This window comes from Taudactylus pleione, unplaced genomic scaffold (genome assembly GCF_031769625.1).
Source record: "Taudactylus pleione unplaced genomic scaffold, aTauple2 ptg000967l, whole genome shotgun sequence".
NCBI lineage: Eukaryota > Metazoa > Chordata > Amphibia > Anura > Myobatrachidae > Taudactylus > Taudactylus pleione.
The window spans coordinates 4,438,892-4,510,980 of record NW_028285368.1 but is presented as its reverse complement, the minus strand read 5'-3'; the positions used below and the strand labels follow the sequence as shown (position 1 = coordinate 4,510,980).

The 72,089-nt window shown below is 43.8% G+C and overlaps 1 protein-coding gene and 1 long non-coding RNA gene across 4 annotated transcripts; one reads left to right on the top strand and one right to left on the bottom strand.

The window, feature by feature from the left end:
* Nucleotides 1-19,171: 19,171 nt before the first annotated feature.
* TRMO (tRNA methyltransferase O) lies at nt 19,172-36,772 on the top strand. 2 transcript variants are annotated; one of them, XM_088460073.1, is made up of 5 exons: nt 19,172-19,397; nt 22,799-22,973; nt 25,461-25,618; nt 28,519-29,088; nt 36,240-36,772. In XM_088460073.1, the coding sequence occupies exons 1-5, from the start codon at nt 19,328-19,330 to the stop codon at nt 36,461-36,463; spliced, it is 1,197 nt and encodes a 398-aa protein (XP_088316199.1). In that variant the 5' UTR covers nt 19,172-19,327; the 3' UTR covers nt 36,464-36,772. The 2 variants fall into 2 exon arrangements, with proteins under 2 accessions (XP_088316199.1, XP_088316200.1); XM_088460074.1 differs by lacking the exon at nt 19,172-19,397 and adding an exon at nt 19,762-19,842.
* A 14,807-nt stretch (nt 36,773-51,579) lies between these two features.
* On the bottom strand, nt 51,580-66,032 carry LOC148454927 (uncharacterized). 2 transcript variants are annotated; one of them, XR_015873006.1, is made up of 3 exons: nt 65,700-66,032; nt 59,301-59,824; nt 51,580-53,187 (listed from the first exon to the last, which is right to left on the bottom strand). It is a non-coding gene; the product is annotated as an uncharacterized LOC148454927 (long non-coding RNA). The 2 variants fall into 2 exon arrangements; XR_015873005.1 differs by having other exon boundaries at nt 59,701-59,824.
* Between the last annotated feature and the right edge of the window lie 6,057 nt (nt 66,033-72,089).

Sequence of the window (72,089 nt, the reverse complement as noted above, 5' to 3'; positions counted from 1 at the left end):
TCACACTGTAGTGTCATAACATAAATCCCATCATCCAGGGTCTACACATGTGTCCTCATACACTGTTGTACAAATTGCGCAATATAGCCACTATCAGTGAACCAGGTGCTGAGCAACTCAACCATACCCAGCATCTTTCTTGCTGAAAATGTGCATTTTGTTTGCATAAATAAAACTGGGAGCAACAAAACTAGATTGCTAGCTCATACTGATCAATTTGATGTGCAACATTTGTATATCTGTGTGCGACTGAGTGTGAATCTGTGTTAGAAGAACTCCAATCCAGCGGCGGCTTTTTTTTCATGCCATGTTCCACTGTGCTTCATCAGCGACTTTCTACATGTGTAAAACTAATTCCTTTGCAGTGAAAGTCATAACCCAGCATCTCTACTACCCTGTGAGTGGTGTTTCGCTGCAACTGCAATGCAAATAAAATGCAAAATTTAAAGAAAAAGTTCCTATGCTACTCTGCTTGGTACGGCTCACTCTTGCCAGTCGTCTTGTGCTGCATGGCGTATTGAGGCTTGGTGTATGAGGACACCAAGCACCCATATATTGTTGAATTCATTAGAGTGAGGAAGTCCATTGGCACATGCGTCCGAGGGCGATCAGGAACTGGTAAGGGCAACAGTGGACCAGGGAAGTGACTTTCGGTTACAGCAGAGATGAAATCATTCACATCAAATTGTTGCCCATCAATAAGTTCTAAAGACTAACTCTTGAGTATATTTCACTCCTGTGTGACCTGAGAAGCGAGATTGTTGTGTCAAAGTTAAAACTTAATGCAAAGCTTAGGAGGTACAAAAGCCTTCCCAACTGTTACTTTAGACTTAGGGCCTGATTTAGCAGTGCACTGCTGAACGCAGATTCCTGATTATCGAGAATCTGCGCGTACGCAAGACCCATTCCGTGTGCAGAATGGGTCCTGCTCAATCACACGCAAGCCCTTGAATGCCTCTGCCTGACTGACAGGCAGAGGCATTTAAGGGGCAGTGCAGGGGCGGACAGTGTTCCCAGAAACGGAGTTTGTCTGTCCCGTTTTACGGGAAAGGCCAGCCTAGAGACTGCGTCAACGTACACAGTCTGCTGGGCTCACAAGACGGCCAGTCTGAGTAAGCTGAGGCTTACTCAGCTATCCGGCACCGTCCATCTTTGCAACCATCAACCACTGATGATGATCCCAGCCTGCGACCTCTGTCGTAGTGCTGAGATCGCAAATGCAATTGCGATCCTTGCTGAATCAGGCACTTAGTCACCTCTAAGGGGTAGTTAAAGGGACATGACCTGTGGTACCCTGACAGCAAAGTCCATTCCGATTTGCAGAGGTTCTTGGTGAAAACAGTTGGAACTGGCTGCCGGGTTACATTCCTGGTACCCTGATAGCCAGAGGCAAGGGCCATGGGACAGCAATGGTGCCACCAACAAAGCCCTGCGCTCTGTGTGGTAGCACTGGTTGCACACCCCTAATTATGGCCCTAGAGAAGATCTGTGTGAGCCAAAGAACACTTTAACCTACAATATAAGTAGTGCAGTTTGGCACCAGACACTGTCACATCCTGTAGCACTATTGTGCTACCATTCTTTTTAAATAATAATAATAATAACAACAATTGCACATTCCCTCAGCCTGGTCAGCCAGCCTGGTAAGTGCCAAGCAAAATGATTACTGTCCTATATGTGGAGGAATATAGCGATATGGCACAGTGCAAATTATAGTTTCATGTCATAACAGAGTGGTAATTTAAAAGCCATAGAATAACTGGTTTTCTAAATGTGAGGGCAGGCGAACTGACTGTCTTTATTAGGTCATATATCCTTTGAATCCAGTTACAAGTTAATGAAAGGCAGGAAAGATGGAAAGCTAACCATTTGACATGCAAATGGAACCTAGCTCTGGATGTTCCTGAAAGGGCCTAATTTTACATTTCGGAGCCACAGCCTAATTTTAAGAATTGTTAAATGTACCTGTCACATGATAATTATTCTTTGAAGTTTACAAGTCAGGAAACCTTTTAGTTAGAGTCTTGCCCAGGTAATGAAATTAACAGGGACAGGCAAAGTTCCCACTAGCCTGTTAATGAAATTAGGAAATACTACACAGATTTGTCTAGCTCAGAGCCCATCTGTGAGTCCACTCAATTATGGTAACATTGTCACCAGGGCAAATGTATTGCTCAACCTTTGTTTCTGCATCTATAGACAGTCAGCACCATAGGGGGTAAAACAAATAGTAACCAGGCTGACATTCAGGTGTGATGAGATATAGCAGATCAAGGATCAGTCATATTTGAATGGTTTATGCGACAAAATTGATGTATCAGTGATAGCTGGAAGCTTGGAAAATTATATACATATAACGGGACCTCATATCCAGGTTGGGTGCGATTCCCAGATCACTGAGACATACAGTTTTGAAGATATGAGATATCTCAAGAATGCACAACCACATCATATTTAGGGCGGAATTCAATTCTTTATAGCCGCTATCGCGCCCGACGGAGCTATTCAATTCTTGCTCCTGTCGTGCACGATGAGCTGCCAGCGCTACATTTCAGCTCGCAGCCCCTGGAGATGAGAGCTGAAATGTGCGAAAAGTGACATGTTTGGGCGCCCAAACATCACTTTTCGCGATCGCACCCAGCACTTTGGTCGGGTTTAGCTGCTTTACGCGGCTAAACCTGACCTCTATGGGCGCGATCAGCACGAACATCTTGGACAATTGTATAGCGGCCCGCGAACTCCCGTCACTTTAGACGGGAGATGCGGGCGGCGAATACAATTGAATTCCGCCCTTAGACTTTTATAACAGATGAAATAAGGACCAGTACGATGAACACCCCATATTGTAGGTAATACTTCAACAGGAGAAGTTATTAGGCTTATTCTGTTATAAATTTAAAGGGACTTAAACTTAGCTGGGAGGTTCCTGTCCTCCGATTAATCCACCAATCAGAGCGGACGAGTACAACAACACCCTAGGTGTGATGCAATTCTGATAAAAGGGATTGAAGTCCTGTGTTCGGTGTACAAACTGGGGGATCATGCCACATTGAAGTTTAGCCTGCATTCCTTGCATTTCTTACCATTCCTCCTGGGCAGAAATATTCTGTAAGTCTACCTCTACCATTTTTATTTAATTATACATGTACTGTATGTAACTTTGCAACCATTCCTTTCTTTGTACCATTCTGTTTAAGCATTGTATGCCTTTTGTAAATAAAGTATTCTTTATTAGTTTATTTCATATAAGCTCCGAAACCTAGTCTTTGAAGAGATTAGTCCGCTAGGGTGAAGCTACATCTATTGTTAAGTACGGGAAGCAGAGGGTTGGTCTCAGCGAACTGGGTGGTAGTCTGGGACATCGAGTCTGCACAATTGTGGAGAGGTTAAGCAAAAGATTAACTGCGTGGGAATCTTGTTGCCGAGCCTGTGCAATTATTGGGGCAATAGAGAACTGGTGGCCTCTTTAAATCGTTTCCATCGGTGGTGGCAGTTTGGTAAGTAAGGTATTTGTATTACGGCACTCTGTCTATAGCAGAGGTGCACCCCCCACGTCAGGGATACTGGGTACGGGTCCCTGACAAAGCTGCTCACTTCCGACTTCATTGGGACCTCTTAGTATGGTCAAAGCTTGCCAATAGCAGTCATCTTCTAACTTCATTTAACATTATAACCAATTATAATTCAATAGATTATGATTAGATTATTATCAGGCATAAAGATCATTTGGGGGGCCACACACATGGTATCAGGCCAAATGCTCCATTTTCCTGCACATATTGTAGCGTGTGCAGTCACCTATAAGAAGTTTATGTTTCAATCTGCAACACTGCCTCATCAATTAAAAATTTCATAAAACATTATCTTTTTAAACATTTCTAAGTATCTCCAAAGTCATTGCTTTTTCTGACTGATACAGTAGTATTTCACGAGCAAGTGCTCCTGTAACATGCTAATTAGTATTGAACTGTTCAGCAATCATTAACAGAGGTCAAACGATTGTACTGTACTGATTGTCAAACATAACAAACTGTTTATCACAAATCATCGATTTACTGTCAACAAAACCCCTCCCAGCAGTATCAATTACATACTGGTGATACAACAGCAGATCAGTAACAGTTCAACAATGTAACACTCTTTACTGAACAGCCGTATGAACAACCAAGAACATTTTATTTAGCAACATAATTTGTCTGTATCAACTTACCAAAGATGCTGCCAGTATTGGATGTAAACATGGCATTGATAAAAGGAGACTTCATTCAGCTAAGAAATCTTGTGCAGTCTGGCTCTGACATTAATGTTAGGGATGAGGAGGAACGAACTGCTTTAATAAATTGCTGTCTTCACGAAGGAGAGAACTGGGCTTTGGGATCAGCTAGACTTCTGCTGCAACATGGTGCAAAGTTAAGCTTGTGTGACAAGAAGGGGCGTAATGCCTTGATGTACGCAATCATGTACAGAAGAGAAAATCTTCTCAAGCTTTTCCTTGATGCACTGGACTGTGATTTAACTCACACGGATAAATGGAATCGCACAGCACTCTGGTATGCAGACTCGTTAGGTAATATTACCATCACAACAATGTTAAAAGACATTTTAAAGAAGTACCAATTGGAGACAGAAAATTCAAACAAACATGTAATAACCAAAGTAAATGCTGCTAAGCATATAAAGCTGAATAACCATTACAAAGGACTTTTTAAAGGAAAAGGCACTAAGACACAATATGTGCTGCCTTATAAAACAATACCAGCTTCTATTTGGGAAAAAAGAGTGAAATGCTATAATGGCACTGGAAATGTTGCTAAAAGTGGCACCACGTATCTCCCAGCACTGCAAACTACTACCAGACTAGGCAAATTTCCGAGCATCCACGAAAAGTCATCATCACACCCCACGGAAAATGATAAAGCTCCAAGTAAAGGAAACAAGGAGAGCTCTAAGGAAGCTAACTGGCGAGAAGACCTAAAAAGAGTGAATGCAATCCTTGAGATACAACTTAGTTCCTCTTATTGCTCAACAGCCAAACTTTTGCCTCCAAATATACGAAGATATCCTAAAATTTTAAAGAGTGAGACAAGGGAAAATATGGAAGATGAGCTGCAAAGAAAAAGAAGAGTTAAAAACAGGAGGTTATCATTTGATGCTTTTGATGTCTTGCAAACTAAAATGCCTACAAAAGGCAATTTCAGGAGATGTAGTGTGGCTGTAATTCCTTTAATTCGATTTCAAAATTACAAGTCACCATATTCAAGTAGACACGAACAGCAAAAGACCAAGAGTTTACTATCTTAGCTCTTACCATTATTATAGCTAATTGTTCTATCATACTGTAGCTGCCTGCGGAGCCCCTGATCTCTGAATAACTGAAGACACTACTGCTCACAGTAGCTGCTCATGGCTAATCAGGATTTACATTAAGGGGAGAAAATTGTGAGTTATGAAACTCGCTAAAGCTGTCAAAATAATCCAATCTGCAGGATTACAATATAATAGAACTTAGAATCTGATGAAAAGTGTGTACTTATGTGTATCCCAAAATAATATAGATTTGATTTAATTTTCATGTAAAACTTAATCACAGGCATAAATGAACTAAAATAGGAGAAAACCAAAATATAAATGGACACATTTGAAATGTTATGGTTATTTCTGAAACAAGAAATCTGTTATATTTTCTAGAAATTAGTAAAATGGTGGAGTCTGATGTGCAGGATTCTTGGCATTTGTAAGAGTTAATCAAGTAATGTACATTAGATATGTCTTACAATGTTTTATTATAGATTATTGTATCTTGCTCAGTTGCTTAACACTGGAAAAAAACAAGACAATTGTTATGTGCCTAATGCAAAACAAATATGTATTTATTGGTAAGCCTATCGACTAAATAACTAAAAGAGTTGAACTCCATGGTCATTGTAACAGATTGGTTAGCAAATAACTTACTCAACTTACAGTTTGTTAATTAGATATTTGTTTGAATAAAACTTGTTCTTACATGTAGCAATAAATCATCTCCTATCTTATTGGCATGTATGATACTTCTTTCAAGTACAATATTATATTGAAATGACAGCCTGCAGCATAAAAAAAGGAAAAAAACGTTAGACATCTGATTTTAAAATCACTTATTTAGAAGTAATATCAATTGTATTTATATTTTATGTATGTGTTAGCATTGCGAGACGGATATTTTAATCATAGGATTGATGGCTGAATGTTCAGCACAAGAACTGAACCATATCTGGTATTTTTTGCTAATTAGGGACAAGAACATATTGCAATCACAATCAATCTAGATATACAGTACATAAAGCTATAGCCAGGCCACACACTGAGCACAAACCAAGGGTGTTTTATGAATTTAGTGGTCTTGTGTGCAAATGTAGTTTGTGATTAGCCCATATGAAAAGGAAAGAATGAGAAGGTAACATATAATACTTCACGTTATTAATTACAATGACATGTGATGCATTAAATGTCAATTTACAGCTTGCTAAATCTCTATGTGACATGCAGTATGCTCTCCCCACTAAATTCAGAAAAGTCTGCAGGCTGTGCTGCTTTCTCCTATCTGCCCATTGTTACACCAGTTTTGGCACAGAAAATTCTCTTTGGTTAATATAGTAAATGATATTAATTCTCAGCAAAATGGGCTATATTTGGGATGATACCGACTACACAAAGGACTTCTAATGGATGCATATAACACATATTAGCCATTAATGCAGCAGCATGAAAAGTGATTTTGCAAAACTGGTTTTCAGTTTCTCCACCCTCCCTACAAATGTTTCAAAACAAACTATTCCATGTTTTTCACATGTACTGGATAGAAACTTCTTTAGATAAGGAGCGCTTATCCCCACGATTCTTCAATACATGGGAAAGCTATGATTTTCCTCTCCCTGGGATTTTCCAGCATAGAATTGAAGAATTTCTGAAAAATACTATGTGGTATGAACAGAGGAGAGCCTCAGGAGATCCTCCTATTAATATTTAATAATCATTTGTGATTCCAGTCTCTTTTTAGTTCCTGTGGAGACCCCTGGGACTGTAGCCTGCTATGCTGCGCGGCTCCCCCGCACCCCCCCCCTTTTATATTTTTCATATGAATGTATGTGAGATTGATCAATATTTTTGATTGTCTAACCTTAATTACTGTTACATTTCTCTTATGATGTAATTAGTTACTCATGTGACTCCCTACTGTCATGGATAAGTAACATCTTTATTGACTAATGGATTGTATGTCATCAATAACTGTTTGTGGTGCTTTACACAATAAAAACTTGTTTGAAAATAAACAGCCCACACATTACATAAGTAGTCCAACAGCCCCCCATTAGACTTTACATTAATTACCTTACATAACTCCCCTATCAATTTAATACCCCTCAATATTACCCTGATAAGTCTCACCAACGCTCACATTATAATATTTCCCACTACTTTAATACCCGCTTCCCACACTACAATAGTACCCCATCACCACCCACCACAAATACCAATTACTATGATTGCTCCTGGGGCAGATTACTGTCTCCTACTGTGCTGTCTATGCACATTTGGGGAGTTAGAGCCAGTCCCATGTGTTTTAAAGGATGAAGGGAGCTCTGGCCCACAAGGATAGGAGCAGTTTGGAAAGCAAGAAAAATGAGGGGTGAACTAAAGCAGAGTGGAAGGGTAGGAATCTGAGTGGAAAGTACCAGAAGGAGAGCTAGCTGGAACATCAAGGTCTAGGAGCAGATCAGTCCCATCCCATACTCTCTGTGTGACCTGTCAAACTTGGCCAATGAGGATAGGGCGTTGGTCAGCGCTTCGAAGAAGTCACTCCTCTGTCTTACCATCTGTCCTATCTGGCTTCTAGGGGCTGCAGCTAATGCAGTCTCTAGAAGCTGGTGCTTGTGCGCATGCACCAGTTTTTGTGCGAATGCACAGGTCCCAGTGCCTGGCAGATCCACTGCTCACGTGCAGTGGACCTAGCAGACACTGCTGCTCGTACAGCCCCGGTTCAGACTGCAACGCAAGCAGCACTGCTGACCATCTGGACTGCAGCACTGGCAGCCCTCCTCATTAAAAAGGTTAGGAACCGCCACTGCATACCATCATTTTCCTGTCTGCAGCCATAACTTTCATCATTAGTATCTACACTTACACCTATCCCATGCTGAATGCCAGAGCTGTCTGAAACTGGAGTCTCTTCACCATACGCACACCTCAGAATACCACATAACTCTGGCTACACCATGACACTCCAACAAAATGGATCTCTTATGTGCGTGAATGAGGTGGCCGGCCAGCTGCTACCAAGAAATATCCATTTCACTGAATATCCATCAAGGTATATGACGTATATGACGTAGATATGACGGCTGTGGCACGTGCATCATGCAAATAATCACTAGATATGTCCACTTTTTAAATTGTGGCCCACTCATTATAACCATGCCCCATATGTGCTCTAGGCAGTGCAACTCTGGAGCCAGTCCAAATCCCTACCAATCCTTCATGTGAATCCAAATTCCCAACATCTTTCCTGTAGATTAAAATTCTTTATTTCCAGAATTGGTCCCAGCAAATAAGGAACTTCCAGCTAGCCATGAGACAAGAATTGGAGGGAAGTGACAGGAAGCAGAAAGATATTTTATAACACTATATTGAATGTATTACACTAATATTTCCCCTTAAAGAAATTATACTAGTTAGACGAGTGCTACAAAAAGAAAGCAATGAAATAACAATTGCATTAAGACAAATGTGGAAATGTCGGCACTCAGATCTGTACTTTGCAAAATGGGTTGGCCTTGGATTTCATCATAAAACTGGTGGGTACGCTCTAATTATGCTGTATTGATATTCCGGATAATTCACAATAATATGAGATATGGTAAGAACTTACCCTTGTTATCTCTATTTCTACGAAGTCCATAGGGTTCCACAGGATACCTTGGGGTATAGGTGATGACGTCAGGCATCGGGCACCATAGAGTTAAGTTTCAGCCTCCCAGGATGCACTAGGGTCCCCCTCCTATACCCCGCCCCCGAGCCAAGGCATCTCAGTTAGGTATCAAGTCATAGGCCGGAGGAGGAGAAGGAAGAGAGAGAAGAAAGATCTGGACACATACAAGAATCACATTCTCACCAGAGGGAGATGGAAAAACCGGTGACCAGAGTAAAGCCCATCTGCAGCACAGGTGCGACAGGGCGGGAATCCTGTGGAACCCTATGGACTTCGTAGAAATAGAGATAACAAGGGTAAGTTCTTACCATATCTCATATTTCCTACTTCAGGGTCCATAGGGTATCCACAGGATACCTTGGGGATGTCCCAAAGCAGTATCCTTTAAGGGTGGGGATGCTCCTGTGCTGAAAGTAGAATCCGCCGCCCGAAGGAAGCATCCTGAGAGGCAAAGGTGTCAAATGCATAATACCTCACAAAGGTATGGACAGAGCACCACGTAGCAGCCTTGCAGATCTGTACTGCAGAGGCACCACGTCGAGCTGCCCACGAAGGACTTACAGACCTAGTGGAATGAGCCTGCACAGAAGGAGGAACCGGCAGGCCTTCATGAAGAAAAGCTTCAGAAATAGCCATACGGATCCAGGCTGCCAAAGTTTGCTTTGAAGCAGGCCAACCCTTTTTACGGAAGCCATAGAGGACAAACAAGGTGTCCGACTTCCTAAACGAAGAAGTGCGGTCAACATAAGTCCTTAAGGCCCGCACAACATCCAAAGTGGCCTCACCCACTGAAAGGCCAGGTGAGTTAAAAGCTGGAACAACTATTTCCTCGTTAACATGAAACTGGGAAACAACTTTGGGAAGAAATTCAGGACGAGTGCGTAGCACTGCCCTGTTCCCATGAAAAATCAAGAAAGGGGGTCTACAAAAGAGAGCCCCTAAATCAGAAACACGTCTGGCCGAAGCTATGGCCAGAAGGAAAACAGTCTTAGCTGTTAGCCATTTAAACTCCAGCGGTGCATAACCTCTCGGTCGACACCACTGGAAGAACGTATGCCACACGCGATGGTATATTCTCGTGGAAGACGGTTTCCGAGCTCTTAGCATGGTTTGCAGCACAGAGCTGGAAAACCCCCTGGACCTTAACATGGCCGTCTCAACAGCCATGCCGTCAAAGACAGCCGAGTCAGGTCCGGGTGAAGACAAGGACTCTGTGACAGAAGGTCCGGTCGGAGCGGTAATCGCAGAGGACTGTCCACGGTTAGACCCTGAAGGTCTGAGAACCAGTGCCGTCTGGGCCATGCGGGAGCTATCAACAGGAGCGTCCCTCCTTCCTGTTTGAATTTTCGGAAGGGAAACCGGAGGAAAGAGGTAAGCAGAACCGGAACATCCACCGGACGGACAGAGCATCCACCAGAGACGCCTCTACGTCTCTTGTGCGAGACCCGTACACCGGCAACTTGTTGTTGTGCCGGAATGCCATGAGGTCGATCTCTGGAAGACCCCACCTGTCCACCAGCAGTTGAAAAACGTCCGGGTGCAGGGACCATTCCCCTGGATGAACGTCCTGGCGACTGAGAAAGTCCGCCTCCCAGTTTAGCACTCCCGGGATGAAGACAGCTGATATGGCCGGAAGATTGCGCTCCGCCCATACCAGGATCCGAGACACCTCTACGAGAACCGCCCGACTTCGGGTTCCTCCTTGCCGGTTTATGTAGGCCACGGTGGTAGCGTTGTCCGACTGGACCTGCACTGGGTGACCTTGGAGAACCCGATGTGCCTGATGGAGAGCATTGAAAACCGCTCGGAGTTCCAAGATGTTTATTGGAATCTCTGCTTCTGCCGGAGTCCACCAGAGATCGCTCCCCAGCCCCGAAGACTGGCGTCCGTTGTTAACAGGACCCAATTTGCCACCCAGAACGGACGACCCCTGTTGAGATGGGTCGTCTGCAACCACCAGGCTAGAGACAGGCGAACCTCCGGAGTGAGCACCAACATCTGGTACTTCAGACTCTGAGGCAGTTCATTCCATTTGGACAGGATCAGGTGCTGCAGAGGTCTGGAGTGAAAACTGGGCATATTCCACCATGTCGAATACCGACACCATGGAGCCCAGTAACCTCATTGCCGAGTGCAGAGACACCCGGCGGCTCTGCAGACAACTGCGCACCCTCGACTGTAAGGCAGAGATCTTTTCCCCCGTCACAAAGATCCTTTGCTGTCCCGAGTCCAATAGGCTCCGAGATGCAGAATCCGCTGAGACGGGATCAGGGTGGACTTCTGCCAGTTTATCAACCAGCCGTGCCATTGCAGTAGCGCAATGGTCAGGTCCAAGTGGCACAGAAGGAGCTCCGGAGATCCTGCCACTAAGAGAAGGTCGTCCAAGTATGGCAACATGCGGACTCCCTGCAGCCGCAGGGAAGCCGCCATGACCGCCATCACCTTGGTGAAAACACGTGGTGCTGTCGCCAGGCCAAAAGGTAACGCCCGGAACTGAAAGTGGTCGCTGCGGATTGCAAACCTGAGGAACTGCTGATGGCGCAACAGAATAGGGACATGCAGGTAAGCGTCCTGTATGTCCAATGACACCATGTAGTCCCCAGGTTCCAGCGCCAGAATGATGGACAGAAGGGTCTCCATCCAAAACTTCGGCACCCGCAAAGACTTGTTGAGAGCTTTGAGGTTGAGAATCGGACGAAACGACCCATTGGGTTTCTGCACCAAAAAGAGATTGGAATAGAAACCCTGGCCCCTCTGGGAGAATGGAACAGGCACTATAACTCCAACCTGGAGCATAGTGTGCAAGACCTTCTGCAGCTCCGTGGCTTTGTTCCGGTCTGATGGTAGACCCGTGGTGAAGAATCGAGCCGGGGGTCTGTGCCGGAAGGAGAGGGCATACCCGTGTGAGACCACCTCGAGAACCCAAGTGTCCGTCGTGGTGACCGACCAACACCGGGCGAACTGCAGCAGGCGGCCTCCCACTTTGGGATCCCCCAAAGGGAGGCCCGGACCGTCAAGCTGCAGGCTTGTCATCCGGCTTAGGGGCCGGACGTCTGGTACTCCAGGCCTGCTTCCGGGGCTTAGCCTGTCGGGGAAAGGACTGCGCTTTAGGCCTACCCTGGGTCCTATAAGGCCGAAAGGATGACTTACACGAACCGGAAGGAACTGCAGCAGACGGGAGACATGCCGATTTGGCTGCCGCCAGCGTGGCTGCAATTTTGTCCAGGTCCGGACCAAAGAGAACTTCTCCGTTAAAAGGCAACGCTTCCAAACCCTTTTTGGAATCTGCGTCCGCCTTCCAAGATCGCAACCACAATGTGCGACGAGCAGCTACAGCTGCCAAAGAAATTCGAGACGCCAGGGTACTAATATCCAAGGCCGCTTCGTTGATATAAGTGGCCGAATCCCGGAGATTGCCAATCAATTCCGTCTGCTCAGCCGGACAGTCGGAATCGAAGGACGCCTCCAACGTATCAGCCCAGCGCTCCATAGCTCTGGCAACCCAGCAAATGGCCATAGCTGGCCGCGCTGCCCCCCCCCGCAAGGGAATAGACGGACTTCAGGCAGATCTCCACCTTGCGGTCCGTAGCATCCTTAAGGGAGGACATGGATGGCATGGGTAATGTGACACTACGGACAAGGCATGTCACATGAGAATCCACCTGTGGAGGGGACTCCCACTTGGCAAAATAATTGTCCGCAAATGGATACGCCACTGCTAAACACCTTTGAGGCTGATATCGTTTGCCTGGCTGTTTCCACGCTTCCTCTAGATGGTCAACTAATTGCCCCGAAAGAGGAAACACTGTGGTATCTCCTTTAACATCCTTGAAAAAGGCGTATTTGGACTTTGATACTGGAGGCTCCTCATCCTCAATAACTAAAGCAGTACGGACTGCACGAATAAGGCCAGGTATATACACCTTAGACTTAGCGTCCGACTCTTTAGAACGGGAAGGTTCCTGGTCAGAAAGATCCAGAATCTCCCCGTCGTCGGACGTCCTCCTCATAAGGAGCAGACAGAGACGCCACCGGCCACTTGTGAGGCCGCATCACAGACTCCCCTTGCAACACGTCTGACAACTGCTATACAGAGCTTGTTAACGAATTAAACCACGCAGGTTCATGAGAGACCTGAGGAGGGGAAATAGGGAGACTGTGGGGTACCATCAATTGTCTTGAGAAACCCTGCATGGGTGACGACACCACTGACTCCTGGGACAAACCCATCTGAGTGAAGGCAGGCTGCGGAGCTAACTGGCCCACGAGGGTTGTAAGCACTTTGGCAAAACAAGCCCAGGGCAGCTCCTGTACCGGAGCCGTGACCATAATCGGTCGCGTCAACGAATAACACCGTCGACATAGTCCCTCCGCACTACTGTCCCCCTCTGCTATAGGTACCTTGCATGCAGTACATAAAAGCTGGAGAGGAAAATCACTTTCAGACATAATGGTAAGTATGTGACCCCTCTCACTCGTTAGTGTGAGACCACCCTGCAAGCACCGCACCGCAAGGGCTTTAGCAGAAACAGGGACAGTTAAATGCTGACAGATAGAAAATGAAAGTACAGGCAGCAGACGCTAGCATAGGTCACATACAATGCAAAGAAATCAATTCCTGCACTATCAGCGCTGATCCTCAACTACACATACTCAGAGCCTGGTAGGACACAGCGCTGCATACACAGACCTTAATCCAACGGAGGAGAGGTATGCAGGGGGACCCAGACCGCGATGCCACCGTTCATCAGCGTCCAGCAGCACTCACCATGCTTCTTCCAAAGATGGCCACCCAGGAGCAGAGAGGAGGCCGGCCTGGGGGAGGAGCGCTGACACAGAACCAGTCAGCTAGAGCAGAGAGGGCTGTGTGCAGCGGGGGAGGCGCCGGCTGTGAGACAGGGAAGGCGCGCTCCCCTGGCATGCATTTAACCCCTGGGACGCCGCAGTGCTACCGCTCTGCCGCGGTCCTGCTGTCCCAGGGTGGTAGTGGAAGCGCAGGTTAGAACCTGGCTCCACGCTGCAGCCAGTCCCCAGGGAGCCCCCTGCCTGGGGACTCGGGACCATGTATCAGCGGGGACCCACCGCGGGACCCCGCTGCTTACCTGTTGTCCCCCTTGATTCCCGGCCATGGTCCTAAACATCTGGGGTCACCACTAGCGGTGACCCCAGATGCCTACCAGCATCCCCGGATCAGTACCGGTGTTCTGGTACCGGCGGGGGTGTAGGGAAGACAGCATGGACGTCAGGACTGACTGTCCATGCTGTACTTCCAGATGTGCAGCCACAGCTGCATTGAAGAAACTTCAGGGGCTCTTGATGGCCCCCCTCTAACAGGTGCATCTGACTTCGGCCGGGCACCAAACTAAACTGAGATGCCTTGGCTCGGGGGCGGGGTATAGGAGGGGGACCCTAGTGCATCCTGGGAGGCTGAAAACTTAACTCTATGGTGCCCGATGCCTGACGTCATCACCTATACCCCAAGGTATCCTGTGGATACCCTATGGACCCTGAAGTAGAAAAATATTTACTCATGATAAAAACATTATAAAATATTCTGAAAATGTACATCAAAGTGATTCTTAGGGGTATATTTACTAAAGTTAGAGTTTTTAGAAGTGGAGATGTTGCCCATAGCAACTAGATTCTACTTAACATCTAACTAGCACCTTCTAGAAGATAATAGCTAGAATCTGATTGGTTGCTATGGGCACATCTCCACTTGTATAAACTCTCACTTTAGTAAATTTACCCCTTAGTTGGTTGGGTGCATAACTATCCAAATACTTTCTAGTATCCTTATAATTGCTTGTGTTCTTGTTCTCTTTATTTACTTATTGCCTTTCTTATGTATTGCTTGCATGCATAAATCAGGGTCACATTCCTATTAATAAAATTCAACAGAAATAGATGATGAACGTGTATTTTTGTTTTACTTTTTATTTTGCAAATATGGAAATATTTATTGATCAATACATGCAGGAAACCAATAATTGTACATTTTATACTTGAGCAACTAAGCATGATAAACATGTCAGTTAGATTAATTACAATATGAGAATACTAATATTGATAATATATGTGTGACACTATGAAAGGTGAGAGCAACTGGGAGGTGGATAATGGGTTGTTTTCTACTTCCGATGAAATCTTATGGCCGGTACACACTACGATAGTGACAATGACTGTACACACTGGCCGACCTGACGATGCATGCTCCCGCATGCAGAATGGCCCCGCCGTCGCGATGTATGTACTTGCCGATGACGGGACTCCTGCCAGGTCCCGTTACGACAGGTCGGCTGGATACACATCGTTAAATGTGTACCCAGCATTAGAAACATTTTTAGACACTAGAAATTTCTGAATATGGAACCTTTTCAACGTCTGGGGAGAACATTCATCTTGATTGCAATAATCCTGCTTAGTCATGAGATCACATGTATAGGTCTGATTTCATTTGGGAAATAAGCCTAGTGAGGTTCATTTTGGAAATAAGCCTAGTGAGGTTTTTCCCCATGTCATGAGGCATAAAAGATAAAAATGTATAGTGTACAACCAAGTATTTTTTTTTACTATGTGTTTTAATCAAATTCAGTCTGATTGTGTTGCTTATCTTAGAGGTTAATTATATAATACCATGAGTTGGGTTGATTTTATACGAAAAGGTACTATATTAGTCCATAATTTTAACTAGTCTAGGTAATGATATTCTTGGTTGCAAAATACTAAGGGGTATATTTACTAAAGTGTGGGTTTACAAAAGTGGAGATGTTGCCCATAGCAACCAATCAGATTTTACTTATCATTAATCTAATGCCTTCTAGAATATTATAGCTACAATCTGATTGGTTGCCATGGGCAAAATCTCCACTTTTGCAATCCTGCACTTTAGTAAATGTACCCCTAAAAGCATGTCATCTGCAAAGAGGGACTTACATTTGGATTGACTATGCATTATACTGTTATGGGAACAAATCATAAAACTGAAAATCATGTAAATGTATAGATTAAGATGGTTTTGAGAAAAGAAGTTTAAATGAAATGATGAAGAATAGGAACCTAATGTGTTTTTGGCAGATAATAGTTTAGGAGTAAATATATTAATAAAAATAAATAGAATGTGACATATCACTTAGTTTTGATATTCTGGGGAAATTTGTTCCATCTCCATAATCTGCTCGTCATTTAGGTATGCAGTCAGAATGTCGAGATTTACAATGTTGACAAAAGAAGGTCGATATTGATGATGCCGACATGGGTAAAATGTCGACATCATTATTGTTTACACCTGCAAAATGTGGACCTTTTCGATAGTGTTAGCTTGTGGCATAGAAATAGACTAAAAGCACATTGTTGACATTACAACCAAGTCGACAATCTCATGTTGAAATAATGAAAGACATTGTGAACGACATTGTGACAAAATACAGGTTGAATCTCACATATCCAAATATTCTGAAATTATTTTGGCATGACTGACATAATTAAACATTTGATTTTTGATGGTTCAATTTACACAAACTTTGTCCAAAGCACAAATTACTAAAAATATTGTATAAAATTACCTTTAGGCTGTGTGTATAAGGTGTATACGAAACGCGATCGGTATGATTCAAATCCTGACAGCGGAAGCCCGGCAGAGGTGAAGATCCCGACTGTGCTATAGTATAATGTATAAGTATAAAATAACCTAACCACCCCCTTAGGGGTGCCTAACCCTAACCTCCGTAAGTGTCTATCCCTAACTGTAAGTGCCTAAACCTAACCCCCCAGTCCCTGCAGCCTAAATCTAACCCTCCCAGGGGGGGGGCTAACCCTAACCTCCTCACAGGTGTGCTTAACTCTAACCCCCCGTTTTCCCCTAGCCCTAACCCTCCCGGGGGGCTGCCTAACCCTAAGTCTCCCCCGGGAGCCCCTAACCTAACCCTCCCCCCCCTGCAGCTCTCCGTGCCCGGCTTACCTTCGTTCGGCATCCCGGGCGTCGGGAATTCGATGCCTGTCATTAGTACCTTGCCGGGATTAGACGATCTAAATCCCGGCCGTCGGCATCCCGACTGCATACCTATAAAACATAAATGAATTTCATGTATGTACACAAACTTTGTTTGAGCCACAAAATTATTGAAAATATTGTATAAAATGACCTGCAGGCTGCGTGTATAAGGTGTATATAACACATAAATGCATTATGTGTGTATATTTGGGTCCTATTCCCAAGATATGTCATTAAAATATGCAAATATTCCAAAATACGGAATATTCCGTTATCCAAAATACCCATGGTCCCAAGCATTTTGGATATGGGAGACTCAACCTGTATACTACACTAATAGATAATTTTATTTTTTTTTAAATCTCAAAATGCACAAAAATGTTTAAAGAACTATGGGCCTGATTCAGCATGGATTGCTATTGCAACACCGTACGCAGATCGATCAATGGTGCATACTGCACATGCATACGCAGGGCAGCGCACGTGGCGTGAGTTAGCATTGCAATCGCTTTGCAATCACGCGAACAGAATGAAAGCCATCACAGAGTGAGTAAGAGGCAGTGAGTATTTGGGGGTGGTAACAGGGGAATGGTCAGAGAAACACAGGCGTACCTGTCTGAACGCCGTTGCATGGGTGTGCATAAAGTAGCCACTGCGACGGCATACGCAGCTTGAGTACTCACTGCGTTCAACAAGATTTGCCGTTTCTGCGGCAGGTCTGACCTGCTGTAATTGAGCATGAGGGACGGATGTTACTCGATGTTCCCAATGTATACGCAGGACTGCAAGGTTTTACGGATGTAAGATAGCGGTAGTGGGCATCCCTATGCTGGCTGTGCGACGGCTTTGCGATAGCATTCATTAGCATATTTTCGCAGCAGACCCCATGTGTAATCGCAATAGCGATCCATGCTGAATCAGGCCCTATGGGTTACTGCATTAGCTCTATTCTGAATTGCAGTGGTAACTCACGCTGTGGTACAAAATTTTAGTTACCACAGCATTTTTTTTTCATATGTTGCCGAAGTCGCGTCTGTGATAATATGCAAATATCTAGTTTCCGTCCTCTCCTGGTGTAGTAGCTGCATCTGAATGAACAAGTAATGAGAAACTTTCAGCTTCCGTGCACGCCGTAACAGCTCACCTCACCATCTACACTTGCAGCAGCCCTATGGCAGGTCCAGTTTTTCCATCTAAACATGGCCTCCGTGGCTGCAGCTGTGCCCGTATTCAATTTGAGCCGACCATGTTAACGCGGCCCGGACTTAACCACGACTTCGCCTGTTTTGTAGGCGTTAAAGTATCGTGCACACTTTACCCCATATTCAATTTCAAAGTACATGTACTAGCAGAAAGTACAGTCATTTTTGGGGAAATCAGCCTGACACCCCCCAAAAGATTCTTTGACATGCGGGTTCCCTATAGTACCCCCCGATTTGGCTTGCTGAAGATATTTAGTGTTTTTAAATTGGCTCAATAGCTGCTAAATAGCGTTTTTCTATACCTGATGCAGAATAGTATTTAGGAGTATTTTTTCCAGAAAATAAGTTATCCCAGCAAATTTGGGGGACTTTACCGCCTATTAAATTGCATTGACTTTCAAATTGAATACGGGGTAAAACCAAAACAGGCGATAATGACGTCATCGGCGGTAACTTAACGCAGATCCGGACTTAACGCTTCAAATTGAATATGGCTCTAAGTACACAGCCGCCGTCACTGGCACCCGCATGAGATGTCATTTTTTGGTGTTCACTTTACACACCTCCGAGGAAAGACCATCATTTTGACGCCCTATTTCCAATACTGGCTGTCCCAAATGCAATGGTTAATTGTAGTTTCATGTGTGCATCGTAGGGATTTTCAGGACTTTTCGCAGATGCACAGTTGTGAATCTTTCACCTACGTGAACATCAGGATTGCGCTTGAATTGCACCACCTCTGAATCAGGCCCTTTTACATAATATGTATAATAGCACACCCACATATTTATTTCACTTGATGCAAAATAAGCCATGGTTACATGGAATGTATGGGGACGAAATTAGAGTAAAAAATCTTAAATGATTCCAACAGAATGTGCTGCAACATAGCTACTACACTACACACGCAGAGTATATACTGTACGGCAGCAGAGCTCTCAGCTCAGCTCAGAGGCCATATAATACAATAATAGTACATGAAGGATGACACCAGGGCGGGGCAAACGGCGCATGACGTCAGTCTGGACACGTGATACTACTACACGGGTTATACGTCTTTGCGGGACTAATCAAGTGTCGTCTGCTACAGGCCTAGTACCAAGCAAGTTGAGGCTAAATCTGCGGCTCTGCCAACTAATATAAGTACAAAGGCCGCTGCTCTATAGCATGGAGAGTTCAGCGTATGACGGAAGCGACAAGAAACGCACGGAACTCATGACGTGTCCTCTGGAGACAGGTAACCAATCAGAGAACGGCCTGCGCTTAACATGAGACGGGCTACGTCCGCCATCATTAGTGTGGGCTAACTCTGCAGTACGTTGCATGTAACGATAGGCTGCTTTATACAATTGATCAACTAGTAAAATTGCTTCTTCCCTTATATACACTGTGTAATTTGGCTTTTCTGTGCTATGGAATTGTAGTATTTGGAGGCACTAGGCGCTTCTCAACCCAGCCCAAATAAATCCAGTCTTTCCATGTAATATACTCCCCTACCCTCCAACATGACCCGTTCCATTAGATACCAAACACGCTGCTCCTGGACTTCCCACCTAATTAATGATTGCAGTCACCTGTGGTGAACTAGGTAATTGATGAGACAGGTGTTTCAGCACAGGTGACTGCAATCATCAATTAGGTGGGAAGTCCAGGAGCAGAGCATTTTGTACATAATGGAACAGGTAATCTTGGAGGGTCTGTACTCCTTATTGCCACCGGTCCATATTGAAACGTGTTTGTGGTACAAGCTGCATTTATAAGCCATTATCAACCTTTTTTTTTTCGAAACTCTGTGTTCTGATACAAATAAAAGAAGATGTTGAAAGGCAGACTAGTTAGTATGTTATGTATATATTATAGTAACCTATAGGCAGGTGGGTTGAAACCTATTTCCAATGACAGCTTAACATCTGCCAGTGTGACTGTCAAGATAATTGCAGAATCCTTCCTGCAAACATCCATCTTCTTTTGTCTGTGCTTTCACTCATGGCATGACCATGCTCCGTCCACCCAAAGCTTAGGCATAGCTGTTCCGTATTGTAAGGCATGCTCCCTTTTCAATGTCACCAATGTATTTGATTGGAAGCTGTATGTAGTGTATAGCCAAAGTCTAGATATACAAATTAAATCCCCCATACATCAGCAGTTGATTGCAGCAATCGTTTAATTTTCAATCGATTGTGTATAAAAATCTTTCCCTTTTTCAATCGATTGTGGCAATTCTGCAATCGATTGAAAAAGGGAAAGATTTTTATACACAGATAGCAAATTGCACGATTGCTGCAATCAATCTCTGATGTATGGGGGCCTTAAGATTAGATGCACAACTAAAAAACCCCATACATCTGCAATTGATTGCAGCAATCTGCAATCGATTGTGTATAAAAAATCTTTCCCTTTTTCAATTGATTGCAGAATTGCCACAATCGATTGAAAAAGGGAAAGATTTTTATATACAATCGATTGCAAATTGCATGATTGCTGCAATCAACTGCTGATGTATGGGGGCCTTAACTTGATGATATGTGGCCATGGCAATATATTACAAATGTCACACTAAAGGCAGCAATAAAAATAATTAAATACACCTGTAATTATTCAATATTTGTCACAATAAGTTGTTACCTTGTAGCCCCATCTCATTTTAGTAAGTATAAATCTCGGGGTGATAACACATTCTTCCCTATAGATGTTAGAACTGTGCTTCTGAAAACATTAAGAAAATGCAATCTACTAAACTTGTCTAAATAAGATCATTGCATTATCATACGCCCGTCCTGCACACGCCACTGGGGAAGCGGGAGAGATCAGGGAAAGTGGGCTACAATCCTAGGTGTTCGGGGAAATTACTGAAATACGCAAGCCTCCATACATGGTGGGATATAGGCCCTGATTCAGAGCCGGACGCTCTGACCAGAGCGCTCGCTCTGAATAAGGGCCCACCTCCATAATTATGGAGCGTCCTCCTGGACGCTCGTATAGCTGTGGGTCACCACCCACAGCCTATACGAGCGTGCAGGTTGATGGTCGCGATGGTCTTGACCATCGCCACTGCAAGCCGGAGCCTGCGGTTGAGTTTCTCAACCGCAAGGCCCGGAGTGATTTTGGCTCTATCAGAGCCAAAATCACTCCCACTGACATCACTAGTGATGTCAGTGGGGCCGGCTTCAGACGGTAGGCGTTCCCTTGGGAACGCCCCCGTCTGGGAGGCACGCCCCCGGCACGCCCACCAAAGGGGGCGTGCTGTCAATCAACATCGACAGTATGCCCCCTTTGATCAGACACAACGAGCGAAGGAAAGTCCTTCGCTCGTCGCGTCTCGCGCATGCGCACGACGGAGCTCCCTCCGTCGTGTGCATGCACAGTGCACACCATCGACCCACTTGCGAGTGGACAGCCGCTTGCGAGTGGGTCTGAATCAGACCCTTATTTGCATTGTACTTTGCATGTAATATGTCAGTCTTGCCCGAAAAAGTTCAGCCCTCCTAATAATAATTTTTATGTTTCCTGTTCTTCTACATCCCTGGAAGGTCCATCATTTTTTTCTGGACACATCTTTTTGAGACATGAAGAGGCTTATCATTGGTGAAAATGTGGCCCTGAGAAATCTATTTTTTCTTTTTACCACATATTGTAATAATAAACAATTTTTCAGGGCTATTTATAAAAAAAACTGCTACTGGGCCAGTGGCTTCAATAAGAACTCCTGGTGAATAGCAGTACAGTCATCATGATTGCTTTACTTCTGGGTTTTGACCCCATGCAGGGGCAGAGACAATTTGCAATAGAGGGGATGGAAGCCCGCCAGGGAGTGATCAGAAGATGCTCTCCACACAGGGTTCGAACAGCTGAACATGGTGTTATCTGTTAGGGCCAAGCTCCCAAAAGCTAAACTATTCGTAGCTTGTTGAATTGGCCCAGACCACGGTCCCATTGAAAATGCTGTAGTCTGCAGCGTCACTTTGCCTAATGCAGTAGATAGCTAATTTATCAAATTCAAATAATGAATTGATTTACTTTTTAGAAATAATGTGTAGTTTGTTTTATATTTAATTTTGTGTCCTGATTCATATCTATCCTCAGCAGGATGTAGTTGCCATCCCAGCATTAGGGATGCTGACGCTTAGAATGCTGGCACCAGAATCCCGACATTATTCGGAATCCCGGCGTCAGAATCCAGACCGCTGGCACCCCGACGGAAGTATTAGGGTTAGGGGGAGAGTTAGTGTACGGCTGCGGGAGAAGAGGGTTAGGGTTAGGCTGCGGGAGGGTTAGGGGTTAGAGTTAGGCTGTGCGAGGGTTAAGGTTAGTATACTTGTGTCAGGATTCTGACTATCGGGATGCCGCTACCGGTATTCTGACCACCAGCATCCCATACCCAACCCATCTTCAGCATGTCCTAGCCATATATTTATGCATTTTATATATCTTGAACTTTTATAATGGGATCGCTAGGAAGAACAGTCCAAGAAGATAGTAAATTGCTTTTATTTAGTAGGCGATAGACTGTGTACAACTAATGTTTCGTCTGTATGCGGACAAGTTCTTGGCATATTAGCAGGCCACCATAAAAAGGCCAAAATGTAGGAAAACGTTTGCATTGCTCAATTTATAATAATTTTGGTTTATTTTAAACAGGTTGTATTTTAACCCAACCAATTGGATACATTGAATCCTGTTTCACAGCAAAAAATGGCACACCCAGGCAACCCTCTGTTTGCAGTTTGTCTCGTGGCTGCTTAAGAATAAGCAAAACTGTTTTTAATAATCCTGAGCATTCAGTAATGGATCTGCAACAGTTCTCCCATGTATGGTGAGTTATCAAAACTGGAATCTTTTGCTTAGTATAGAGAGGCAATAGTTTTATCTCCTCTTTTTTGTCAACTGTATTTAAATGTTATTTTCAGTAATATAAGGCCTAATGTTGCATTGGCTATTCGCTAACTGCTCAAAATGGTGGCGCACTAGTCCCTCATTTCTACAGCTGTTTTAAAGCAACAGGCAGAAAAGGTGCTTTTTTAAATATTCTGACACCACTAAGATCTGACTGGGGGATCCAGAGAGTGTGTCAGGAACAGTCTTATATGGTCCCTCACACTCTGGTCACAGAATTATAGCATACAAACTGAATTCTATGTACTGCTTCCTCTATTAAGTAGGAAGTCATGTGACATTGGGTTTATTCCGTTTGTTAGCAGTATTAGATTTGTTTGCAATGAAATGCCTGCAAAATTCTGTCAAAATGCCGACAGCGGCATCCCGATGCTCGGTATCACGACATGGGTCGGGTAAGTATGCTAACCCTCCTTCTTGCACTCTAACCCTCCCCACCCAGCACCCTATCCTTCTCAGTTAGTGCCTAAACCTAACCCTACCCCCTTTGTGCCTAAACCTAACCGCCCCCCAGTGGTGCCTAACCCTAACCCCCCCAGTGGTGCCTAACCCCTAACCTCCCCTCCACAAAGGCTAACCTTGACCTCCCCATGGTGCCTGAACCAAACCCCCCCCCCCCCCACGGCTAACAAGAAAAGTGCCACACCATACTTACGATCGGGATGACGGCTATCGGGATCCTAGCATCGGTATCTAAACTGGCGTTAGGATTTCAACGCCTATGTTTAGTCCCTGGTCGGGCTTTTGACGCCGGCATTTCAACAGCCGACATCCCGTCTGCCGGCAAACTGACTACATCCCATATTCTATATCCTTGTAAAATCTTGATCTACCAGAATGAGCCCTATTATACCCAGTTTTCACTGAATCCTATAGTGCTGGTAAAAAGGGAGACTCCTCAATCAAACCACGGCTTTCCTATGTAGATCAAGAATTTTAAAAGCAAACAACAATAAAAAAAAAATGTATAAAAAATGTCAAAATACATTCTTGCAATCACTGTAGTAAAAAAAAAAATATATATATATATTATTTATATTTTTTTTTGTTTTTTTTTCTTCCCCTCTCTCATAAGAAGAACAATATAACCTCCACATTAGTAAAGAAAAATCCAAAAATATACTGAATATACTTATAATGGTATGCAACCAAAACTTGTAAAATGTCTTGGTCATTACGTTGCTAAGGAGTTGATGTATTAAGCAGTGAAAAGAGTGGAGAAGTTGTCCATAGCAACCAATCGGCTTTGAGGTAGTATTTATTAAGTACTTTGCATATAATAATAGGTAGAAGCTGATTGTGGTTGGCCAGTGGAGAAGTTGCCCATAGCAGCCAAAGTCTCATCTTACTGTTCTCTAATAGGAGTGAATTAATTAATCTGTTACAAATTATATTGTGAAGGGGAAGTGTCAATCATTTTATATACATATACTAGTGACCTGCCCCGGCTTCTCACAGGAGCTATTTTTAATTTATGGCAATAGTCTTTTTAAACCGAGGTCGTATGATTGCCTTGTTGACGACATTAGTCGTTTTTCCTCTCCACTAAGGTCAACTCCAGCCACATTAAGTGTCTGTCCCTGTGCTTTATTTTTTTGCCATGCCAGACTCTTACTGGGAAATGAACTTACACAGATTTTATATTATATTTTCATTGCAATTATTATTCTTTTTACAATATAATGCAGCTATAATACTCAAGCATGCCATGCTGGGTAAAACAATATATCAACATACAGGGAAAGAAGGGGAGATGTAGTTAATAGACCTACAATCGGGATGCCAGCTGCCAAAATCCCGAACCGCGGCTAAAAGACCAGCACCGGAATCCCGACATGAGTGGAGATGCCGGAGTCCCGACAGCCGGCATCCCGATCGTAAGTATAGCGGGCACCATTAACTGTTAGCCGCGGGGGGGGGTTAGGTTTAGGCACCACGGAGGGGATGAGGCTGCGGGAGGTTAGGCTGAGGACAGGCGGGTCAGGGTTAGTCACCATTGGGGGGTTAGGGACTAATGGGGGAGGGTTAGGTTTAGGCACTAAGGGGGGATGGTTAGGTTTAGGCACTAACCAGGAGGGTTAGGGTGCAGGGTAGGGAGGGTTAGGATACAGGAAAGGAGGGTGAGGGGGTAATGGGGGGAGGGTTAGAGTACTTACTGTGCCCCTGTTGGGATTCTCAGCATCGGGTGACCGCCGTCGGTCTTTTGACAGCCGGTATCCAGAGTGCTGGGCTCCGATACCCAACCCAGAAGGGGAGAGGACTAGAAAGAAGATGTAGAAACATTAATGCAAAATAGCTCATTTAGTAAAGTGTAATAAAATATATTGTCTGTGTAGATTTTGTGAACATGTAGTTGTCTTTGAAATGTTACATTTGTTTTAACACTACAACATGCTTAATGTCCTAGGATTTTGTTCATTTTTCATAAAAATGGACATTTAAGTTGCAAAGCAAAAGTCCAGCCGCCGAGACTGAATGGAGCAAAAACGGGAGTGTTCTCTACAAGGAGTCCTCATCGTCCTAATGCAATCGGCCTAACTCTGGCCAAACTGGAGAAAGTAGAAGGTAATGTTCAATCAATGTGAGAACCTTTGGTACTTTTAAGGGTAAATTAACTAAAGGTAGATTTTAATCGATTAAAAATCGATCAACATAGATGTTGTGTTTCAGGGGCTAAATCACACATTAACTAACACTTAAAAATTTCTATGAAAAAAATGTGTTAGTAAATGTGTAATTTAGTCCCTGAAACACAACATCGTAGTTGATCGATTTACAGTAGATTGATTTTTAATCAAGTATGAGTGGACATGCATTCTATGCTGGTATTTAATGCTATGGGACCGCTCTATTTAAAATAGGAATAAAAAGATTTATATGGTGACACAAGTGTTCCGCCGCGCCTTACAAAGTACATAAATAAGTGCAAGAAACCAGTGACTTACAGTACAATACAATGCAGGACAAGGTTTATATACATTGCTGCATTAGCGATCATAACACTCAAATAAGCAACAGGGCATAAGCAACCAAGTGTTAGTTGCCCTAGTCGGGACTTTGGAGTAGATGAAAGTGTAAGTAAGGAGAAGCACAAGAGGGTAGAGGGCCCTGCATGTGGGAGCTTACATTCTAAAGGGGAGGGGCATACAGACAGGCGTGACACAGGTGGGGTAGACAGGGAGGAAGGAACATGTAGCAGTGGGTTAGGATGAGAACCAGAAGGCTTTGATGAGGTAGTGGGTCTTGAGTCTGATTGGGAGAGGGAGAGAGTTCCAGAGGTAGGGAGCAGCACGGGCAAAATCTTGGAGGTGGGAGTGGGAGGAAGTAATCAGTTGGCAGGATAGGCGGCATGTATTTGTTGAGCGAAGAGGGCGGACGGGAGTGTGAAGGGACATGAGGTCAGATGGGTGAGGGCTTTGTAAGTGAGTGTAAGTACTTTGAATTGTGTTCTAAAGAGGAAGGGTAGCCAGTGGATGGCTTGTAGGAGAGGAGATGGAGAGGAAGATGAGCCGAGCAGATTAGAGGTGGGAGTCAGGGAGGCCAGATAGGAGGAGGTTACAGTAGTCCAATCTGGAGATGACCAGTGAGTGGTTGAGGGTTTTAGTAGCATCCAGGGTAAGAAAGGGTCTGATCTTGGAAATATTTTTGGATAGAAATGGCAGGACTGCAAGAAATTCTGAATGTGTAGTTTGAAGGAGAGTGAGGAGTCCAGGATAACTCCAAGACAGTGGGGCTAGAGGAGTTGTGCCGTCAATTGATAAAGAAATTGTGGGAAGTGAGGTTATCTCCCCTTTAGAATGTATCTGTTACGAGCAGGGCCGACTACCCTTTTGTGCTTCTCCTTACTTTACTTTCATCTACTTCTTACTCCCCACTAGGGCACCTAACACTTGGTTGCTTATGCTCTGTTGCTTATCTGGGTTTAATGGTCGCTAATGTAGCAATGTATATTATCCTTGTCCTCGTTCTGTATTGTATTGTACTGTAAGTCACTGGTCAACCTATTTGTTTATGTACTTTGTAAGGCGTTGCGGAACACTTGTGGAGCCATATAAATAAATGATAATAATAATATTGTGGGAGGGTGGGAAAATGATCAGTTCAGTCTTAGACATATTACGTTTAAAAAAGCGCTAAAATATCCAGGAAGAGATAGTAGAGAGAAAGTTGAAGATACAAGTGAGTTGAGAGGGGGAGAGGTCAGGGGAGGAAAGGTAGATCTGAGTATCATCAGCATAGAGATGATAATGGAGGTCAAAAGAGCTGATAAGTTAACCTAGAGAGGACATATAGAGGGAGAATAGGAGGGATCCAAGAACAGAACCTTGGGGAACACCTACTCTAAGTGGAAGTGGGGGGGGAAGAGGAGTCATGGGTGGAGACAGACAAGGAGCATCAGAAAGGTAGGAGGATAGCCAGAGAGGGCAGTGTCATGTAGACCAAGGGAATTAAGGATTTGCAGGAGGAAAGGGTGGTCCACAGTTTTAAAAGCAGCAGAGAGGTCAAGAAAAATGAGCAGAGAGTAATGGGTCTTGAATTTGGCAGCAAGGAGGTCATGACTGACTTTCGTGAGGGCAGTTTCACTGGAGTGGAGAGAACGGAAGTCAAACTGAAAAGGGTCAAGGAGGGAGTGGGAGGAAAGAAAGGCGGTTGTATAAATGCGATCAAAGAGTTTGGAGACAAAAGGGAGGAAAGAGATGGGTCGGTAGTTGCAGAGAGTGTCAGGATCATGGATCGGTTTTTAAGAAGAGGGAGACAAGGACATGTTTGACAGAAGAAGTGACAGTGCCAGATGAAACGGATAGATGGAGTAGGTGGGCAAGTTGGGAACAGGCAGAAGGAGAGAGGAAGCGGAAGAGACGGGAAGGGATAGGGTAAGGATTATATGTCTGTCTACCTGTCTATTCTGGATGTAGTCGGCATCCCGGCGTGCGGGATGCCGACGGTCTAAATTCCGGCTCCGAAATCCCAGCACCGGTATCCCAACCGTCGGCATCCTGGAAGTAAGTATCGGGGTGTTAGGGGGAGGTTAGGGTGTGGGGTTAGTGTTAGGCACTAGGGGGAGGGGTTAGGGTTAGGCACCGCGAGGGGGAAGGTTAGGGTAGAGGGTTAGGAAAACACTTACCGTTAGTTCCTATGGGTGTCGGGAGTCTGACTGTCGGGATGCCGCTGTCAGTATTCTGACAAGCGGCATCCTGACAGCCGAGATTTCATACCCAACCCGTCTATTCACCTAATTTCCAATGTGCTGCCGAGACCCAACACTTTCTTTACAATGTGAATGAAGGTTGACACCTTATAGATAAAGTGTGTAGGTCATTCTTCTTTCCACATATACTTATAGACTAACATAAAATCCTATAATAGGTCTTATAAAAATATGTGTTACAAATATTGTAATATACACCAAATGATCTAAATAGATATAGCAGTTAATTAAGTAAATGCACATTATTGTTTTACAGGTGGTACTCTCTATTTATCCGGTATTGATATGATACAAGGAACTCCAGTTATTGATATAAAACCTTATATTGCGGAGTATGATTCACCACAACCTGTGCTTTCCTTTGGGGAGCAGCAGCATGAAAGGAAGAGGCCGCAGCAAGAAATCTTCGATATATCAGGGACAGTTAAGTCTGAACAGCACCAAGAAAGCTCTCCCCAGAATCATATCAAGCACTTCGCTAGCACGGAAGACAATTCTGCAAATAAATCTGAGATCTTTGGTATTCAAGAGGAAATATTAAATGATAAAAACCAGACTGTGACTTTGGAGACTGTTGCTGGTTCATCTGATCTTGTTGAAGGTCCATGCTCTTCAAGTCAGCCTAGAGATGGTTTAAAGACCCTGAGACAGAAGTCAGAATTAATGTGTGAAGAGGTGACAGACATACATGAAAGCAAAAACAGACTGAGCACCCAGAGTTGTGTTCCAAACTGGGTGAAAGATTCGCCTGTGCCGAGCTTAAAAGTCAGGTTTACTCCCCACTCAGAAATGGAGTTGAGAAAATTTAAATCTCCATGTGACTCAGGTATGATGTGTGTGTTAATGTACTCCCTAGTAGCCTTTATTTCCCTAGTTTTGTCTATTGACAATGATTATGATAAGTGTAGGAAAAAGAACGGGTTCACTCCTATGATGAAGTTAGCATCAGTAGTTGTGTGCAGAAAGTTATATATAGAGAACTTACATTTAATGTCGCAAATATTCTGCAGTTGCCAGTTATCTATTTTGGGGAATATGCTGGGTTTAGAGCAGATTCTTGTCTTCCCTATATCAGAAATGCTTCTACCTCTAGCGTTCTGCTGTCATTTTAAGGTTACCTGGCAGTGGCAGGGTTGCATAAAATTGGATTTTTAAAAAAAAATCAAAAATGGATTTATTTGATTTAAATCAGATTTTTGGGGAATTAAATAGGATTTTTTTATTAATAATGTTTATTTAAAAAAAAAAAAAAACATTTTCATTCCAACCAATCAACTAGTTGGATGGTTGGACAGAAAATCTTTACGTGTATATGCACCTTAAAGCTGGCCACACACTTGACCAACTTACATCCAACCATCCAACTAGTTGATTGGTTGGAATGAAAATGTGGTAATGTATGAAAGCAAATGACAATCAGCAATTTGCTCCCAAACTCTGGAAAATGGACAAAAACTGTTGTTTGAATAAACTGTTTAGATCAAACATTTAACAAACTTGTCTGACGACCATTTTCATCTGTTTTCTGGCATTTAGGAGCAAATTGCTGATCATCAGTTACTCTCATACGTTACTAGATTTTCATTCCAACCAATCAACTAGTTGGATGGTTGGATGAAAGTTGGTGTAGTGTGTGGCCAGCTTAGAGGCCAGAGGTTCCCAAACGCGGTCCTCAAGGCTCAGCACAGGTGGTTAAATCAAATTGACTGAGGTACTGATTAGGTCACCTGTCTTCAACCATTGATATCTCTAAAACCTGAACACTTTGGTTAACCTTGAGAACCGAGTTTGTGCACCTCTAGTCTAAAGTTGGCCACACATCTAATGATTATCTGTCCAACCAGCCAACTAGTTGATTGGTTGGAATGAAAATCTGGTAAGGTATACAATCAGCAATTTGCTCCCAAACGCTGGAAAATAGACCAAAACTGTTGTTTGAACAAATTGCTTAGATCAAACATTTAACAAACTCGTCTGACGACCATTTTCATCTGTTTTCTGGCATTTAGGAGCAAATTGCTGATCATCAGTTACTCTCATACGTTACCAGATTTTCATTCCAACCAATCAACAAGTTGGATGAAAGTTGGTGTAGTGTGTGGCCAGCTTAAGGTGTTACTGTTTGTGTTAATGCCAATGGTGTACTTTGGCTGACCAAGCTTTCTATGTTATTTCACTTTCCCCTTTTTTCTTTAAACACGTTTTCATCAATTACATTTTTATAAATGAATGTGAAGAGATACACATTTGTTAGATTTATTAATATACTATTAAAACATAGCAGGTCCAAGTACTCTCAACCAGTATTTCCTTTTTTTTTTTTTTTTTTTTTTTTCCCCCCAAGGGATAAAAAATACTTTTTTGGTGAGACTTAATTGAGGAGGAGATGGAGATGTTAATATGCATTGAAAGGGCTTTGATACATTATTATGTTTTATCAATACTTTATTAGGAAAAACTGCTCTGTTTACAGATCAGAAGGGCTTGTGTGAATTATACCCGTTACTTCACCTGCTGTTGATTATGCCATTAAACAACACTGGAATCATTTCCAAGTGTCCAGATTCAATACAATTCAAACTGGCTTGGCAGCACTGTTTCCTAATCCTTACTCACAGACTTGATCATAGTAGGTTTTTTCTTGCTGAGTTGCTAAATTAAATATGGGTGCAAGTGATGCTTTGCTGTGTGAAACGATTAAGTTGATCAAAACTAAAAAGTATCTATTATATACAGTGTCATTGTCAGTGTTCCTTCTACATGTAGGCAATAATTTATCTTCCTAAATTACAAAATGTTTGAGCTTGATAATCAGATGTTTACAGTCTAAATGGTAGATGTACTAAGCCTTGGGGCGGGATGCAGCATGACTCATCACATTCGGGATGCGATGCATCCCCCCACCCTTCACTTGCATGCCGGCATTAGTAACGCTGGTATACATGAAGAAAATCACAAAGGACAGCTCTCCTCTGGGATCCTTCTGCACATGCGCAGAAAGAGGCACACGCCGCTTGGGGTGCTGGGAGGGATCCGATTAGATCCTTCTCTCAGCACTCCCTGAATAGAAGCCCTGTAGATGGCGTTACCCACCGCATCCAAGCCCCGGAGTGCATATGAGAAATGCGGTCAAACCCGCATTTTGGTGGTTTGACCACATTTCTCCCCTTGCTGTATCCTACCCTTGGAGAGATATAAAGTGGAGAATGATAAAGTACCAACTAATCAGCTCCTAACTGTAAAATTTTTAAACACCGACTATAAACTGATAGAAGCTGATTGGTTGGTAATAAGGGGTCTATGTAATAAGCCTTGGAGAGAGATAAAGTGGGCGGAGATAAAGTACCAACCAATCAGCTCCTAACTATCAGTTTACAGGCTGTGTTTAAAAATTAGGAGCTGATTGGTTGGTACTTTATCTCCCTTCAAGGCTTAGATGTCTATTTATTAACCCTTGGATGAAGATAAAGTGGGCGGATTAACTAGTACTCTATCTCTGTTCACTTTATCTCCATCCAAGACTTGGGGCTGATGTACTAAGGGGTAATTTTTAAGTCTTGGATGGAGATAAAGTGAACAGAGATAAAGTACCAGCTAATCAGCTCCTAACTGCCATGCCACAGGCTGTGTTTGAAAAATTATAGTTAGGAGTTGGTTGGTTGGTACTTTATCTCCACCCACTTTATCTCCATCCAAGACTTCGTAAATAGAGCCCTTAGTACATAAGCCCCTAAGGCTCTTTTCACACAAACAGTTTTGTCTGGACGGAAAAAAATCATAAGGTATTTTTCCGTACAGTGGGCCTGATTCAGCAAGGTTCGCTATTGCTAATATGTACGCAGTTGGCCGATTGTTACGTACTGCGCATGCATAGCATTGCGCATGTGCGAAGGCACCACTGCGATCACGGAGACTACATAGAGCCATCACAGAATGATTGATAGGCAGTGAGCATACGGGGTGGTGACGGGGGCGTGGTCAGAGAAACACAGGCGTGCCTGACCGTTTGAACGCCGTTGCATGGGCATGCATCAATTAGACATTGCATACGCAGCTTGAGTACTCACTGCGTGCAACAAGGTTAGCAATTTCTAAGTAAAGTCAGGGCTGCTGTAATTCTGCATGAGTGTCCAATGGCACTCGATGTTACCGATGTTTGTGAAGGTTGACAAAGTATTGCGGATGTGACATATCGGTAGTGGGAGGCAGTGGGCATCTCTATGCTGGCAGTGCAACGGCATTGCAATCATTAGCATATTTTTGTCTCAGAGCTGCGTGCGACCGCGGAGCTGCGATCACAATAGCAATCCTTACTGAATCAGGCAAGGCGTTTTGTAGCCAAATACATGCATACTTTCAGAAGACACAAATACGGCACGTCATGAATAAACCACAGACAAAGACTGCTGCCATCACGGTCTTCAGTTTTTAAAGTTTGAAAAGAGATTGAAAACACACAGCAATAACATTACACACGCCACAAAACCATTGCTTGTGAAAGTGACTGATCCACGGGAAAAAAACCTGACTGTTTTGTTTTACGTCCGGACAAACCTTGGAGAGAGATAAATTGCCAACCAATCTGTTTTGAACGGTCATTTTATAGGCTGTGTTTGAAAAATGACAATTAGATGATGATTGGTTAATACTTTATCTCTCTCCAAGGTTTGATACATTTTCCCCCTAATCTACTACATTGACTATTAGTGAACTATGCATTATTATTTATTTATTAACAGTTTCTTATATAATGCAGCGTATTCCGTTGCGCTTTACAATTGGAACATTAATAGAACAAAACCTTGTAATAACAGACAGATATATAGGTAGGAAGGTCCTGCTCGCAAGCTTACAATCTATAGGGAAATAGGCATTGACACAAGGATAGGTGCTATATATTGCAATTTGGTCCAGCCAGACTGCAGAGTTTCTTGGTGGGCTGCATGATCCAGTCACACAGGAATGTCGGCCAAATGTCAGGATGATGTGAAAGAAAGACAATGTGTGAGGTTATGTGTGGACTGTGAAAGGGGATGTAATTAGACATGGAAGCTATAATGGTTATGTGGGCGGTTCTGGAATCTGATAAGCTTGCCTGAAGAGATGAGTTTTCAGGGAACGCTTGAAGGATTGGAGACTTAGATGTAAGTCTTATTGTGCATGGTAAGTGTCAGAGTTCAGCCGGGGATCGGCCGTCCCTTACCATCCCGCCGGCTTCCTCTGACTTCCCGGGCAGCTCGTGCGGTGACGTGGGAGGTGCTGAGCATTCTCCCTGATGCTGTGTCCCGGGCGGCCTGGTGCGCGGGGATCGGAGTCCCTGTCATGGGCGCCGCCATGACACTTCCTTCTCTGACTGCCCTTCCTCCCCTGACATCTGACCGGTCAGCTGACGCTGTGGACCAATCAGTGGGCTTCCAGGGGTATATTTCCGACTCCTGTGTATCAGGTAGTTGCCTGAACAACCATTGCCACTGCTAGTGTTACTAGTGGTCTCTCGTTCCAGGTTCCTTTGCTTCCAGTGATCTATTCCTGTGTACAGCTATATCGTCCATCTCACCAGTGCTTTACCACCTCAGCCTGTGTGCAGCTATATCATCCATCTCACCAGTGCTTTACCACCTCAGCCTGTGTGCAGCTATATCGTCAGTGCGTTACCACCTCGCCTGTGTGCAGTATACCTCCATTCCACCAGTGCGTTACCACCGCCACCTGTGTGCAGTATACTATCCATTTCACCAGTGCTTTACCATCACAGCCTGAGTGTAGTTATACGTACCCACCTCTCCAGCGTTGTAATCTATGGCTGGCTCCAGTGCCACTACCCACCTCGTTACTGGACTCTGAGGTCCCTACCTACGTGTTACAGTATTGCATCGTGGTGCACTCTTTCTGACCGGCAACCCGGTAGAGTGTGTCCGCAGTGCACACTTCCTTGTACCTCAAGTACAGTGTCCCTACGTGCCCCTTACTGGCACCGACCCTTTGGGCCACGATTGTTCATCTCTCCTTTTTTCCCGCAGGCTTTGGTCACCTAGTCAAAGGACCGCGACCTGCTTACGAGGTGCAGCTCAAGCCCATATCCCGATTGGTGGGGTCACTGGTGAACACCATCTCGTGGGTTAGATTCCGCACCTTTGACTAGGTCTCGCCAACGACCAAGGCCCGTGGATGCGGAGGTCGTACATTCAGGCCCCTCTTCTCCGTTTCCTCCCGCAGCCTCAGGCCTCAGCTTCCAGAAAACCGCCTCCCAGCGTGACAGTAAGGCATTCCATAGAGTGGGTGCTGCCCGAAGAAAGCCCTGTAACCGTGAATGGGAGCAAGTAATGCGTGGGGATGAGAGATGCAGATTTTGTGCTGAGTGGAGAGGTTGGGTTGGGAGATATTTTGAGATGAGTGAAGAGATGTATGTTAGTGTAGTTTGGTTAATGACCTTATGTGTAAGTAAAAGTATTTTGTATTGAATACGGTAGAAGACCGGCAACCAATGGAGGGACTGACAGAGTGGGGCAGCAGGCGATGAATATTTGGAAAGGAAGATAAGCCTTGCAGCTGCATTCATAATGGATTGTAATGGCGATAGCCTGTTTCTGGGAAGACCAGTAAGGAGACTATTGCAATAGACAATGCGTGAAATAATGAGTGCATGGATTAGAGATTTTGCAGTGTCTTGTGTGAGATATGGTCAAATTTTGGATATGTTTTTTAGTTGTTTGTAACATGATTTTGAGACAGATTGAATGTGGGGAACAAAGGACAGTTCAGAGTCAAGGATGACACCAAGGCAGCGAGCTTGTGGAGCAGGATGGATTGTCGAGTTATCAACCGTGATCGAGAGATCAGGTTGGTAACTGTTCTTGGCCGGTGGAAATATAATTAATTCTGTTTTTAGAAATGTTAAGTTTCAGGTGGCGAGATGACATCCAAGATGAAATGGCAGAAAGACATTCAGTGACACGGACCAATACAGATGGTGATAACTCTGGGTAGGATAGGTAGATTTGAGTATCATCTGCATACAAATGGTACTGAAATCCAAAAGAGCGGATTAGTTTGCCAAGAGAGCTGGTATATATTGAGAATAACAAAGGACCTAAGAGCCTTGCGGTACTGCAACTGATAGAGGTAGCGAAGAGGAGGCAGAGTCAGACTATGCATGACAATAAATATTCTGGTCACACCTCTTTAAGGGCTGTCAAGTCATCCACTACTGATCCAGAACAAACTAGATGGATGAAAGAATCCAGCCAGAACTCTGCTTTCCTTGATAAGTCTACAGAGTAGCAGAAATATTTGATACATGTAAATAACTAAATACAAATATAAGGGCTGATGCTGTGCTGAACACGTCAGTTTTGCAGGTTTATCTTGTCTGTTTTCTCTTGCACCGCGAAAGCTCCGCAGCTGAGCATACACAAGTATGGCAATGCTGAGTTGTACTCAACTTGGTTGCATTAACTGGGGTGGTGATTGTGTTCTCACATTGGCAAAGTTTAAATAAGCATTTCAACTGAACTCCTATGTGTATGCAATGATATGCCTGTTTTCAGGCTCATCTTTTGCACCGAGGATAGGTCTGATGTAAGTGGCTATGTAACGAAGCGTTACGGATCGGGGTGGTCCGTCCACAGAGATGTGCCCACATTTAGGTCCATGTGCACGTTACAAGTGCAATTGCAGACAACTTGCGCTCAACTCTACATCGGCCCCTTAGGGTATTATATAACAAGCATATGGGGGGGGGATTCAGTTTCTGGCAAAATGTGTCCAACTTTAATTAAGGCTTATTATGTCCTGTAAGCATTTAATATGTGGTGTGTGCTTTGCGGTTTTGTTGCAATTACAAAACCAGTGGGTAACCACCCAAAGAGTATAATGTATACAGACAACATAATATATGTACTATATTTAACTATGTCTGTCCTGAAAGTTAGATGCTATTAATTCATATATACATTACATTTCGTTTTGTTTCCTTAGGAGGACCAACATTCCACTACTTCCAGTCTTTCGAAGAAGCAAAATGTGCAATAAGTAATGTGCTATCTGCTGACCCTCGATCAGTTTACCGAAGAAACCAGTGTTTGGACCGTCTTTTTTATTTTAGCCTCGATACCATTCACATCACTTGCTGGTTTGGTGATGGATTTGCAGAAGTACTTAGAGTACAACCTGTTACAGGGCAGGCTGGGTCTAAGAACTGATATTCACTCTATTTAAATTGACGATAATGAATCAATTTTAGCAACAAATATATATTAATCTGTAGTCAAAGGCCTTTATTTTTTATTTATGAATATTTTCACCCTTCTCTTTCAAGTAGTGCAGACAGGTAGGGGTGACACCACTCATGGCTTCAGGTTGGCCTGACAATTTAGCTATATTGCTGTGAGCTTTATCAGAAATAAAACCTGGAACAGAAACGCTTAAAACCATGTCAGACAGCATTTTATACAGGAAAAATTAAGTTGTATGTATAATGTTCTTAGTAATAAAATCTCTCATCTAGTTTATATATTTGTTTTCTATCGATTTGTACAAATTTCAATATTATATTTGACTGTTTGTTTTATTTCGACAACATTTCAAAATAATCCTTAAAGCCACTGAGGCGATGTTATGCCGTGTGTGTATGTGTGTATGTATGTGTATATATATATATATATATATATATATATATATATATATATGTATGTGTGTGTGTGTATGTATGTATATATATATATATATATATATATATATATATATATATATATATATGTGTGTGTATATATATATATATATATATATATATATATATATATGCACACACATATATACACACACACACAATACTGTGCAAACGTTTAAGGCTGGTGTGGAAACAATGCTGCAAAGTAAGAATGCTTTCAAAAATAGATGTGTTGGCTGTTTATTTTTATCATTTAACAAAATGCAATACTTCTGTTTTTTTAAAGCATTCTTTGCAGCAGTTTTTCCACACCCGCCTAAAACTTTGCACAGTACTGTGTGTATGTGTGTGTGTGTGTAATAAATATATATATATATATATAATATATATACACACACACACATTACTTGAATAAAAGTGATAGTTTTTAGCTATCATAATAATTGGCAGGGCCCCGTTCTACAGCCAAGGCCAAAACTTTTGAGAATGACACAAGTATGGGTTTTCACAAAGTTTGCTGATTCAGTGTTTTTAGACCTTTTTGTCAGATGTTACTATGGTATACTGAAGTAATTACAAGCATTTCATAGGTGTCAAAGGCTTTTATTGGCAATTACATTAAGTTTATACAAAGAGTCAGTATTTGCAGTGTTGACCCTTCTTTTTCAAGACCTCTGCAATTCGCCCTGGCATGCTGTCAATCAACTTCTGGGCCACATACTGACTGATAGCCACCCATTCTTGCCTAATCAATGCTTGGAGTTTGTCAGAGTTTGTGGGTTTTTGTTTGTCCACCCGCCTCTTGAGGATTGACTACAAGTTCTCAATGGGATTAAGGTCTGGGGAGTTTCCTGGCCATGGACCCAAAATGTTGATGTTTTGTTCCCTGAGCCATTTAGTTATCACTTTTGCCTTATGGCAAGGTGCTCCATCATGCTGGAAAAGGCATTGTTCATCACCAATTCTTATTTGATGGTTGGGAGAAGTTGCTCTTGGAGGATGTTTTGGTACCATTCTTTATTCATGGCTGTGTTCTTAGGCAAAATTGTGTTTGAGCCTACTCCTTTGCTGAGAAGCAATCCCATACATGAATGGTCTCAGGATGCTTTACTGTTTTGCCTGCGGAACACCTCGCACAGCCAACGCCTGTCGCCGGAAGGACCACGCCGCAGTGCCCTCACAGGTAATACCCGTCGTCCCCTATGCCAGGAAACCCTGGTCATGACACTTCTTACATGTGAAGCTCCCAGCAACTGCTCCTCCATTTCAATAATAGGCTGGTACTGTTGTTACAGCCTAGCGCACTCTCCGAGGGGGACCGACTTGCTAGTCCAGAGGTCTGTAAAGCCTACACACTGTGTGTGTCCGGAGAGAGCAGACATGCATCTATCTGACTGGCTTTTAATACTTACATAGATTGAGACCGCACTTCAGCCCCTCACTGCTGACGCTCACAAGTGAGAGCGGTATTTAAAGTCTGATCAACATCCTTGGATCTGGACTATGTAAGTCGCTAAACATTACATCAGAGATAAATAATTGTTACAGGCTGACACATAAAGACATTGATAAAATAATTAAATAATACTCCATTGCAACAAAGTAATGCATTACATTGAAAGAGGTATTCAAGTCCATTGGAATAATACATGTTGGGACTGGAATCTGTTGAGATTTTAAAGAGAAATTCAAACTTTTTCATGTAGAGAGGTTTTAACAGAGTTGAGTAGGAAACACATATTTTTTGCACTGTCCGTTTTCATTTTCTTTGTTTTTTTTCTTTTTTAAAAATATATATACTCCTTGAATGTCTATAAGGGAACCATTGTATAATTTAATGATTTTTTTATATTTCATTTTTATTAGACATGAATGCATTCTGATTATTAATTATTATTTGGAATGAATCTTTTAATATTTGCACATACATGCGTGTCTATAAATTATTAAAGCCAAGGAAAAGATTGGGAACATTTTATTAAGCGCAGCACCTTCTATATTATATTTTGTTGGGTAAATTTCCCCTAATAAATAGAGGTGTCAAGTTTACACCTTTTGTCAGTGTGTATCCACAAACACTCTAAGGACCTCATTCAGAGTAGGTCGCTGCGGCCGCACGGTCGTAAGGGACAAGGGGCCGGATATGCAAATGATGCACTCGCAAGTTGCGTCCTTAAGATCGGATCGTTAGCTGGCCGACCAAGGGGAGGATGCGGCCGTAAGACAAAAAATACGCCCCCTTCTCGTACGCATTACACGTCATCTCCGGGCATATAAGGATTAATCGAGACCATCGGAACTGGTCGTAGAGCTTAAGGTTGACCATACCCTCTCTTAAGCTGTACGATCAAGTCAGTGTAAAAACCTCCCATGTCACGTGTGCTATGACACTACTCTGTTAATTATGCACTCCCATAAAACGCCGTTTGCATAGTCAGGCACGCCTGCGTTCGGATCTCCACTCCCCCGTTCACAAGCACCTTCCCCTGTTACCACCCACAACGCCTCATCCTGTCACTCAAACGACCTGGCCAAGTTCAAGGAGAGAGATATTTCCGATCGTAACAGCTAGTTTGCGCACGCGCATTGCGAATTTTACGCATGCGCAGTTTAGCGAACATCGGTGGTGTACGACCGTGCGGCCGCAACGACCGACTCTGAATGAGGTCCTAAGTGCTTTCAGCATAATACATAACAATATATATTTTAAATAAGCGCCTGATTATTGTTAGTATTTACTGCTGTAGTATTGCTTGCTATGGACGGTTAGTAGCTCTATTACCACATGTATATTTTCTAGTATTGTTTTTAGATGCACTGAATTATATTAACTATTTCTGAGCAACTTAAGAAAATTAAAGATAATATATACGAGGGCTGATTGAAAAGTAATGAGACTGCGTCTATTTTCCTGTCCCATAGTTGGATATGGCAACGCCATGCTGGTTACTGTGAAGCTCATACATCACTGTGTCTGAACCTATGGTTGGACTGCCTTAGTATTCTTTGTTTGGTCACAGCGAGTGGAAGATCTTCATACATTTCGTCATGGCGGATAAGGAAGACGTGTCTAAGATTACGTCATGTATGATTGAATTTCGTGTTAAACTTAGAAAAAGCGGAAATGATACTCATGATATATGTTACGGCAAGCATACGGTGGAGAAACAATTAGCCGTGCTGCAGTATTTCGGTGGTGGAAGTATTTCAAAGAGGGTAATACACGAGTGACTGACGAAGCTCGTTCTGGGAGACCATCCACCATAGTTAAAGAGGTCAACACTTCCAAAGCTGCAGAGATGTTGCAAAATGACAGAAGGTTAATTTTATGCAAACGATCGGTTTCACTAGACATCTCATTCGAATGGGTTCGGCATATTGTAACAAAGGATCTGAAAAAGCATCGCGTGGGTGCCAGGTGGGTACCCCGAAATCTCACAGAAGAGCAGATGCACCGACGAGTTGAATCATGCAAGAACACCTTTGAATGTAGGAGAGGATACCTGATTTCCTGACCGATTGTGACGTGATGAATCGTGTATTCGTCTTTATGATCCGGAATCCAAACAACAGTCCAGTGTATAGTAACATGCGAATTCGGCTCCGCAAAAAAATTCTGTGTGATTCCTTCGGCGTGTAAAGTCGTGCTTCTGCTGTTCTTTGATGTGCACGGTATGATCCTACAGCACTCGGTTCCCCGTGGACAGACAATTAATGGTGACTACTATGCAAACATCCTAAAATGCCATTTGTTTCATAAAAAGAGTAATGGATTGTCAAACTGTATTTGTTTATCAATATTTTTCTTCTATCCTAAGATTTTACTTGAAGCTTTTGTGTTATATTCCAAAATGTCCACTAGGTGGTGATGTTAGCAAAGGATTTTAGAACTGTAAATGCTTGCAGCATCATGCTACTGAGGCAATAAACTTATTGCTGTTAAGGAATCCTATTTCTTTCTGACACCTTTCACCAGGCATTGCAGTGCAAATAATTTTTTTCATAATTTTTAACATTTTACCATCTGTAATAGAATTTATAGGATGACTCTTTTATTTGCGTTGATATTGAACTGGTGACTATTCCTTCCCTGACAACCTCCCAACACGATTCTTCACTTACTTATGGAGTCATCAGCTACGTTTTTGAACAGGGTTAAGATCCTTTAAGTTATACGTAGTGGGGAGAGAGGTTACTAATTTCTAGCCTGAAATAACTCGAAGTGGTTGTCCAATTTTGTATGTTGAGATCATAGGCAATTTTTATTCCAGCCTGAAACACAGTCCTGGGGGAAATCTGGATTATAACATAGATTGTTATTATTATTATACCTAATGTTAGCCTGGTTAGAAGTACTACATCAAAATGACACCCCAAACTACAATAAGTATGGTACAGAAATACAATCCTGTAGAGCAAATGTGCCTTTTAGATGCATGGTTTCTGGTTTTATCGGTAAGAAGCAGTAGTGTATCTATAATGGGTGCAGGGTGTGTGGTGCGCGCCAGCCACACTGCATACTCCACAACCATCAGCAGCGCTGCACAGATCACCGTGAAAATGCACTGACACCAGCAGACATGGTCAGTTGGACATTCTCCGTCTGCCATAGACAGGTGCAATGTCTGAGGGTCAGGCCAATGGTGCGCCGATAGTGCTTCTTTGTTTGCACATTGGCAGAATCGCAGAATCGCCCTGCAGCTGGTGGGCATCTCAATAGGATGCCCATTGGCCATGGTGTTACCATTAAGATGCTGTAGCAGCTGCGTGAAACGATGAAGTCGCTACTGCAACTGCGTCCAGCTATGAATTGCCCACTCTGGCACAGAGCCAGAATGTATGCGCTTGCACTGGTCACTACAGAGGAGGGAGCCCACATGACTTCACACATGCCCCCCCCTCTCTTAATATGCCCCTGGTAAAAACGTAGTGCCTTGGAGGTAAAAGTTGTTTTGCAGGATGAGATTATTGAGAAAGATAATGGGATGTAGTGGAAGGTTCCTAGTTTGTGGGAGAGTTACCATTTCATGAAAAAAAGCATTTAAAAAAAACATGCATTTTTGGCTTGCTTTTCATTTGCTTTAAATCATTATTGATAGAACAAGACTGCATGGAAAACTTGTGCAGTTTTCATATATTGAACACTAGCTGGGATACTCGGTGTTGCCCGAGTTGAGTAGCCTTTATTTCTTTACATTGTCCTTGTATATAACCCCATGCCATTGAGCCTGAAAAGGACCACACTGGTTGCTAACATGCATGCAAATATTGGCGTAACTGTGAGTGCGAAGGGTATAGCTGCTATGGTGTCCGAGCTGCCTGTGTGGCCTGCTGCTTCCCCTTCACCCAGTCACACACACAAGGTGGGCCCGATCAAGTCAGGGCTGCCGAGGGGGGCCTTTTACGGACTGGAATTTTTGTGGAACCAGGGGTGAAAGTGTCAGGATGCAGGCTGGGATCGGCTTTTACTCACCGCTGAACTGGCTCCGAGGCATTCAGACACCAGTTGTAGTGATGAGTTATGGCTGAGTTTTCTCCCCGGGGCCTGCTAGGGCTTCCATGCATGCGTCCTGTTTACTGTGGTAGCAGGCATGGGCGCAGCTATGTTAGTTAATCTCACCTGATCAGTCTCCTCCTTTGGCAGTCCTGATTTGGTGCCTGCACCAGCAGGCAGACATGTAGAGACAGCGCGACCAGTCGCGAGTCAGTCAGAGGTCACGGACCGGCAGCCAGTCAGCAGTGAAGGCTCCTGATTGGTTGCCAGTCGGTGAGCTCTGCTTGGCTCGCAACTGGTGCCAGATTCAAATTGCGCTGGCACTATCCATATCTCCTGCCTGCCGGTGTGTCAGCTGTGATTAGCTGGTGGCCCGGCCCCATATCTACACCTGCTGGCTGCTGATGGTACACGGGGAGGCAAGAAGCTGCTGGAGGGACACAAGGTGAGTTGCTGGGGATGGGGGCATAAGGTGTAAGGGGCTTTACTGTGTGGTATAATGTTATAAGGGGCATTATGTGTAGCATAATGTGTAAGGGGTACTATTATGTGGAATAATGTTATATGGGGCACTACTTTGTGGCATAATCTGTAAAGGGCATTACTGTATGGCATATTGTAAAAGGGATACTACTACCATGTGGCATAATGTGTATAAGGGGTACTACTGTGTGGCATAACCTGAATGGGCTCTGTGTGGGGGTAAATGTATATGTTTTGTTTACTTCTTGGGGGGCCCTTTTAAGATCTTGCTATGTGGCCCCCAAAGTTCTAGTTACGCCCTTGCATGCAAACACCAGGGCTGACTACTATATGTAGTCACTTTAAAAAGGATTAACTCTGGATTTAATATGAATTTGCATGAGTCATAAAGTTTGCTCTGCCTGTGAGATTAAAAGGATACATTTGTAGATCTCATACAGGGTTTTGGCAGACTGCCAATTTCCACTAGAGCCAGCCCTGGAACCTGTGTAATGTAAGAGTGTCCCCCTTTTTAGGGATTGTGTGACACTACAGGTTTTATTACGAATGTGCTATAATCAAATATTAAACTATATAAAAGATATAATGCATCATCATGCTGGTATGCTTATGATAACTTCATAGAAAGTAAGATGCTGTTTTTTAAGATAAATGCATGATAAATCTGTTTTCAAAAAGGGGCAGAGATCTATGGCTGCAAGCCAGCAGACATTCAGGTACTGATATTACCTTAGTATACCAAAGAGATGTTAAATGATCCCACCGGGACTGTTAAAATGTTCTTACAAACATTAGGCCTGATTTGGATTTGTATGCAAACCCGATGGTTATGTACAAATCCAGGGGATCTGGGTCTGTGCAGGCTCATGTGCAGAATGGGCCGGCATGATCGCTTGCAGTCCCCCTTTAGCTGCAGCATGATTGGCATGCTGTGGCGTTTGGGGAGGTAGAGAGGGGACAGCAAACAGAACCATTGTAAAAAACGGGTTCGCAGATGCATGCAGGAGGTGTCTATGTCTTACAGATGCCTCATCCTGCTGCATTTGCATTTCACTGGTATATGGTATTGCACAGCCACTTCACCGTCCACATCAGAATCTCGTCCATTGTCCTCTACATATTCATCACAGAGACTATTTCCTAACACATTTAGGAAGGAATATGAAATGGTCAAAGTTACAGTATGTATTCTAAATGAATCCGGATTTCCAATATACACAAGGAAAGAGAAAGTTTCTCTATTAGTGATGCACTGAGTGTATTATATTATTACATTTAAACATACATTTTATTGGTATTTAAAACTTTGTTTTGTTACTGTGTGAAATATTGAAGATGGCAAAATAAATACCAAAGATAAAAAAAAGTTGTGATTAGGAATTATAGTGTATGACGTGTTGTGATATGCTGATTTCTCATCTTTTTATTAGTGTGTAAACAGTGAAAGTAACTTACTTCAAATTTACTAGGTAAGTAAAAAAAACTTTTACAAAACATGACTATTCTTCAGCTAATATTGCATTCTATTAAAATAAAAAAAAAGGAAGATTGCAATAATTATTAGTCGTATGCTTAGAAATGCAGATGTTGGCTTTGTATATAAACTAACACTGTGAATTAAGGGCCTGATTCAGTACGGATTGCGATTGCAGCTGCAAATTCTTACTGAACACAGCTGCTAAAATATGCTACTGCTTGCCGAAGCTCAGCCGTCCTAAAGACGCTCACTACTGCTTTCTGACATCCGTCCAATGTCGTTGTTCTGTGTAAACATCGGTACCATCGACGCACACCGGCCACTCTCGCAACATTTACAGCAGGACTGACCAACCGCAGATACTCCTCGTACACAGTGGGCTCTCATGCTGCGTATACAATCGCAGTGGCTAATTTATGCATGCCCAGGAAACAGAGTTCAAACGGACAAACACACCTGTGTTCTTCCGACCACCCCCCATCACCACCTCCAAACACTGACAGCCTGTCACTCACTTTGCGATGGATTCCACTGTGCATCCGTAATCGCAGTGCGATCCCAGCACATGCACAGTGTGGTGTATACACATGCACAATAGCAATCAATTGCTTGATCAGAATCCCTAATTGCACTTGCGATTAGTACTGAATCAGGTCCTCATGTTGTAATTTCTCATACAGGTATCGATACCTCTTTAAAACCTCTATGCAATCCTGTCTATACCTTCTAAAATTGTCGCTATTTAGCGTAATGAGTCGCACAGAAAATAAATGCTTTCAGACTTTGATGATACCGGAAATCTGTTGAGACACAGTGGATCAGTACAACACCAAACACGGTCTGCTTACCATATACTAAACCCTAGATATCAAATAACCTTTATTTCTCAACATTAATAATTACTGAATAAACCTTGAATATTACACTTTAATATTAGGGAACCTTTTATGTAAGTGTGCAGTGTGTAAGTATTGGGGAATTGGGAAAAGACGCTAGTTAGTGCTGTGCGACTATGTGTTTTGTGGAGTACACCATGGTACGTGTTTTGCAGGGTTAATCATTTTAAATGTTTTAGTGACTGTCAGTATTTATGTGGTGAGGACTTTTAACTTCTTTCTATTGCGTGGGAATCGCACAACGCTAAATAATAGCATCGCCGTATGTACTTATAATGGGCGAGATTCACTAAAATGGCGTCTCATTGCCATTCGCAAAATGGTGTCTCATTGCCATTCGCAAAATGGCGTCGCCCCGATCTAATTTTAAACCGATATTGTCTCAGCCAATTATCCGGCTTCGACAGTTCACCCTTTGATAGCAAACAACATGCTATTATACTCTGATTTTAAAATTACTTTAGGCTTACATTATGACATATTATTTAATGTTAATTTATGGGATGGCACAAGGTGGTTCTTAATCCATCAATAATGTGTCTCTAGGAAGGGACATAAAACTACCCCTATACGCACACCGCGGATCTTGGGAGATCATGGGAAAGATGTGGGGATGCACCAATCCTTATAATGGGCGAGATTCACTAAAATGGCGCTGGGCGGCCAGTCACAAAATGGCGTCTTGTTGCCATTCGCAAAATGGCGTCACCCCGATCTAATTTTAAACCGATCTTGTCTCAGCCAATTATCCGGCTTCGACACAGGTAAAGGTTTGACCACTAATCACATGCATGACCCTCAACATTGGACAAAGTGTTGGAACTGCATCATGTAAAATCTTGACCCTGGGTAATCTTCGCGGATTGGGTTTACTGTAAAATATCCTTTAAGTATAAACAGTTTAGCTACTTAATGTAGGGAAAGCTCAGTAATACTCATATTTAATGTACATTATTCAGCCCAGCAAGCTCAGTAATACTCATATTTAATGTAGATTATTCAGCCCAGCAAGCTCAGTAATACTCATAATGTAAAATTGTGGCATAACTTGCTTTTAAACAGAATTTTCCTTTGCATTTGTAGCAATCAGCAAATATTTCCTAGTTAATCGCCATGAAGAAGGTTCACATTAGTGATGAGAAAAATGTAATTGGGCAATTTACTATGAAAGAACATGGATCAGGAATACGTCAGGTTTTTCTTTTCAGTTTGGTACAGCTGCAAGATTAATAGGAAAGCTGGTGGTATAGGCAGCATTTATTACACCACCTATACGTTATGTGGGGAATACAAAGGCCCCATCACATTGAATCCAGAAAATCTCTTCTCAACCGTTCACTGACATAAGAAGTTTCCATCAATCATGTTTCTTTACAGCTTTAAAAGGACAACTGCAATTATCTAATAACGGCCCTGTGCTAATGTTCCATGACTCTTTTTCGCATGGCTTCCAAATTTACCAGGTACATTCTGCCTCCCACATAGTCCACAACATACACCAAGACAAACTCCTAGCATTCCAGACTGTAGGCCTACCAGAAGTAGGGTCGGCCTTTGTGGCAGACACACAAAGAGATAGGGCCTGAATCCGAGATTTACTCAATGCTGATAATTACGCAGATTGAGCGACCGTGAGCCATTGCGCATGCGCACATGCTGCACGGCGGACATGCAGCGATTGTACTGTGATTACGCTCGTACAGAGGATTCACTCACAAATTGAGTGACAGGTAGTCAGCGTTTGGGGAGGTAACGGGGGTGTTTAACAAGCTGCGTGGCTGTTCTATGTGTGTCGATGTTCCCAATATTTACACTGTTGCGCATCATCGGACATGAGAAGGCAGCAGAGGGTGTTCCTATGCTCGGGTAAAAATTGGCATGTTTTTGCTATTGTGGTCTGTAAGAGATCACAGCTGCAATTGCATTAGCGTAAATCTCGGAATCAGGCCCATAGCATATAGCTGCCAATAAACTTTATTGAACTCTGTTTAGTTGTAACAACACTGAACGTTCTGCTGGATTCCAAGTTGTATAGAAAGCACGTGGTTTAGGTTTGGCTTTCAGTCACGCATATCCAAAAATGCCTGTATAAAGGTGAAACAAAACATGTTTCATTTGGTATTTTGATTTTAAATTATGCAGTGAGAAGAAAGACAAACTGTAGTAGCTAGGTAAACACTCACACTTTTGTACACCTGCAATTTTAATTCAGTTGTCTTACAGATGTGTCTACATGACGTGTCAAACTCGCAGCCCCAATTGCATACTTTTATGGCCCTCTTTAGCTAGTGAAAGAGCAATGCTGCCCACCAGGTGAGTTCCGGCTGCCGTGAACGGAGTTCAGCTCTGATCAGGCAGCATTCACCCTTCTGCACTTGTGCACTATGGCAGAGATGGGAAAATGTCCTCTGCGCATGCCCGACTGCCTTGGCTGTTCTAACTCTGCCCCCCCCCCGCCACAGCCCGCCTCCTCAGGGGCACTAAAGACATCCAGGCTCTCAGTGTGTGCCACCAATCAGTTGGATCGCCTGCTTTATCGACCAGTGTATGGGGGCCTTTAGACCTTGAATATTCGCCCGGGTAGATTTTGAGTTTGACATGCCTGGTCTACATACACCTATAATTAAATCGCACCAAATAGCCCAGTATATTGCACCATGGACTTTGCGACTAAGCCGCATCAAGCATCCCGCCATACATTTTTTTTTTTTTAGCGAATGCGACTAAAATACAATGCATGAGTATCCTGGCCACTGGTGCTGGCATTGCATGCAAACAGCTGTGTGCCACAAGCTAACCTGGGCAAACAGCAAAAGACTTGGACATCTTGGCACTGGGGAGGGGGCTTCTAGGAGTCCCAGGGGCTGCTGGGTGATGCAAGGACTGCTGGGAGATGTAGTTCTCCCAGCGCCAGCTATAGGGGGGAATACACTCACACACATACACTCACTCATACAGACTTACAAACACTCTCACACTCACATACTCAGCCTGCTGTAGAAGACCCTGATCCCGACACTGGAGGAAGAAGACACTGTTTCGGAAGGTGAGTAATTAAGGATTAATTAAGCTAATTGGAAACTTCCAATTGCTTAACTAGTCTTCATGTTCCTAGAGCAAGTCCTGTTGATTTTTCCTAATATTAATGATTTTAGGAAAAATTAGACTTGCTCTGGAGGTGGGAGAAAAAAGAAGCTGTGATTTCTATAGAAATCACTGCGTCCCATTTTCAGTTACCTAGTTGAATAGCAAAAACCCACAGACGCTGTTTTTTTTCTTAAATATTCCGCCCGCAATTGGATGCAGCTACGATACAACACAGATGCTAAATTCAGAAAAAAGTATGAAAGTCCAGGAAAAGTTACCAGTGGTGAATTATGTAAGTGTCCATATGACACATAAAGGATAGGTTTATCAGAACACGTCTGTATATGTCCCTAGTTTAATTAAATTACAAGTAATTATAAAATTTATACCTGAACAGTGATCCTATCAATATACCAGTAAAATAACTGCAGATCCAGTGTGGAATGAATCTACAATTCATTACCTATTATCTGTTGACTTGTATACAAAACAGAGTCCATTGTCTGGTAGCTAGTATACAAAACATCCCACCAATCAATGGGTGACATATAATGCCGTACCTATAGGCTGTAGCTAGTGTACAGTAAAAAACAGAGCTTGTTTTCTGGTGGCCCAGCGTGCAATAGAGCCCATCTTTAGGCATTCCAGTATTTAAGGGGCAGATTTTGAGGTGGACGCTATTTGGATACGGTCGCAAGTGACGATGTTTTTTTATTTGTGCATGTGCTGGAGCTGCATGGTGCATGTGCAGCAAAGGTGTTGTGGCTCAGTTTGCTCTGTGAACTCTCGCAGTGTGATTGACACACTGGAACCACTTGCAAACCTTAATTAGTGACTGTCTGTGACCCATTTGTGTATTTAGCAGCTTTCTCTTGAAATAAGAATTTAATATTATTAAAGTGTCTGAATCTGATCTCTAGTCAACATTTTCTTACGTACCGTATATACTCGAGTATAAGTCGACCCGAATATAAGCCGAGGTACCTACTTTTACCACAAAAAACTGGGAAAATTTATTGACTCGAGTATAAGCCTAGGGTGGGTAATGAAGCAGCTGGTAGTGTCCCCAGTAGTAATTCTCCCTGGTTGTGCCCCTTGTAGTAATCCCCCCCTGGCAGTGCCCCCAGTAGTCCCCCCCCAGTAGAGAAAGACGTAATAAAAATTTTAAAAAAAATCACTTACCTGAAACCCCCGCTCCTGGTCCTGCCGCTAACAGCTCCTCCGGCCGCTTTGCATGGGAGAGACGTCATTACTCATGACGTCTCTCCCATTACCCACTGCGGGAGCCGGAAGATGGCTCCCGCAGTGGGAGCAGCAGCAGCCGATGAGAGTCTGACAGACACTCATCGGCTGCTGATTACAACAAACACACAGCTGCCGGCTCCGGCAGCTGTGTGTTTGTGCTGTGTAGCGCTGACCGAACTCCGTCCGGTCAGCGCTACACACTTCACTCGAGTTTAAGCCGAGGGGGTGCTTTTTCAGCACAAAAAATGTGCTGAAAAACTCGGCTTATACTCGAGTATATACGGTACTTGTTTGATAGAGGGCACAGCTTACATTTCATGACACATCTGAAGCCTTGTGCTGCTCACACAAATTTGCCATACTGTAATTTAAACTCTCAAGTATTGCAAAGGTGGGAAAATACCCAAATGTTGACTTTTTTTTTAATTAAATATTCTAAAGCCAAATAATTATTTTATAAAAAAACTGTTGGCTTGTACATAAATTTATAACTTTAAAATAAGAACCATATAATTTATTTGTAAAGCTCCTCAAACTCCATACCAAGGACAAACTGCACAGAAAACACATGCATACTAATTGAAAACCAATACTTGTGTCATTCTCAAAACTTTTGGCCATGGCTGTACACTGCAGGGTTGCATGGGAACGCCCCGTGGCCAACCCTGCAACGTACCAGAGTTGGTTCCCCGGGTCCCTGGACCCGGTTGGATCCGTGTAGGGGTGTGCACCGGCCACTTTTCGTGTTTTGGTTTTGGATCTGGATCTTTCTTCGTGTTTTGGATCTGGATTGGTTTTGCCAAAACCACCCTTCTGTGTTTTGGGTTCTGGGTTTTGTGTTTTGGATCTGTATTTTTTTGAAAAAAAGCATAAAAACAACTAAAATCACAAAATGTGGGGGGTTTTCTGCTCCTATGCTATTATTAACCTCAATAATACCCCTTTTACACCAAAATCCCGGGTCCGACCCTGGAATTTGAACACTGGTCAATCCCGGGTCAAACTTGGCTTCAGACCCCGTTTACACTGCAACTTGACCCGGGTTATTCCCAGGTTTGCCCCGTTTACACTGAACCTGGGTAGCCCTGCTTTTCCCTATAGATGTCATTAAAAATGGTCTTTTTTAAGGGCTGACAAAGATGAGGTCACAAAAGGCAACAAAAGAGAGGGGTGGGGACTGCTTACAGCATTGCAGCAATGATGGCAGACGGGGCACATGTGGGTATTCCCGATGTCCTCACTGTTTTCAGCTTTCTGTTGATTTCAGCAACAGAGAATTGGATGCAGCTTTTTATGATGTGGCACCTTGTGCAGAGTTCGAGGAGGAGAGCGCAATTCTTGGCTGAGAGGGCCAGATGTCGACAGCAATATTTGCGCAGGAGGAGAGCACTGATAGCCAACATCACCACCATGATGAGATTGACCACCTTGAGAAATAGAAGAATGTGGGCCAGAGACCGCCACCATGGAGAAGCTTTCATGCTGACTGTAGAAGCTTTCCAAGTGGAGCAGTGGCTGGAACACTTTCGGATGTCACGTGCCACCTTTTATTATATATTGGAATTACTGGCACCAGCACTGATGATGCAGACCACCAACTACCGAAAGCCCATCACCCCAATCAGGAGATTAGCCATTGCACTCTGGTGGTATGCTACCTCCGGAGAGTACCGCACACTCTCCTGTCTATTTGGTGTTGGGATTGGCACAGTCTGCAATATCATTTACCAGGTGACGCGGGCATTAGTGGATACCCTATACCAGTGCTTTATCTCCTTGCCAGAAGGACAGCGTCTAGATGAAACCATCCAAGGCTTCCTCAGGCGTGAGTATCCGCAGTGTGCTGGTGCCATAGACGGGACCCACATTCCCATCATCGCCCCCCATGAAATCCCTGTGGATTATTATAATAGAAAAGGGTGGCATTCCATCATTCTTCAAGCTGTTGTGGACCACCGATACTGGTAAGTAAATTTGTACGAATTATTCTTTCATATCTACTTTTATTTTATGTTTTTTGTTGGTAGAATACAATTTTTTTTGTATTTTTTTTTTAAGTTTTACAGATGTTTTCATAGGCTCACCTGGACAGGCACATGACGCCAGAGTACTAGCCAACTCTGACTTGTACAACATAGCAGAGGAAAAGCGGAGTGGATGGCTTTTCCCTAGAGAGGTAAGAATATATGGTCCTTTTACTCTTTATGTCCACTATACTTATGTGCTTTAGCAAAATATTAAGTGTGTACTGGTGCGGAATGCATGATATTCCAAAGTATTTGTCAACATATTGTGCTGTAAAATACATGAAATTTCTGAAACCTACTTGACCACCATGTGAATACATATATAGTGACCATATTTTTTTTTTTTACAGAAATCGGTGACCGTAGATGGGGTGGAGGTCCCAGTCCACATCATTGGCGATGCGGCATATCCGTTGAAGCATTGGCTAATGTACCCAACATGTACAGTTGTCCCCGGAAAAGGTCACCTACACTCACACCCTTAGCTCTGCCCGGATGGCTGTGGAAAATGCTTTTGGACGTTTAAAAGGACGTTGGCGCTGTCTCATGAAGAGGAATGATGTGGACCTAAAAATCATGCCCCATGTAGTAGCAGCCTGCTGCATACTTCATAATATTTGTGAAATTCAAAAGGACCACTTCCTTCCCGAGTGGAATGTGCTGGACACTGAGGTGGGGGGCATTACAAGTGATGCAGTAAGCTACGTGGGGGAGCATGAGGACTGCGTCCAGCTCATCCGGGTCACCATTGCAACAAACCTTCCCTTATTGGTTTAAAATAAAAAGCAAAATTTCAAATTCCAAACATGTTTCTGGTTTGTTTGGTTGAAATTTTTTTTTTTTTTTTACTTTAACCATGTGCATATATTGTGTTTTTTAATAGAACAATTTTAACAATCTCAGATTATTGCAAAAGTATAAAAGTAAAAACAGTATAAACATATGTCAAGCATCGTATGCCCAGTATAAAAGAAAAGTGCCTTATGCCTGCAGTCAAAACAATACACTATAAAAGTGATAAAAAAAAATGAAAAGTGCCTTCACACAATAAACATTATAATTTTAGCCACACAATATAAAAAAACAAAACTAAAATAGCAAATGTTCCGGTTGGTACAACGATAAAATATTTAAAATGGCCATATTTATAGCAATTGCCTATACACTGTATACTGTGGTGACTCTTGGTTTGTTTCTGTTATGTTAGGGTTAGTGCTAGGGTTGTAATAATTGGGCCCCATATTGCACTGCCCAAATCTGTGTTCTGGGTACACTGGGGCCTGTGGTAATGCCTGTGTTTGGCAGGGAAAACCACAAGCAAATGTGCACTTAAAAACAACATCTGTCTCTCCTGCATATCCATTAATTGCTTCATAAATGACTGCTGCATTTGCCTTTCGGACTCTAGAAACCGATCCAATCTAGCATCCTCCTGCCTCTGAATATCGGCATCCAATTCGCGGAGATGCTCCACGATCACAGAAGTCATCGCTCTAGCTGCTTGCTCCGACCTGTTAAGCTTCTTCTTTCTGGGTGGCACATTGTAGACTGCAAAAGGGAGAAACAAAAAAAAATATATATAATATGCATTGAGCCGACATAAAGATAGCAGTGGTGTTTGCGTACATGTGCTTGTGGCCTTCTATCTACCTGCACGCTAGCAGCACTCTGCAACAGTTACCATTTGGATATAAGTGAATGTAGTGTGTGTGTGTGTGTGTAATGTGGGTGTTTTTCTTTTTTTAAATTCTTACTATTAGTGCGTAGCGGAGGGGCCTTTTAAGGGGGTGCAGTCTCTGAGCTTGTCTCAACTACCTCATCTATGGTGGAAGCGATACTGTCAGCATTCACAGATGAATCCATCCCACTACTTTCTCCAGGATAATCGGTCAGTAGGAGCAGTGATGTTGGTCTGCATTGCGAGGATGGCAGGGTGACCTGTGTAGCCTGTACATCTTGACTATCCTCCTGCTGGCTGGAGCAGGATGGCGCAATTGAGGAGGACAGTGCTATGGGGTTTGAAAGCGCTGTATTTCCAAAAGCGCTGTAGCACAATTGGTAATGCACCCATTCTTTGCGGTCTGCACCACTTTTGTTGCGGTTATGATCGTGCATTTTAGTGAACTGCTTATGCAAGGCCTTCAATTTATTGACCACTTGCTGCTGCGTGTGTTTTATCCCTCGGGACTCCAGCATCTTGGCTATATTGTGGTACACTACTGCATCTTTAACTGTGCCGGTCATCTGGCGTTTAATTTCTTCCTCCGCCCCGATGAGCAGTAGCTCTGATATCTGCATCGGTCCAGTTCGTGGCAGCACACATGCTGCTGTAGGAACAGGGTGTGGGTCAGGCTGCTGTTATGGCTGTGTATCAGCCTGCGTTTGTAGCTGCTGGTCAGGCTGTGGTGCAGGCTGCAATTCTGACTGTGGCAGCCTGTGTATCAGCCTGTGTTTTGTGGGAGTTGGTCAGGCTGTGGTGCAGGCTCTGTGCAGGTTTGGCATGCAAGTAATGGCTGAGTGTGCGTCTCTCTTCAGGGCCCTGACAAATGACATCATCTGCCAGCACCCCAGAAGCTCCAATCAGCTAAGAGTAGAATATAGCCAGGTCAAATAATCCGGGTAGCACCCATTCACACTGCCGCATGACACGGGAACAACCCGTTTTCAACCCTGCTCTCAAACAGAGTAAGATTGCCCGGTCAATCGACCCGGGTTATTTTTTTGGGAGCCGTTCACACAGAGCCTCAACCCGGATCGACCTGGCAATAACCCGGGTTATTTGTTTGGTGTAAAAGGGGTATAACCTTAATTTCCACTCATTTCCAGTCTATTCTGAACACCTCACAATAGTGTTTTTATGTCCAAAAGGTTGCACCGAGGTAGCTGGATGACTATGCTAAGCGACACGAGTGGACGGCGCAAACACGTGGCCCATCTAGGAGTGGCACTGCAGAGGCAGACAGGATGGCAGTTTGAAAAACTAGGCCCCAAACAGTACATAATCCAAAGAAAAAAAGAGGTGCAAGATGGAATTGTCCTTGGGCCCTCCCACCCAACCTTATATTGTATAAACAGGACATGCACACTTTAACAAACCAATCATTTTAACGCCAGGGTCTGCCACACGACTGTGGCTGAAATGATTGGTTCATTTGGGCCCCCACAAAACAAGCTGGCAATTAATCTGTCCCTGCACAAACTGGCTCTACGGAGGCAAGATGTCATCCTCATCCTCCTCATCCACCGATTCCTCACCCTCTTCAGTGTTGTGTACATCCTCATCCTCACAGAGTATTAATTCGTCCCCGCTGGAATCCACCACCACAGGTCCCTCTGTACGTTCTGGAGGCTGGTCTCCCTGGAAGAGTTGATCATTCATTTTTATGAACATCATCTTCTCCACATTTTGTGGAAGCAACCTCCTACGCCTTTCGCTGACAAGGTTCCCGGCTGCACTAAACACTCTTTCAGAGTACACACTGGAGGGGGGTAAAATAGAGCCAGTTTGTACAGGGGCCCAGAATTTATTTTGTTTGGAGTGCACTTTGGGGGTTACAGCATCCTTTAACGGACAAGCCAGCCGGCCCTTTACTTATGATACAGGCGCACGCTTGGCGCTGCTCCTTTGTTGATGCACGTGCAGCCACAGTGCACACAATTCACAAACACAGAAAATAATTCCTCCACCATTCTGTCAGTGGTGACAGTATCATATGCAGTGACAGTAGACTTGTCAGATGTTGTTGGCACGTCCTTCAGTCCGGACCAGGATGTCCAAACCGGCCCTTGACTTATGACACAGGCGCATGCTTGGCGCTGCTGCTGTGTTGATGCATGTGCGGCTATTGCGCATACATTTCGCACACAAACACAGAAAAAAAAGAATTGTTTATTTTTTGTGGAGTGCACTTTGGGGGTTACACCACCCTTTAACAGACTTATGGGACACAGGCGCATGCTTGGCGCTGCTCCTTTGTTGATGCACGTGCAGCCACAGTGCACACAATTCACAAACACAGAAAATATTTTTTTATTTTGTTTGGAGTGCACTTTGGGGGTTACACCACCCTTTAACAGACGAGCCAGCCGGCCCTTTACCTATGACACAGGCGCACGCTTGGCGTTACTTTGTTGATGCACGTGCGGCTACTGCTCACACAATTCACAAATACAGAAAAAATGTTTTTTTGGAGTGCACTTTGGGGGAGCACCCCTGATGCACAGATCACCCCCTGGACAACACTTCACAAACAGCACCCCTCTAGGACTACAGCCTTTATGGGACACTGCACAACACAGTCCATCCAGCCCCTATAACAGCAGCACAACACAGCCCAGTCAGACCCTATGGACTGAGTGGTCACAGCCTATACGGACAACAGCAGCACAACACAGCCCAGCCAGCCCTAGCTCCCACCCTCCCTCTTCACTGTCCACAGCTGGAGTGAGAAATGGCGCCGACGCGGGGACCTTTTATATAATCCAAAACCTGGGAGATCCGGAAGGCGGGATGATGACGTTTTGCCTCGATTTCAGTTCCGAGTCAGGCGGGAAAAGTCGAGCCTGACTCGGATACTACTCGGATCGGGGGGGACTCGGATTTCAGAAATCCGAACCCGTTCATCCCTAATTTACACCAACAAAAATGCCATTGATGTGCATCAACCCTGGATTTTTAGGTCGGTGTAAAAGGGGTATAAATCAGTTAGAAGATCTGTAAACCTCAGGGAGTTCTTTATTTTGATATATCATGTGTTAGTGGAAGTAACAGCTTTATTTTTTGCAAGAAGCATCAACACACTGCTTTAGATCAGCGTATACCAATCAGTGGCTATCTATAGATCAGTCACATACAGCGCTGTATTCATCTCCCAGCTTTGGTGGATAAGAGCATTTGCACTATTTCATTGGGAAGGCTCCCTAAGCACATTTATCACTAACTTGAATCTGGAGAGACTCCATGTGGAATTGATTTATTTGATATTTGTTCAAATTCAATTGCAAGTTCTTTTAAAAGATCACCTTGGATCCATTTACATACCAACTAACACGTGACATATCAAAATAAAGAAGAGGTTTACAGATCCAATGACATTGTTGCAATGAATGTAACAGGCTATTGGTGGGTTGCTAGTCAGTATCTAACTGACTAAATAATACTTAGCTTATGTTAAATATAGTGGTTGTAGGAGAGGTTCTATTGTCTATTTTCCACTTCATTCTGCAATGTTGATATTTTATGTACTAACTTAAGTGTTTATTTTTAAACATATCTGTCTGCTAAGACCTATTAAATTTCCAATTTTATTAAATTTTATGTGAAGTGTCCCAGCGTTGTGACAGCGCTCCAATTGTTTATATTGTTAGTTTAATTGTATTGCCTGCCTCGGCATATGCAGGCAGAGAGCTTGGGCTCCTGTCTCCACTAATACCTTGCTCCTGTAGCCTAGTTATATTGTTAAGCTACTTCCTGTTGTTGCTGGAGTGTTGAGAAGTATTTGTCCACTATTGTAATGCATTGAGTGGTTCTGTGTGTTTGTGAGAGTTAAGTGCCTTGGACCTGTGTGTGCACTGCTGCGGTATACCAGTCACAGTGAGACACCCCAAAGTTCAGTGTTTTTTCTCTTATTTGGCAGCCCTTTTATTGTGTTTTGGAGCTTCTTACCACTCATTGTACTCCCACGCCACTGCTTCAGCTTTTGTGCATGGAGACACCCCTGGATTGCTTATATAATGGCTTCCAGAAAGACAGCTCTCTTGGAGGTGGATGCTCCTGTGCCACGTACCTGTCAGACCTGTGTCAATATACTTTCTACCTAGGACCCAAGCAGCAATGGCCTTTGTGTATGTTGCTTCACAGATACATGCTTGGAGACTGCTTCAGCAGCGGTGTCCAGTCAGAAACCGGCTTGGGTTTCAGCATTGGCACAGGTAATGTCTCAATTAGTTGATAAGCTTATGGCGCCTGGGACACCGCCTCCTGCTAGTCTAGCTATAGTTGTGCTCCAAGGTACAAGAATTTTGCCTGCCCAGACTGTCTTCTATAGAACCATTTTGGCTATGGAACCAGGGGATTTTGTGACATCTTTTGACATCCAGGATGCCCATTTAGAAATCCCCATTTGAGTTAGCCACCAGTGCTTCCTCAGATTTGCAGTGTGGTCAGATCACTAGTTGTTTCTGGAATCACCTTTTGGACTGTCCACAGCTCCATGACTTTATCAAAGGGGCGTCAGAATCTTGCCTTATCGGGACGACCTTCTTCTCCTGGCTCAGTCTCTGGCTGTCCTGAGGGACCACATTCACCTGTGATCAATTGGCAAAAGTCTATGTTGACACCTTCTCAGAAGATGCTGCATTTGGGATCTCTGCTGGATTCCAGGGTTCAGCATGCCTTCCTTCCAGCAGATAAGATTCAGGCCCTGCAATTCAAGGTTCGCACATTCCTCAGTCATTGTCAGGTCTTGATCCAACCTACATGCAGATCCTGGGTTCCTTGGTCTCCACATTCGACATGGTGGAGTATGCCCAGTTTCACTCCTGTCCTCTTCAACTGGAGGTTCTGGCCAGATGGAACAAATCCCATGTGCACCTCAGGGCACAGACAATCATTCCCTTGCAGGAGGTACGTCATTCCCTCTTGTGGTGGCTAGACAAGTTCCACCTGAACAAGGGCCGCCCTTTTGGTTCTAGGACTGGATCTTGCTCACCAATGATGCAAGTCTTTGGGGGGGGCAGTGTCTTGTCAGCAAATGTTACAGGGACGGTGGACGGCTCAGGAGAGCAGATTATCAGTCAGTATCCTGGAACTCAGGGCAGTTTACAGAGCTCTTTCCTTGGCTCAGCCTTTCCTCAAGGGGTGTTTGAGCAAGGTGCAGTCGGACAATACAACAGCTGTTTCCTACATAAACCACCAGGACAGCAGTCGCAGTGCCATGAAGGAGGTCAGTTGCACCCTGCCCTGTCAGCAGTTTTCATTCCCAGCATGCAGAATTGCAAAACGGACTGTTACATGTGCCACTGCGGCTCTCTGCCTGATTGGCTCTCACTCGCTATCCTAGCTACCTGGACTCTGGCTGCTACTCTCCTGTTGGTAGTCTCGTTACCTGACCTCAGCCTGAGTGACCAATCACAGGAGACCGCTCCCTTCATTAGGGATTCAAGTCAGTTCCTGCCTGCCGGTGATATTACTACGTTTTTGTACATAGTGGATGTTCACATGGTCACTGCATTGTGCAGTTCCTTGCTCCTTAACCTTTGTTCCTGTGTCCAGTATCCTGCCGTTGTATACCTTTGCTCCCAGACTCAGTCCTCAGTGTCCTGTCACTGCCAGTCTTACTCCTGAGTCCTGCTGGATTCTGCCCTGTTCCCGTGTCCATCCTAGCTCTGTGCCTGTGTCTTGCCAAGACCCTCCAGCTTACCTTCTGTGTCTCCTCCAGTTTGTGTCTAGTCCCAGCGTGTACCTGCATCTGCCTGTCAGTTCAACTATATCAAGTACTGGTTCTGTTACAAACTACCACCTGGATCCTGAGTAGCTGGTCTGCCACAATCAAATCTATTTCCAGCATTCAGGTTTAACAGTATTCCCACCTGCATCCTGCGTAGCTGGCCTGCCACAATCAAATCCAGTTCCAGCATTGCTGGTTCTACAGTATACCTACCTGCATCCTGCGTAGCTGGCCTGCCATAATCAAATCCATATCCAGCATTACAGGTTCAACACGATTCACCCAGACTGTGTCTGTATATTGCAACTCAGTAGTCTCCCAGTTGCAGACTCAAGTACTCATCTGCACCTGTTTGCTCCTTCAATTAACTCTTGCTTTGCCTGCTGCTAAACTCCAGGTTAACTCATTCACGGACTTTCTAAGCTGCCAGCACGTTTGGCCGAGTGGGCTCTGCATCCAGAGGTCTTCCAGTTACTGGTCAGTTGTTGGGGCCTTCCAAGCATATATATTATGGCAATAGTATTTGGATATGGTGTAAATGATGGCGCTAAAATTAAAGTCACCTGTAACTGAGAATCTATGGATTTTAATCCAAATAAAGAAAAGTATATACTTAGCTTCAATGGGTGGTTTTTAAGTGCTTCTCTTTTGTTCTTCTGGAATTTTTCAAAATTGGTGTATGTCACAGTAAGAAACGTCTAGTTGAAAATCCTCAATGTTGTGTGTCCACGTTACACCTAAAAAGTAGGATGATAAAAATTGTGTAAACCAAAAGTAATAAGGATTAAATATAAGATAAAATATATTATATGTATGTTGGAGCATACCCCTACTCACTTTTCGAAGAGGGGGAAGAACTCTATAATAGTCTTGCTCTGCCCAAAGAAACTATTATAAAAGTAGCCATCTATGGCCTCGGGTAGTTCCTTCTAAACATCAAGGGTGGAGATGGAGGTGTCCTACCTCACTTACAGTGAAATGGAGTGCCCAAATCTCCTTAACCTTATTTGTTTGAGACTGCTTAATATAGATTATGGTGTCTCCACACAACCACCAGCTGCCGAGATGCTGTAACAGCACCAGGGATCCTGGAGCAATCTTGGTGGAGCAGCATTCGTTCCTACTCTTCTATGTCTTTCCTCTAATCTCAATGATAGAGCAAGTTCTCTGCAAGGTCAAATTGGAGGGTGGGATGGTGATCCTGGTGACTCCAAATTTGGCCTCTCCATTGACGCTCCTTTGTGTCTACCTCTGCACCGGATCTTCTGTCTCAGGGTCTGCGCTTCCATCCGGATCTGGCCAGTCTCGTTTTCACGGGGTGGCTCTTGAGGAATCCGTCCTGAGAGCAAAGTGGTTTCCCAGGAGAGTCATTCATACTATGCTTCATGCCCCAAAGCCTTCTTCGGCAAAGATTTATCACAAAGATAAATCTCTGATAGAGCCAAAAGCACTCCAGGGCTTGCGGCAGCGAGACCCTACCAAAGGGTCTCATCGCAAGCCCGATGGTCGCGATGGTCTTGACCATCGCGACCATCATCATGGCCGCTCTCTATAGCTGTGGGTGGTCACCCACAGCTATGCGAGCGGCCAGGAGGCTGCTCCAAAAAGGAGAAGGGACGGCCCTGATTCAGAGCGAGCGCTCTGTCAGAGCGTCCGGCTCTGAATCAGGGCCCGATTCAGAGCCGCTCGTAAGCGGCCGCTCGCTTCGAGCGATGTTCGCACATCTGCGCATGCGTATGGGTCGTAATGCGCATGCGCCAACCAGTCATTGCGGTCGGAAATCGTGCGCTCACAAAACAGCAAGGGCCTGCTAATTTGAGTGACAGAATGAGGCGTTTGTGGGTAGTAACAGGGGAAGGTGCTTGAAAACGGGGAGTGGAGATCTGAACGCAGGCGTGCCAAATGGTCAAAACGGGCGTTTAATGGGAGTGCATAATTAGTAAGGGAGTGTCATCGACCACGTCACTTGGTTGTCTTTTAGCCTGAACTGCTCGCAGTGATTGCGGGAAGTAAAACCTACCACGAGCACTGCGAGCAGTCCAGACGCCTTTCGATGTACTCGATTAATCTAATAAATAGCAGAGATAACATATGATGCGAACGGCCAGGGGGCGTCTTTACAAAATAGCGAGCGCATGTTTCGTTCGCTCGCTCAGACAGAGGCGTCAACAGACCGCAAAGAGCAAGCGCTCAATTTAAATAGCCGGCCCCTTTTTCTGAACAACCGTTCACAAATAGCGTCCAGCCCTGAATCAGGCACTCTGTTTCCATCTACAAAAATATTCCTAAAGCAGCCCATCCACTGTACAGTTTTCTGTCAGACATCTGTCCAATCTGGCTGGTTGGAGTGACAACCTAGTAATGTATGGGAGCAAATGACAGTCGATCATATGGTTTTAAACACTGGGAAAAAAAAAAAAAAAAAATTGTTCAAATTGGTTAAATGTGTGTGTGTGTGTGTTATCTTTTAACCAATTTGTCTGAAACACCATATTTGGCTATTTTCCAGTGTTTGTGAGCAAATGGACGATTGTCATTTGCTCCCATACATTACCAGGTTTTCATTCCAACCAGCCAGATTGGACAGATATCTGACAGAAAATTGTAGTGTATGCCCAGTGTCACGTTTGATGTACTGGAAACCCCTAGTGAGGGGTAGTGATGGTGGTGTTGGAAGAATTCGGGGAACGGGCCTGGATATCAGGACTCCTCATCTACAGGTCTTGGATGTTAACGGGACCTGGTCAAAGGTGCGGAGTCTAACCTGCAGTGAGGTGTTCGCCAGTGACCCCTCCAAGCGGGATATGGGCTTAGCTGCACCCTGCAGGCAGGTTGTGGTCCTTTGACCAGGTCTCCAAGCCCTTTGGGAATAGAGATTCGAATATCAATGGCCCAAGGGAAGTGCCTAACAAGGCACTATTGCACCGGGAGATCCACCAGGAGATGATACTTGTGGAGTACTTCTAATTAGCACTTGAGGTACACTGGAGTCGATACTCAAGGGAGACACAGGTAATGATGCGTAGACGCACCTTTGCACCACAGGGTGGTACTCGTGGGAGACACAGGTAATGGCATGAAGACGCCCTTTTGCGCAATGAGATGGCACACGAGGTAGACCCTGGTATAAATGTGCAGACACTTTTGCACTGCGGGGTGCACTCGAGGGAGACACTGGTATTAATGTGCAGGAAGGGATATAGGTCACACTGCTGTTCACAAGAAAATACTGAAGACTTAGGCCACACAGGCAGAGATGTTAGGTCGCACTGCTGCTCACTGGAAAACACCGAAGGCTGAAGCTGGCCACACATCTAAAGATTATCTGTCTAACCAGACAACTAGTTGATTGGTTGGAATGAAAATCTGGTAATATATTGGAGTAAATGATGATCAGCAATTTGCTCCTAAATGCCAGAAAACAGATGAAAATGGTCGTTCAGACAAGTTTATTAAATGTTTGATCTAAACAATTTGTTCAAACAACAGTTTTTGTCCATTTTCCGGTGTTTGGGATTAAAATTGCTGATTGTCATTTGCTTTCATACGTTACCAGATTTTCATTCCAACCAATCAACTAGTTGGCCGATAGGACAGAATCTTTTGATGTGTGGCCAGCTTTAGGCACACAGGCAGAGATGTTATAGCACAAAGCTCTCAGGCTGAGATGTAATTAGCACTGCTGCTCGCAGGGAACACTTGTAGCTTGTAATCACAGAGGTGCAGCTGTGAGACACTTAGGAAAACCTTGTAGCTGGAAATCACAGAAACAGCATGCACAGGTAGGGATGTTATTCACACTGGTGCTGAAAGGAGACACTGGAACTCCAACACAGGCAGAGATGAAATAGAGCAGCACTGTTGCTCACCAGAAAACACTGGAATTTAGGCTTGGAACCCAAGGGAACCTGGAACAGAACTTAACTAGAACACTAGGAGTGACAATTGTTGATTAGGCAACTTCCTGGAGTTCTGGGGGCGGATTTGCTACCATTGGTTAGGAGGACTGTCACATGAGAAGAAATGTCACGGCGGTGCCCATGATGGGAACTCAGATCCTCAACACACACAGCCGACCATGGAAGTCCACAGAAAGCACCTAAGGCAGAATACTCAGCATCTCGCCCATCACTGCACCAGACGTCTGACCACAAGGAAGTCAGGGGAAGCCGGTACGGAGGTAAGAGATAGCCGATCCTAGACTGAACCCTGACACCAGTGGCATAACTAGGGTATTTGGAGCCCAGGGCAAATTTGAAAAGGGAGCGCCCCCGATGTGCGTGCGCCTTCGTCAAAAAATGGGCGTGGTCACTTAAAAATGGGGTGTGTCAACATGACACCCCTTTATTTTCACACTGAACATTCCTATCCATATGCACCTTAACCCCAGTAGTACCCCTTATACAGTACCCCCAGTATGCAGTTGTGGTCCCTCTTATGCAGGCCCATAGTAGTGCCCCTTATACAGTATCCCCAGTAGTGGTCCCCCTCATACAGCCCCCAATTAGTTCCTTACTCAGTACCCCCAGCAGTGCCCCCCCCAAATGCAGTGCCCCATGTAGTGTTCCCCCTTATGCAGTGCCCCCAGTAGCAGTCCCCACAATGCAGTGTGCCCAGTAGCGGTATCCCCTTATGCAGGCACCCAGTAGTGATCCCCCCCTATCCAGTGCCCCCAGTAGTGGCCCTTCCTATTATTGCCCCCAGTAGTGGTCCCCCCCCTATCCAGTGCCCCCTGTAGTGGCCCTTCCTATTATTGCCCCCAGTAGTGGTCCCCCCAGTGCAGTGCCTCTGGTAGTAGGCCCTTTTTATAATGGCCCCAGTGGTAGTTCTCCCCCCCCCCCCCCCCCCCCCCAAGTAGTAGTCCCCAGTAGAGGTTCCCCCTCCCGATTAAGTGCCCCCAGTAGTGGTCCTCCCAATAATGGTGCCCCCAGTAGTAGCCACCCCTCCCCCTTTGTGCCCCCACCCCCAGTAGAGGTCCCCCCAGTAGTAGCCACCCCCTTCCCCCGTTGTGCCCCCAGTAGTGCAGATAGGTTTAAAAAATATATATAAAAAAAATATACTTACATGAATCCACGCTGCTGCTGCTCCGGTCCGCAACACCGCTCCCGCCACCCGCCAGTCCTCCCGGGCTGGCGTGCTCAGCATTATGGGACAGACGTCATGATGTCTGTCCCATTACCCACTGCAGGAGCCGGACGGAAGCCCGGCTCTTGCAGTGGGTGCTGCAGCAGTCAATGAGAGTCTGACTCTTATTGGCTTCTGTTTAACACACGCATCGCCGCCAGCGATGCGTGTTATGCACAGCCTGAGCCCGCCTCCTAGCGCTATTGGGCAAGCGCTCAGGGGGAGGGAATGGGCTCAGCTGTGCAGCACAGCGCCGGTCCTGTGTAAATGTGTAGCGCTGACCGCACTCATTGCGGTCGGCGCTACACTGGCTAACTAGGGTGGGTGGGCCGGTACCGTGGCCGGCGCCCCCCCCCCCCCCGTGCCGCCGGTCCCACAGCACCCAGGGCACGCACCCCGCTCGCCCTGCCCTAGTTACGCCACTGCCTGACACCCAGCTTTAGAAGAGGTCCAGAGGCTAAAAATTGGAGGACATTGCAGGACAATATGTAAAATAGAGCCTGAGGGGTTATTACATCTGGTGCAGTCTCCTTAAAATAATAAAAAATCATCTCTACTGAACTTTTTAAAGAAAATACCTACTTTGTACGGAACTACAGATATAAAAATAACAGGCCAACATACAAACAATGTTTCTGTCAAATAATACTACTACTTTTCTACCACTGGCTTATTTTATTATTGCTTGGAGAGTGAAAAATGTTGCACCTGTATATGAATGTGTCATGTGTAACACAGGTCCACTATTATTCGATTAGCCTGTCTTTCTGCTTCATATATCATACAGTCCATAGTCTGAAGGGCAAAGTAGTGAAAGATGGGTAATTAAGGCGATTGCTGGGGTGCTGAAAGCCATGTCTTGTCAGTGACTAGACATTAGCATGCCGGAAATATAGCATTCATTTGTAATGAATTTGGTTTCACATTTTTTTTTTTTTATCATCAACTTATTAGGGAGTCAATGTTCCAAATAAGCATGCTTTTGTAATATACAGTACATTAACTTGTTTGTTTTTGCTTTCAATTATGTTATTAGGACAAAAATTTTTTTTAGCAGGCGCTAAGAATGAAAAATATATATCACTACATCTAAAAAAAGCAGCAAAACAATGACAAATACTGTGGCCAATAAATAGTCACTAGATACAGATGTGTATTGCGCTAATTGATAATATATATCTGAAAGATATATAAATATTAAAGTATAATAGGGATATGGTAGAACCCACAAAGATCAAGACGCCATTTTCAATATCATATAGTGTTTATATATATGTATTCTGAATGAAAGTAACAATAAAAATACATCAATACACCCACATTAATAATCTAGTAATAGCAGCATGAATATTAGCAGCAGCCCACTGAGATCTAATGCACTATAATAAGAAATCCTTAGAGTTCAGACCCGAACCATTGATAGTCAGCTTTGAAAAGTACAATTCTGTATATACAAGTGCAAATTTAGCATCCGCATAAGAACCTCACCACATCCAACTAGAAATGGACACCAGAGTCCGCTCTTATGTACAGAGGTCTCCAGACCTGTCACAGAGTGCACGTCTCCTGCTGACAATAACGCTGTGTGTGCAGTGTCGGCTGGGTGTCCCAATAATTTCACGGGCAGAAGTCAAGTCAGCATGTGACTGCCCCAATTGATGGTGTACTGGTGATTCGTTCCCTTAAATCGCGGACCTCCAATTAGTCCATGCATATATTCCACAATGGAAGCGAATGATGGTAACAATCAAAGGTCACTTTTCAAATGGAAGATTCAGTGGTAGTACAAGTCCTCTGACCAGTTTTGCTCCCCTGCTGGAAGCTTTATCAAAGAGCATATCCCCCTTTGAGCACAGGTAGCTGCTTTTATACCTGTCCAAATCCTTAATTAATCAGCACCTGTAGCAACAGGTGTAATCCATTAGTCTAAAACAGTGGTTCTCAAACTTGGTCCTCAGGACCCCACACAGTTCCTGTTTTGCAGGTCACCCAGCAGGTGCACAGGTACAATCATTACTCACTGACACATTTTAAAAGATCCACAGGTGGAGCTAATTATTTCACTTGTGATTCTGTGAGGAGACCTAGAAAACATGCACTGTTTGGGATCCTGATGACCAAGTTTGAGAACCTGTGGTCTAAAAGATCAGTGCTGCATCAAGTTTTTAAAACACAAACATTCCAAATAGATCCATTCAATATATCTATAATTATTTGGCGTCTTGATCTCAATAGCATAAACACAAACAGATAAAAAGAATTTATAAGCATAATAAGTATCTTAGAGAAAAAAATAACTAAATAAATATATAATATATATATATAATAAGAAAACTATATCCTAGAATCTTATTCCCAGGATTCAAACCCCAGTACTTGAGCATCATAAGCAGTTGCTCTACCACTACACTATCCAGCTCATCTATATAACATTCCCAATTAATTATAACATACAATAGTCATGTCCACAGATCATTATATTAGTTCTGGGACAACAATACAGTACATGCAGACTTAAGGTCCGTACACACTGGGCGATATTACGACATTGTAATCGTGCAATCGCTCAGTAATCATCTACAAATCGTGCACTATAATGTCCGAAATGAACAGCGATGTGCGCTCCCGCTGGTCGTTTCCAACATTGTCCATCGCCTGAACATGCTGGTCAATCTGCCGATAACGACAGATTGGCCATGTTCAGGAATGATGGAGGGTGCCTACACTGAACGACTTATCGTTCTGTGTAGGCACTACAGGGGATCAGGAACGACTGTACGATTACGATGTCATAATCGTACTGTCTTTCATGATCGCCCAGTGTGTACGCACCTTTAGTTTCCTAAATATATAATTTCATGTTACTGCTCAACTCAGTGAGTTTACCAGATGGAATGCCAAATGTATCATAGCTCCATCAGGACAAATATGTATCTTTGTAGATTTCTTGTTCATGGACTGAGACGGACCTCCGAAGGTTACTAGTTCACAGACTAATGGTGCATACACACGGTACGATTTGTACCACCAACAACTTGACAGATATCTTTCAAAGATATTTTTCAGTGAAGTCATCCTGCCACATCTCTGACTCTGAACAGGCAAAGTTGATGATATTGTCCAAGTTATCCTGCATGCATGGACGATGAAAGATATCTATCGTCCATGCGGGAACAAGTACATAGAAATTAACAATATGAACGATAACGTTATCATTCAGTTTTATCACTCCATGTGTACGCACCATAAGACCCCTCTCTGAAGGATTTATACTCATACACCCAGGTACAGGACAACATAACTTACATGCCTGCCACCAATCTCTTCTCATCCTCAAGATAGAGAATAAGACTGCCCCAGCCTTGGATGGGCACATGTAGAGCAACTATTTCATGTTAGCCAGATGGGATTGGTATGAAGTTGTGCCGCTAGTAGCGATATGACATCTACCAATACCGTGGCTAAGAGAATGATTCAAAATCAACATTGTCATTTAGCCATTGGGGGAATAATGTACAGTTTGAACATCCACAACGCTTCCTTCTCACATAGCACCCTAACCCTATTATGCTATATGTTGGACCTCCGTAAGGTTAAGTCCATGGGGGTCACCATTGTGGAACCTCTCAAAATGCTGTGAAGACAATATTTCTAAATTATGTTCAATCTATGTTCTCTGAATCTAGTTTTTAGGGAACGTGTGTTCTGCCTACGTACTGCAGACCACAAGGGCACTGCAACCTGTATATGGAGAACACAGTTCATAAATTCATTGATCCTGAAAGACTGGTACTATAAGAAACAATGGGCCTGATTCAGACCCACTCGCGAGCGGCTGTCCGCTCGCAAGTGGGTCGATGTTATGGACTGAGCATGCGCACGACGGAGGGAGCTCCGTCGTGCGCATGCGCCAGACGCGACGAGCGAAGGAAAGTCCTTCGCTCGTTGTGTCCGATCAAAGGGGGCGTGCTGTCAATGTTGATTGATAGCACGCCCCCTTTGGTGGGCGTGCCGGGGGCGTGCCTCCCTGACGGGGGCGTTCCCACGGGAACGCCTCCCGTCAGAAGCCGGCCCACTGACATCACTAGTGATGTCAGTGGGAGTGATTTTGGCTCTGATAGAGCCAAAATCACTCCGGAGCTTGCGGTTGAAAACCTCAACCGCAGGCTCCGGCTCGCAATTTCGATGGTCGCGATGGTCTCGACCATCGCGGCCATCACAATGCACGCTCGTATAGCCTGTGGGTGGTGACCCACAGCTATACGAGCGTCCAGGAGGACGCTCCATGAAAATGGAGCCCGGCCCTCATTCAGAGCGTGCGGCTCTGAATGAGGGCCAATGTTGCTGACCCTATTTCCAATGTTACTACATGTAATACACCTGTTTAAGTGCTCGCCTGTGTTAGGACTCTCTTTGGTAGTTCTTAAGGAGCTGGGTGCCAGAAGGCTCTTCAGATTCCTATTTTTCCTAAAAACTACTTTTAAACCTGGTTTGATTGCTGTATTCAAAATTGGATCTTGCTGAAGTATATGGAAATTAGTCGTGAGAATATTCTTGATTTTAGTTGACTGATTATTGATCTTGGATACATAATACATCTGACTACTATTGCTGTTTTCATAGCCCATTTGATTCCCCTTTCTTTGTTTTACCTTGAGGACCAAAAGATGAGCCCGATCTGATTTAAATTATGATATACAGAATACAATAATCACAGTTCCACAGTGGGGGTTGCACAGACAGATACTATTGTGTGAACCGGCCTTTTTTGTGTACTATTAGTTGTAATCCTTGTTATTAAATCTAGTCAGCAGGAACCCCAATGAGTCGCATCCTACACTAGCAGCTCAAGTCACACAGCACACACATGCCTGCACGTCAAGCGTCAGCTGAGGACTGCGGGAGGACTGGGGCTGCCCTTGGTTAGCAAGAACCCAATCCATGGTAGTCGTGTGCTGTGGACAAAGTGGCTGTCCATATAAAACCATCCCACCATGGGAACATAAGAGTAATTCAATAACCTAGAGACACAGGGCAGAGGAGCTCTGTCTCTGGTCTTTGCTGCTGAAAGGTTATGGCTCCGGTTGGACTAGTTGCAATGTGGCGAAGATTTGCCACAAGTGGATCATGAAGTTTCTGCAGACATTGCTACTATCAAAATCAGGGAGACACTGAGCTCAATCTCTGCCACATGGTTAGATGAATGAAGAGCGTAGCTCAGCAGCAGGGACTGCAAATTAAAGTGACTTAGGGGCCCATTTATCATTCTAAATTTGAGTTTATATCCCCGAAAACGGGTGTTAACAACAAATATTAAGTTTCCCCCGGATTTATGAATGACGGACCGCAGCAGGTATCTCCAATACCTGCTGTGATCCCTCAAATCCCGCTGGCAGCTGCATTCCCCATAGGTTTCTATGAGGGATGTGATGCTGCCAGATTTACCAACATCCAGAATGCGATGCATTCCGGATATTGGCTAACGCCATCTGAAGATGGCAATAGCTGCTGTCCCAAGGGTTCTGAGTAATTTTCCCATGTTTGCACCCCAAAATAATGATTTTGCTATTTTTTTTACCTACGATTCATAGGAGATACTTTTCCGCCTATTACAATGCATTGACTTTCCGCTTAGGCAAAATCGTCCTGGAATTGAATATGGAGATACTTTGAAAACAGGCGGAAAGTCAGAATCCACGGAAACTTTTCACCTCTAATTGAATCCGGCCCTTAATCGCTTACAATGGTTGCCATAAGCTGATGGAGAATCAGCATCTAGCATGGGGTGCCTAAGGACAGTGGGTGCCTTAGTACTTAGACGCACGTTTGTACACCAGGGAAGGGCTTATACTAACATTAGCATGAAGTCACAGACACGACTATGGTAAAAAACGTTAAAGCAGTTGCAGAAACGTGCGACTCTAAGTCAGCGCCAATTCTCATAAAATAAATATAACATACTATTATAAAGACATAGGGGTCTATTTACGAAGCCTTGGATGGAGATAAAGTGAACGGAGATAAGGTACCAGCCAACCAGCTCCTAACTGCCATGTCACAGGCTGTGTTTGAAAAATTAGTTAGGAGCTGGTTGGCTGGTACCTTATCTCTGTTCACTTTATCTCCATCCAAGGCTTAGTAAATAGACCCCATATTAACAAGCATTATAAACCAAATCTAAGAATAGTTGATCTGTTGTCAGCATATAAAACTATGTAGCAACACAAGATAGATACCATTACATAAAAAGAGTCAGTGTCTTTCAGTATGCAGTGTGTGTGGATTATATCAGAATTATCATACATTACAAGTCTCTTATGGAAGTGTGTAATTTGCTGCATTTATTCACAAACTTGCTAAACATCTTACGCATCTTTCACCCACTATTTGCCAGAGTGAATTATTTAATCCGCGTCATGGTATCGGACAGGGGCGATGCATACAGATGAACTATGAGTAGACCACTTGGCTGGCAGGGTGAAAAGAGATAGATATTACCTCTGTATCCTCACACCTAACAATTGTGCTTTTGTTAAAGCATTATATTAATCATTTATTCTCTTTTAAAGTTTTATTCTGGTTTAAACTGTCCAATGAATATCTGAGCCAAACATTTCAGCTCCCAGTGCTGATTGGTGCACATTACATATACTTCCCCATGTAATGTATGATTTGAAAAGTAGTGATCACGTTTACTAACCAATCAAAATTGTAATATTACTAGGCTGTCATATTTTAACTACCAATCTTTATGAAGAAGCTTCTCCATGTTGTTTCCATGAATTAGTTCAAGCCCCTTAAACTGGCAAAACATTGGGTGGGATGTACTATGCAGCTCATTTTGGATGTGATACATCCCGCCATTATCGGGATGTTAACGCCGGTATGTACTTAGAAATGCGCAAAGGACAGCTCTCCCGATAAAAACTGTCCTTTGCAATACAAGGACTTCCGGGTTCATGACCCAGGAGTCCTTCTGCACATTAGTCAAATGAAGGGAATGTATAGCTAGGGAATGTATAGCATTCCGGGGCTTGGCAGATATAGGGAAAGCGGCCCAAAATCCAAAAATGACTTTTGTACATCCCATCTTTAACCAGTAATGTATACTAATAAACTGTTTTTCTACAGCAGCAATGAGTCAGGTAAATTGATGGCTGCACGTAGATTATGAACAGCTGTATGGATTATTACACTGCTCTGCAAAACTCTATGTAAAATCTATTTCTTCTGCACAAAGCACCCTTATTTCCTTGACAACAACGAACCTGCTGAATCTCTCTTCTCCTTGACATTTGCATTCAGATTTGAAAACAAGAGTTTAGTAAGTTCCTGTCATAATAACATTTTATTGTACAGATGATCAGATGGATTACATGTTAAATACACATACACACTTCTGAAAAAAATTAAAAAATGTGTGTACAATATAGAAAGTTCTGTCAGACTCCACCAACAATGAGTAAATTACTGCAGTAACACCAAATACTACAGAAAGAATGATACCTCAGTGAAGCTTGGTGGTACAGTATATACTGTGTGCATCATATGACACCTGTCTAATTTCCCACTGATTTTAAGAGCTATTTGCCGGATTACTGAACATATTTAGATGGTTTTAGAAAAGTGCCCTCAGGAAGAGTTGTGATCTTGCACCTGGAAATAAAGAACTAATTCATGTACAGGATCTGGAAATATGACATTTTGTTCTTTGTGACTTCTTTTCTGGTCTCTGCTCATGTCAATTTCCATCAAGTTGGATTATGAGATCTTCTATCTGAGTAATCCACTGTCTTGTCACATTACCCACACAATCATTCTGTGGTTAAGCGCTGTCAATTATATTATTTATAAAAAAAAAAATGCAATGAAGGTAGT

What these genes read in the sequence shown, in the direction of transcription:
- TRMO (XM_088460073.1), top strand. Translation starts at nt 19,328, where the DNA reads ATGGAGAGTTCAGCGTATGACGGAAGCGACAAGAAACGCACGGAACTC. An exon ending in CAAACTGGAGAAAGTAGAAG is followed by an intron (nt 25,619 to 28,518) that starts GTAATGTTCAAT and finishes ATTGTTTTACAG; the next exon opens with GTGGTACTCTCTATTTATCC. An exon ending in TAAATCTCCATGTGACTCAG is followed by an intron (nt 29,089 to 36,239) that starts GTATGATGTGTG and finishes TTGTTTCCTTAG; the next exon opens with GAGGACCAACATTCCACTAC.